The sequence below is a fragment of the Chenopodium quinoa genome, unplaced genomic scaffold (genome assembly GCF_001683475.1).
Source record: "Chenopodium quinoa cultivar QQ74 unplaced genomic scaffold, ASM168347v1, whole genome shotgun sequence".
In the NCBI taxonomy this organism is placed as follows: domain Eukaryota; kingdom Viridiplantae; phylum Streptophyta; class Magnoliopsida; order Caryophyllales; family Amaranthaceae; genus Chenopodium; species Chenopodium quinoa.
In genome coordinates, this window is record NW_018744167.1 from 1,528,553 (window position 1) to 1,597,497 (window position 68,945).

General features: G+C 41.8%; 1 protein-coding gene and 1 long non-coding RNA gene across 2 annotated transcripts; one reads left to right on the forward strand and one right to left on the reverse strand.

Moving 5' to 3' along the window:
- Nucleotides 1-7,464: 7,464 nt before the first annotated feature.
- On the reverse strand, nucleotides 7,465-10,180 carry LOC110693829. Its single transcript, XR_002505693.1, has 2 exons — nucleotides 8,800-10,180; nucleotides 7,465-8,272 (listed from the first exon to the last, which is right to left on the reverse strand). It is a non-coding gene; the product is annotated as an uncharacterized LOC110693829 (long non-coding RNA).
- Nucleotides 10,181-15,532: 5,352 nt separating this feature from the next.
- On the forward strand, nucleotides 15,533-39,774 carry LOC110693830 (CST complex subunit CTC1). The gene is made up of 17 exons (XM_021870981.1): nucleotides 15,533-16,607; nucleotides 16,703-16,821; nucleotides 16,906-16,980; nucleotides 17,076-17,154; nucleotides 17,277-17,339; nucleotides 17,434-17,511; nucleotides 17,674-17,874; nucleotides 18,601-18,705; nucleotides 24,486-24,764; nucleotides 24,943-25,413; nucleotides 25,508-26,149; nucleotides 27,306-27,397; nucleotides 34,652-34,826; nucleotides 34,928-35,042; nucleotides 36,395-36,726; nucleotides 37,155-37,320; nucleotides 38,974-39,774. The coding sequence occupies exons 1-16, from the start codon at nucleotides 15,573-15,575 to the stop codon at nucleotides 37,314-37,316; spliced, it is 4,023 nt and encodes a 1,340-aa protein (XP_021726673.1). The 5' UTR covers nucleotides 15,533-15,572; the 3' UTR covers nucleotides 37,317-37,320; nucleotides 38,974-39,774.
- The last annotated feature ends 29,171 nt before the right edge of the window (nucleotides 39,775-68,945 follow it).

Here is a 68,945-nt window from a genome sequence, read left to right on the forward strand (position 1 = left end):
TGTGACTTGTGAATGTTGTGATGTTGAGTTGTTGACAACTTGACATGCATCGCTAATGGGCCTACTGCCTGTCTGCCTTGCTTTATTTACATGTTCAGGTTGTTATTAATCTATTATGCTGTTTAAGCCCTTGCTATTAATGTATTACATGCTCTATTTACATGCTCCTTGCTGTTTAAGGCTTTAAGATATCAAAAATAGCAGAATAAATCCCAAAAAAAACAAGGCCCAAAAACAATTCGGTGTGGTTCAGTTTTTTGTTTTGAAACCGAAATTTATTCGGTTTGGTTTGGTTCGGTTTCTAAAGTAAAGTGGTGTGGTTTGGTTTCTAAAATCGCGAAACCGAATTAGAGTGGTTCGGTTTCGGTTTGGGCCATAAACCAAACCGAAAAACCGAACTTTCACCCCTAAACCTACCCCTATCCCAAAGCTTAGAATTACCGACCCAATCCAAAAAGCTAGACTCTCCAAGCTCAAAGCAAACCGTTCCTTCAAGCCTTCCCGTTGTAAGGAGGGTGATCCCATCGTAAGGGGTACTCTCCTTAAATGCCCTTGGCCACCTAAAAGCCTAGGACTTTACATTTGTTAAGGTGTTTGGAGGACCTTGAATTAGAATTGATTCCATCATCATGCTTTTTTATAAGAAACAAATAGGAGTCGCCAATGAGTTTTAGGAAAAACTCATAAACCTTGTTCATGCCTTTCTTCCATGTGGAATTCATGGAATAATTAGCACAAATCATAAGTTTACCCATGCCCAAATTGGTCTATAAACCAGAAATGAGTTCGGGAGCGAGGGTACTAAGATAACGTTCTTTTTAGAGGGGAATTGTCATCTTAGCCCTAATACGGCCTCTACTAGCTCTTCCTTTTTCACAATTTCATCACCAAGCAATATATGCAATGCGATACCTAAAACTATGTTAGTTGACTTTATTTACAAGCATTAATTCACGTAGGAATTCCATTGCAAAGTCGTTATTCTTATTTAATAGGCAAAATTGGCCTCAACACTCTGAACTTTGGCTTGAGTGCACTCAGCACCCTGAACTAAGAAAAATAGCCAAAACACCCTGAAGTATTAGCATGGGTGCACTTAGCACCATACATGAAATTTTCCGGCCAAAAGTGGCCGGATTCCGGCGACTTTTTTTTTAATAAAAAAATGTTTTTTTTATAAAAAATGTTTTTTTTTATAAAAAATGTTTTTTTTTATAAAAAATGTTTTTTTTTTTTATTATTATTATTATTATTATTATTATTATTATTATTATTATTATTATTACGATTATTATTATTATTATTATTACGAAAATACCTCGATTTGCGTGTTGTTATTTTTTTTGACAAATTTAGCTCGGATTAAAAAAAACGAAATACCTCATTTTGCGTGTCGAGAAATATCTAAGTAGCTAAGACACGCAAATCGAGATATTTCTTGACATGTAAAACGGGGTATTTTCTTTGCAAATCCCGAGCTGAATTCGGACCCAATAAGAGTAAAAATGACCCCGAAACCAATACGCAAATCGAGATATTCCTCGCCACGCAAAATGAGGTGTTTCCATTACTTTTTTGCGAATTCCGAGCTTAATTTGGATCCATTAAGGATAAAAACGACACTAAAACCTAACCAAAACAATTTCCATCACAAGAAATAACAATACGCAAATCGAGATATTCCTCAACACGCAAAACGAGGTATTTCCATTACTTTTTTGCGAATTCCGAGCTTAATTTGGATCTATTACGGATAAAAATGAACCCCGAAACCTTACCCGAACAATTTCCTTCACAAAAAATAACAATACGCAAATCGAGATATTCCTCGACACGCTAAACGAGGTATTTTCATTATTTTTTTGCGAATTTCGAGCTTAATTTGGACTCATTAAGGGTAAAAATGACCCTCGAAACCTTACCCGAATAATTTTCATTAAAAAAATAACAACACGCAAATCGAGGTATTTTTGTAATAATAACAATAATAATATTAAATAATAATAATAATAATAATAATAATAATAATAAGAAAATAAAAAAAAACATTTTTTTATTAAAAAAAAAAGTCGTCGAAATTCGGCCACTTTTGGCCAGAAATTTTCTTGTATGGTGCTAAGTGCACCCATGCTAATACTTCAGGGTGTTTTGGCTATTTTTCTTAGTTCAGGGTGCTGAGTGCACCCAAGCCAAAGTTCAGAGTGTTGAGGCCAATTTTGCCTATTTAATAATATTCGTGAAAGAACAATAAATAAACAAGATTCGCCTTGGCTTAGGTGATCAACCAACAATTATTTAATTTAATTCTAGTCTTTATTTAACGTACGATACTATGTGGAATTGATTAATTAATTATTTTAAAAGTGATCAAACAACACTAATTAATTAATTAAAGTCCTTTTAAACAAGAAAAATAAAGGTGATTTAACTAAGTGCTCGAGAATTTACCACTTCTCTTTGCTAGATCTCCGTGTAGAAAACTTATGGACACCTTCTTGTTGGGGAACCTCCACCATAGTAACAAAGTATCGAAAGGGTGATTGTTTAGGACAAGAGGGCTAGGTTGCACAAGTTCACAAGTTATTTCGCCAGAGTTTTAGGTTAACTTATGTCTGTTGAAGCCTCGGTTTAAGCTCGTACTTATAGAGAAGGAATAGGTTTAGGGTTTCGAGCAATCTGCCGCAGCAGGTGTCGCGCGCAACTTAGCGCAAGTTATAGAGTTGCGCTGCTACGTGCAGCGCAACTATTGGTCTTGCGCGCGGCTTTATGGTAAGATTCGATTTTCCGAATAATTACAAATCTTCCACAACGCAACTCTGGAAGTTGCGCGCGGCAGCCCAACACGACTTTGTGAGTTGCGCGCGGCTTTTTCTGCGGAAGCACTAAGTTTTAACCTAGGCGCTCCTAAATCCGTCATTATTAGGGTTTAAGCACGGGCTTAAGCCTTATTATGATCGGGTTTAGCTTATTGGACCTTTGTTTTGGCTTTTTTCTTTAATTTGGGCTAGTCTTTTGTGTTTTGTGGCTTAACCAGTTATTTATAAGTATTCTTCACTTTGATCCAACACAAAGATGGCTTTATTTATCGTCATTGCACTTCCTATCGAGACAGGAGGCCAAAAGTAGATGCCTACACCAGTCACTATTTTAAACCGGATATGATTAAATTGGGGATTGATGAAGACTTGAGGGACTTGCTCAACAACCTTCGCATGGAGTATTTTGTGAGCCGGAGCTTCCGTACATATGTTCAACCAACTTTGGAGTTCTTGGCCACGTTTGATCTTGTGGTGATTGAGGGTGATATCTACCGTGTCCAATTTCAACTCTTCAACATTCAATTTGATCAATCTTTGGAAGAGTTTAATGCGGCTCTTGACTTTGATCCAAATTCTGATATTTTGGATCCCGAGCACTTCTTCAACGATGAGTGTGATCAGAATTCGTGGTGGGACGATATTTCTGATAGCAGTGACTTTGTGACCCGGTATGCCAAGATTAGTAAGGTATACCAACCATGTCTCTAGGTTCTCCTTAGGCTATTGGGATATTCGGTGTTCCCGAAGCAAGAATTGGGAAAGATGAGCCAATTGGAACTTCGGATTTTGTGGGTGGCTACTCATGCGGAGCACCGGGGTCGCCTAAACTTGGGGTACAGTTTTGCAAGATATTGCCAAGGGTTGCAAGGTAGGGAATCCGTCGAGATCCCTTGTGGGAGCATGGTCACTAGGCTAGTGACCAACTTTGAGCTACGACATTAATTGCCATCTTGCACTCCGGTGGAGGATGATGATTCTCTTCACCTTGACGTCAAGCAATTTTAGCAAATCTATTTCTTGGCAAAGAATGATGACGACGAGGTATTTGAGCGGCTAAGGGACAAGAGCATTGGTGTTATCTCCCTAACCCTTCCTTGACCTGTCTCCACCGAGAGAATGTTGCAAACATTTGGCATGTCCCCATTAGTCACCGCCCGCCCTACTACAATGATGATGAAGAAATGGGTGAATAAAAAGAAGAAGAAGAGCCGCAACAACAACAACAACAACAACAACAACAACAACAACAACAACAACAACAACAACAACAAGAGCAACATCATCAATATGCTAGCTCCGACTTGGATGCCCTTAGTGATCAAATGAAGGGAATGCAAATCCGGTTGGAGGGCATGTATGATCAAGATTTTGAGGCCCTCGATACCCATATGAGAGGGGTTTCGGAGATGCAACAAGGTTTGTTTCTCCAACAACAACACTTATATGATGCGGGTGTTAACAGGGGAGAAATCACTCCCCCGGTTAACTACCCTTACTTTCCACCCCAATATGGTCCTCTACCATCTTTTGGGGGTGATGGGGTACCTACGTACCCATATTGGCAAGGACCCCCGGGGTCCAACACCGAGACTCGCTCATTCCCTGATGAGCACGGCAACTATGATTACCGTATTCCCGGTGGGAGCGATTATAGGGGTGATCCTAACTACCCTTATGTACACCCCGATCATCCACTACCGCTCGCCTTGCCCGAGAAATTCACTCCCCTTGCCCCTTGGTAACAAGATAACTTTCGGGGGCATTATGGTTGGCCACCCGGTTACACCGGGGGATGGGTTCCTCATGGTCCCCCATCCGGGTTTTCCTATGATGGGGATAACAATGATGGCTCCGGGCCGAGTGGTAGTGGTTGCTAGTTCCTTCATTTTTGTGCTATGTGCCTCCATCCCTTGTCTTATGTGTGCTTGCTTTGTATTATTGGGATGTTGAGATGTATTTTTGTTTAGCTTGGGGGAACTTTTCCTTTTCTTAGGGGTTTTGTCTCGGTGGCCAATTTGTTGTTGAAACTTGCCTTGTTTCTCTTGATAATTTGCATGATTATCTCATTCTTGATCCTACTTTGATGATGTTTGCTCATTTTTGATCTTGTTGTTGTTGTGATGATGATGTGTGTTTGCTCCCTTGTATTCAAACCCCCAAAATCCAAATCCCATGAATCCGAACCCCTTGAATCCAAATTTTATAGTTTAGTATTTTGTTGTTTAGTTAGATGTTTAGTTAGTTCTTATTTTCTTATTTTTGTTTTCTTGATAGTTTAGTTTTGCTTATTTTTGCTTTTTATTTTCTTTCCTCTTCGTTTTCTTTTCTTTTCTTTTGTTTTGAAGTTACTAACCATTTTCTTTGTCTATAGTTTTCTTTTCCATTTTTGTTCTCACATGGTTTTGATGATGATGCTTTGATTTTTGGAGCTTCACGAGGTGGTTGATTCTCCACCTTACCTTTTTTTAGCATTGCTTGGAAGCCGGTGAGATCTTTCTTATTTCTCTTTATTCTCTTTTATTTTCTTGGATGCATAGTTTAGGATTTGTTTTAGGAAGAGTTGAATGGTTCGAGGATGGATGCTTTTAACACCTAGAATGTTTGGGATCATTGGCGATGTTGTCATTTGATCACTTGTTTGTCGATTGGGAATTACATGTTCTACTTGCATATTCGTTCCATTCTTCATTTTCCTTCTTTTCCTTTATCTATGTTTTTCTTTTCTTTTCTTTTCTTTTCTTTTATTTTTCTTCTATTTGTTTTTGGATTTTGGAATGTTTTTTAGGCTTTATTTGTCACCTTTTTGTTTTTCTTTTTGAATTGGACTATAAATAACCGATTTTTGCTTTTGAATGAATATCTTCCTAAATGGTATGGGTATGCACGGTTTGAGAATATGCTTGGTTGACTCTAGGATAGGTGTATGCTAAGGTAGCATGTTCTAGAACTAGGAGGATCATGAAACCGGATTCTACTTGTTTGTGGCATGTTGGTAGTTGCTTCCTATGGTCGATTTGACACCTATAATGAGTTTTTGCTACATCCATGTGAGGTTCTTCATTTTTCAAGCCTTCTACATATCTTGCATGAGTGGCATGGATCCTTGACTATTGCGGACCTAATTTCTAATCTTGACTCATAATTCTCAAACACGAGACCAAACCATCTAGGGAAGACTTAGGCATCTTTTCGGGGTGGTAATTTTTCTTTTTCTAGGTTTACTCTTCTTTATTTTAGTTCTTTGGGTTTACATTTGCCCTCTTGCTAACCATTTGAGTCTTTTCCCTTATTTTCAAGCCACATCTTTAGAATTTTGAGCCTTTTGTTTTTTTTGTTCCATTTTTGGTTTTTGGTGAAGCAAATGGTCATTTTTGTGGAGTTTGTGGTTTATAAGTATGGACATTGGTTCCTTTTGTAAGCAAGCTTGTGTTTTGTAAATATTTTGTGAATAATGGCAAATGTATGATATAAAAAGCCGTCCAAAGTTAAAAATGGCATGGACATAATAAATGCAAAGTTGTAAAAGCCGTCCAAAGATAAAGAGGCGAGGACAATTGCTTTGATTTTATGCATAAAAAAAATAGTTGAAAATGTCAAAAATCAAAAATATTTTGATGTAATTCTTTTACCCTTGTCAAGCATTGAGGACAATGCTTCCTTTAAGCTTGGGGGAGAAGCGTTTACGCTTTTTGTAAATATGATTGTGATTATGGCTTTGAATAAGCTTAGGGGAGTTAGTTTGTTTTTGTTTGGTGACTACTTGATTGTGATTCTAAGAAAGGGCCCGTTCTTTGCTTCACTATTAGGGATACCACCAAATTTTAAAATTTTAGCCTACCCCTAACCCTTTTTGCCCTTACGTTACAACCATGGGAAAGACCTTTCGACCTAGAGGTTGAGTCAAATTTCGAGGGAGGGAATTATGAGTTAAAGCCTAAAGAGAGGGGATGCATAGTCAAGACGTCGTGTAGCCCAAAAGTGTTTCTTTTCCGGCTCCTTCGAGGAGTTATTGAGATGCTCATTAGAGGGAGATTTGTGACTATAGGGAGAACGCGGTAAGATTGAACGGGATGAAGGTGAATTGTGATAATTAGTTCTCTATGCTTAACATACTCTATGTTTCAATCAACCTCGAATATCATGAAACGTGCATACCTCTATTGCTTAAGAAAGATGTTTATTCATTTGAAATGTGGTCATTTTTTAAAGTCCAATTCGTAAAGGTTTCAATTTTGTTTTTCTTTCTTTTACTTTCCTTTTTGTGGTTTGCCTCATGTATGTTGGTGGAGAGCTATAGGTTAAGCTCTTAGGAAACCTTTACGAGACCTCACTCGTCCTCGTAGGCGATTTTGGGGTTTAAAGGGCTTGTTGTAGCTAAAAACAACCGTGATTCCTACAAAAGTGAGTCTTAGTGTATATTCCCGTCTTATGTCTTTCTTTTTATTTTTGAATAAGTCTTTCATCCTGTAACGACCCGACCTCTAATTCAGTTATTAAGAGAATCTTAGCAGCGGAATTAACCTAACACGGTCGGGACGTCACTGCCGTAAATCCCTCACGAGATTTACAAGGCAACAATCATACTTAATTAACAAAGTTGATTTATAAAACATAGTAATCTATTTATTAAAAACATTATTCTTAATTTTTATAATAGCAAATCCTATCTTATCTCAAACTTTACTGAGTAGCTTAGTCTTACTATTCAAATTAAACAACTCAAAACTATAACTACTATCAAGTGATAACTGAAAGTAAAATCCTCGCTACTACTCGTCTCCATCATCCCCAACATTACCTAAAACATAAAAACGGGTGAGCCGAAGACTCAGTAACGAACTACTCTAGTAGTGTAACATCATTTCAATTCATTTTAGTTAACAAAACAGAGAAATGGAATATCTTAAAACATTTAATAAAATTCATATAATGATACATATAACGTTCATATTAACATGCTAGTCGCTGGCAAGTATGATATGGCGGAACGTCTACCGCGATGGGTCGGTGCCCATAACATAGAGCAGATGCTCGACATAGTTGGGCTAATGCCCTATGGATACATGCATGACCGAGAAGTAACCTGTAAACATATACTGCCAGATGGACTAGGTTTTTCACTGTTATTTATCATGTTGTGTACCTTTTACATAGGTCATTCATAAACTCATAACATACTTTCGTGAGATCCAAAGATCAATAAAACAACGTATATTAATAAAATTATTCACATAAATCATTAGACTGAAATACATTAATAAACACGTTCATCATCCCGCAAGTCATTAATCCAGAGATGTAAATAACTTTCAAAAGTGACATCATGCTTTTATAAACACATTTCGAAGGGAATTGCGGGTACTAGCAATAGTCGTTACCTCGATTTACAGCCTAATAACCTTCCTATTAGCCTTTATTCTATCGTTCTCACTGAGCTCCGAGGTTCGATTCCTCTTAAAAATATACATTATTGCATTAGTAGGGAAAATGATTTAAAACTATAAACTCTTTAATTAATTTAGTATGAAAACAACATGAAACTCATCTTTAGAAATAGGTGTTACGTAACTTCTTTTTTTTTTATAGAGAACAAAACAAGTATTACCTCATTTTGAGTAAAATGAACATTACTTTAAAAATAGATACTACCACTATTCATATTAGTGGAAAATATTACTATAAAAACTTTAATTAAGAGAACTCTCAAATTTCCTTAGTATCAAAGCTCATTTTTAGGAAGTTGAATGTACGAAGTACATAATCATCAATTCCTTGTGCAAAATAATATTAGAACATAAACAATTTTAAGAGTAAAATAAGAACAAACATAGAACTTAGATAGCAAGCTACTACTATATTTTAACATCATTTTCTTATCACCAAAATATCTACATAATCGTTTTCAAAGAAAGTAGAGAGTTTGTATCTCAAATAAAGGATAAACTTATAATCAAAATAAGAGCAAACAAAATAAGCTCACTTTGGTTTCATGTGTACAGAGTAGTCTCAATGACTATTCTCGGTTTCACCAAATATGACACGAATGGAGGAAGAAGAAGAGTGCGTGGCTGCGGTGCATGAGCTTGGTCGAAGGTAAGAAGAAGGATGGCAACAACGGCCTGGAGCAAGGAAAAGATACAGTGATTGCGGCAATAGTGGTATCTCTTTAGCAGTCAAACTTATGGGTGCTAATAACTTGGTAGAAGAAACTTATAAGAGAAGGAAGAGTAAAGATCAAGATTACTATATTAATTTGATAAGTATCAAAATTAAGCTGATCACCTGACTTTTGTTGTGATGATAAGTGAAACAATTGAACATCCAATGGGAAAGAAGCAAATTTTGACTTCCAATGCTTAACCGTGAAGAAAGAACAAGGAAGAGGTGGATTTTTTCCTTTTGTATGAATAAGGGTATTTTGGTCATTTTATTCCCTCGGGTAAAAATACAAAATTTGATGCAAATCTTTAAACATTTTACATATCAGAAATAAACTTTAAATAATAAATTGCTGATCTTCGTAAAATTAGCTTATGAAATAATATAATATTAAAAAGAAAAATAAAATTCAAGACTAAAACATTCGTTCTTATTAAAAAAGAGACAAAACCTTAATTAAGCTAATAAAATAAATATGGAAAAATTGAAACGAATAATCCCACCTTTTCCATTTCTGCTCAAAACAATCCCACCTTTGCGTATTCTGGAAATAATCCCACCTTTTACCCCCATTTTCTCAAAACAGTCCTTTGATCGGTTTGTAAAATTGGTAACTGGTTTTAGAAGGTGGCTTTCCACGTGTCACTTTCTAATTGGATTTTTTAAAAATAATTTTAAAATAAAAGAAAATTAATAATAAATTTTTTTATAAAAATAAAATAAAATAAAAAATAAAACAGCCTCCTTCTTCCCCGATTCCCCGTCCTCCTTCCCGAACACCCACCTGAAACAGCCCCCTACCCCTATGCCTACTCCTTCCCTAACCGGAGTAGCCACTCCGTAACCCCCCATGCCAACTCCCCTCTTCTTCCTCTTACAGTCTTACCACCCTTCTTCCCCAAAATTCTCAAACCTCCAGCGATTATAACCCCCACCTGAAATTTGTTTTGTCATTTTTAACCCAATTTTCATTTTAGGAACATGGATTAAACCCAAAATACGAAGCAAAATCTTAGGAAAATCGTTAAATTAATCAAAATCAACAAAACCAGGAAGATACACACAGGAGTTTAATTTTGGGGTGATTTTATGGAGCCAAAAACGCAGCACTATAAAACCCATTTTAATCCAATTTTCCGGTGCCACGAACATCACGAACTCACGAAGGTTGCAGCTGAGTTTAATTTAAGGGGGTTTTGGAGTAGCGGTGGTTGGGTTTAGTGGGGTTTGGGTGGTCGGTTTCAAGGTGTTTCGGGGTGGCTGCCAAGGCTGGTAGTTTGGGTTTAGGAGGTTTTGTGGGGGTCAGGTGAGAGGGTAGGGTTGGGATTTCGGGTGAGGTCTAGTGGGGGTGGTTATGGAGGTCTGGTGGTGGTGGTGGTGGGTCTCCATTGAATGGGTTGGGAGGTAGAAGGTGAAATTTAAGAAATAAAAACAAAAAATAAAAAAGAAACAAAATAACTTGTTAAATAGGTTATAAGTAAAAAGGATCATTTTGAGCAAATAAGAGGCAAAGGTGGGATTATTTCTAGATAATTAAAAAGGTGGGATTGTTTTGAGCAGACAAAGGTGGGATTATTAGTTTCAATTTTTCCAATAAATATTAGAGTATGATAAATCGGGTTTTAAAATATCGGGTATTACACATCCTTATTCTTTCTTGCTTTGTTTTGCTCGAGGACGAGCAAAAGTTTAGCTTGGGGGAATTTGATGAGTTGTCATTTATGGCACTCATTTGGTTCTTTTTAGGATGAATTTTATGCTATTCTTTAGCTCTTTTACTTAGCTTTACTCTTTATTTCTTTTAGTTTGCATTTTCTTAGTTTGATTTCTTTCTTTATGCATTTCTTGGTTTATTTTGTTATTTTCTCTTTTATTTGCTTGTTTTCCTTTATTTTTCAGTTTAAGGCCGTTATCCAAGTTTCCCGAGGCCTCTTCCCAAGTTTGGCATTGATTAGGATGCCTAGTGGTCTCCATTTGAAGCTCAAGCATGGAGAAGTGCAAGTTCCTAAAGACCTTGAGCTGTGCATTCAAGCCGTGGGGGCATGATTTCTAGTCTTGGACCCGCAAACATGGAGTTTAGAAACAACAAGGTTTCGTGTTTATCAAGAGCATTAAGTGGAATGCACGAGGAGCATCGGAATGATAGGGAAGATGGTTGCCCTGTTCCCAAGCGCGGGCGCGCGCAGCTATGGCGCGGTCGCGCGGCTTGGTGGTGCGGGCGCGCTTCTCTCGGGCGCGGGCGCACCTGTTCAGGTCCCTGTTCCGTACCTAATTTTGCGCGGCCGCTCTCTCTCTTGTAGTTGGCCGCACCTGTTCGAGTTTATTTGGGGACAATCTAACTAATTTCTCTTAGTTAGTTTTACTATATATAGATTTTCTTTCTATTTTTAGGGAGAGTTGAATTTTTCAGAAATTTAGAATAGAATTAGGTTAGATTTTTAGAGAGAAAATTTCTTGATTGACAATTGAAGATTGATGAATCTAAGTGTTTTTCTCCATTGAATTGAAGCAAGTATGTAAGGATTTCTTTCTTTAATGCAATCTTTGTTTTGATCTCAATTTCTTTGTTAATTGTTCAAGATTGATTGATTTTTGAATTGGTATATTTTTTATTAATATGATGATGATGAATTTGTTGCTTAGTTTAGTTTTGATAATGATTTCCATGATTAGTGAGTAGTTTTCTTGCTAGGGAAATGGTGAAATATGAGTAATTGATGTATGCTAATTGGGGGAAATTGATGGAGTTGATGTTGTGATTAAATTGGTTGATTGATTAAGTGCATGTGTGTGTTCAATTTAGGAGTGATCATCCTAAGTTTCTCATACTAGATTGCACTGTAGGTTCACATTGATACGGAAAATTGATTTGTGACTTACATTTGTCGATTGAGTAGGTTTGCAAGTTTCCTAGCTAGAGTCTCTCGTAGTTGGCGCTAGTTTGACCTCTAGGAGATTAGCCTACCATATTCTCTTGATTGCTTAATCGATTTTCCTTCTCAACGCTTGACTTAGTCATCTCCAATCCCAATTAGTTGAGTTAATTACGAGTATATGTGGATCCATACCCTAGTGCTTGTTAAGTTTGATTTTCATTTCGATTGCTTGATTGGTAGAATAGACACACCTCATTTCATTGCTTTGAAATAGCTTAGCTTTGACTTTAGCATTCATTTCCCATTCCTAGTGGTTCAACCCTTGACTTACTCTATGCTTTGTGTAGGGCTGTGTTGAGAGATTATAAATTGTGTTTTGACCAAGGGTAGATTAGTTTTCAACGACCTAGTCTCGCCCTAGATCAGAGTGAAAGAAGTCACGGCTGGCTGGTGGAGGAGTGAGGGAAGTGCGGCTGGCTGGTGCAGGAGTGAGGGAAGTCGCGGCTGGTTGGTGGAGGAGTGAGGCTGTGAGTTACAAGGAGAAAAGAGAGGCGGGTCTGAGAACTTGAGAAGAGAGTTACAGGTTGATCTGAGAAGTGAGAAGGAAGGAGGGAGAAAAGAGAGAAGAGAGAGGCGGATCTAAGAAAGTGAGAAAAGAGATGAAAATTAGGGTTTTTATCTTTAGGGTATTTAAATGTATGTATAATATAATATGAATTATTTTGAAATGGTAAAAAAAAAAGTGTTCTTTTTCAGATTTTGGATTGGATATCCGATCCGATATCCGACTTTTTTTGGATATCCGAAATCCGAAATTTCGATATCCGATATCCAAAATTTTCGGATCGGGTGCGGATTGGATTTTCGGATTTTCGGATTATCAGATACTTTTGTTTAGCCTTACTTATATATGTTTAGTCATATGAAAAATCTTTTATGTCAAATATTCTTATCTATAACAAAATCTTACTTTATCTACCAAAAATCTAATCCTACGTTAAAACTATTATCCTTTGTTAAAAAATCTCATCTTATTTGCCAAAAAATCTTATCTAAGCTGCCAAAAATCTTACCTTATCTAATATTATTCTTTTCTTATCCAACAAATCTTATCTCGTGTTAAAAAAATCTTATTATCCTTTGTTAAAAACGTCTTATTTGACCATATTGCAAATCAATTTTACTTACTATTATTTCGATTGTCTGTAAATTGACCTATTCTACTTAAAACACTATCACTGTTAGAACTACAACTACATATTTACTATAGTAGTTTTAAAATGGGTAGAAATTCATTTTTTTTTAACTTCTAGTGATGAAATTTATGACTACATGTTGCCTGATTTTATTAAGGGAAATCGACAACAACAAATCATTAAAGATGCATTAATATATGTGGTTAACAATCTTAATACCACTGTGCAACAACAACAAGAAGATGTTCAACGTCAGAGAAAACAAAGGGAATTTATACCACGTATAATCGTGAAGCAACACATGATCAGTTGGTTACTGACTATTTCAACGACCAACCATAGTATGGTGAGGATAAGTTTCGATGTAGGTTTCGCATGCAAAAACCTCTATTTATTAAGATGTGAATCAACTAAGTGAAACTGGCCGATTTTCCAACAACATGCAAATGCTAGTATGCGTTTGGGTGCTTCAACAATACAAAAGTGCACAACGGCTATAAGGATATTAGCCTATGGCTGCACAACTGATCTTCAAGCTTGGGGCAACTACGACTAAACATTGTATCACACACTTCATTAACGGAGTGATTTGTGAATTCTCAACAGAGTACTTGAAGAAACCATCCCTTGAAGATATCAATCGCATTCTAAGAGAAAGAGAAGAAAGAGATTTTTTTGGTATATTGGGAAGTATCGACTGCATGTATTGGGAGTGAAAAATTGTCCGGCGGGGTGGAAAGGGATGTTTAAACCAATAAAATTACTGAATTGCTATTTGACGAATTAAAAATACTCAAGCTGACATTATTAATTACCATGTTACCCTTACTTTCAAATGTTATTACATCCTCACCTATACTTACCTACAAACCACAAATTTAGACCGCCACACCACAACACCTACACTGCCACCACCACTAATACCCGACCATCTTCACCACCACAACCACCACCACATTTTTTGACTAATCACGGTAAGGACGTCTCATACAAATGTCTTATCCGTGGAAGGGACATCTTCGAGAGTTTTCCCTTAGTGGTAGGGGCATCTCCCATAGATGTCACTTACGTGGTAGGGACATCTCCCACAGATGCCCTTACGTGATTGGGACATCTCCAACAGATGTCTCTTTTGTGGTTGGGACATCTCCCGCATATGTCTAATTAATTTTGACTAATTACGATAAATCAAATTAGATGCAAAACATTAATTTTGACTAATTAATTTTGAAATATTTTTAAAAAAAAATTGAAAAAAATTTACAGAAAAATATCAGTTGACATCTGAAGGAGATGTCTATACCGTGGTAGGGACATCTCCGACAGATGTCTTATCAATGGAAGAACATCTACAACAGATTCCCCCCACGTTGTGGAGACATCTGAAGGAGATGTCTCTGTTGTGGTAGGGACACCTCCGACTGATGTCTCCACCATGGAGGGAACATCTCCGACAGATGTCTCCATCACGTTGAGGACATCTCCGACAAACGTTCATAACCAACAAAAAAAGAAGAAAAGACTCACCTCACGGTGGCCGACTTTTCCCCCGTAGTTGCTTCCCTTAACAAGGCATGACGATGGTGGCGTCTATTTCGCGTGCGCTCGTCCTGGTCGATGGAGCTCGATCGGTGTTGCGTAGTAGGCTGCTACCTCCATGAAGAGGTTGTTTTCGTTTAGGTAGTGAATATGTTGTGGGTGATGGCGGCTTGGTGAACAGTGTGAAGGAGATGGAGATGTATGAGGTAGATTGAATTAGGGGGAAGAGATTATTTTCAAGGGTATGTAGGTCATTTATAATATCACCCTAAGTACTTTAATTTTATCAAATAATAATTTTCTAGAGGGCGTTTGGTTCATGTAGTGGTATTGGTTAAGGTGGTATCAAGTTGGAACTTGACACTTAATACCATGTGTTTGGTTCAATTATGGAATGGAGTTTCATCCCCTTAATACCATATATTTGATATCCAAGGGAATGAAATGAGCCAAATCCACCTCCCCTAAAGGTTTCTGAATTTCATATCTTATGGGTTTGAGGTATGTATTTAAAATTCATACTTTTAACAAACAAACATATAATATGAATTTTAGTCATTTTAAACTCATATCTCATACCTATATTCCGTAAACCAAACACCCCCTTAAGAGGAATTCTAAGACTCTAACTATTAAAGTCATTTATGATTCTAACAAGAGTATAATCGTTCATTCACTTTTATCACACTTGAAAATAATAATGTCATAACACATGTTGATATTTCATTATACTTTAAATAGTATCACCATGATACCAATCACCTTATTCATTGATACCAACGAACATAAAATTATTTTGTTGGTATCGATATAATTTGTTGTTACTATCATCTTAAATACCAACGTGTGCTGTTAGAGTCATAAAACAAAAAACCTTGTTTTACTTTCCCGCCTTTCTGCTGACACAAGTGATTTAGCGGATTTAGCAGGAAGAATAAAAGGAATGTCAGCAGCACTTTGAACATTCGATTAGTACCTTCAAAATGGAAGGCGTTAAACTAATTCCAATTTCCGACCTTCTCCGTCGCCGCCGCCCAATCTCCGGCGCCGTCTCTCTCCTCTACTCCCCTCCTCCGCCCACTCCTCCACCTTCCATCAACTCCTCCAAAACCCTAAACCCTAGCACTACTTCTCGCGCCAAAATCCTCAAATCTCTCTCTCAACCTTCAATCATAATCGGAATTCTCCGTCTCCCACTCTTTAGTCATTCTCCTCACCATTGTTTCTCCTTCTCGGACGATTCCGGTTCGCTTTGCTGCGACGTTCTGGAGTTCGATTTGAATATGATTAAGAGGGAAATTCGTGTTATCGCTTGGAATTTCATCCCTTTGAAGCAATGTGGTGGATTTTTGGAGATTATTAGATGGGAATTTGTGGGATGTTGTGTTTCTGGTAATGTTGAATTTTTTCCTTTGGTTTTTGATGATAATGATGTTGTTGGGAATGATTGTGATCCTAAGGGTAAGTATAGTGTTTATGGTGTATTGGGTTCTGTTAGTCCTGTTTCGTTGATTCCTTGTGTTTCGGAGAATCGCCGTGGTTTTATTTTAGAGGTTTTGTGCTGTGATTGTAGGTTATGCAAATTTAAAGACTGTGTAAAGATTTCTGATGATTTAGGTTTAAGAAGGGATTCACATTGTTTTAGTAGAATTGAATATGTGTACTTTTGTGGGGTTGGCTCGTCTCCGTACTTTGTGTTTTTGAAGCTTGTAGGAAGTGTACTTCTATTGTCGGGATTGCGAAAGAAGTTGGTGTACATAGAGAATGAAGAGACTAGATTAATGTTTGTGTCAACTGAAATGACTTGTTTGAGTGTTCCCAAGTTACAACAAAATGAAGGATATTCGTTTCAAAATGATAAAGCTCGAATCAATGGAAATTGGGAATTAGGTATGTATATTGGTGTAGTCAGAAGCACTTATATGCAGGGCATGGTTGTTGAGTTGGATGAAGATGTTTGGCTCTTACTTACAGACGAATCATTGCTTTTGCCTCATAGTGTCAGGGTTGGCTCAATTGTGAGTTCTCTTTTCGAGCCCAGAATTGGATTTTGATTGATTTATGCTGTGATATGCTGAACTGAGGTTATTTGTCCATTTTTTCTTTGCTGTAGCTATCTGTGAGGAATGTTCATATTGTGAACCCGAAGTTTACCTGGGGGAAAATGCTTATACTTGGGGCTTGCTGCAAGACCAACATAAGGACGATATCTTTCTCTCCATTGGAAATTGGGTATAAGTCTAATGCACATTGCTTTTAGATTTTAGGCTATAGTTGAGTTTTTGATGTGTCACACAAGACACTTTGATGGTGCAGGTGTCAGCCAGTGTACCGGTCTCAGAGTCTTCTGGGAAAATTTATGGAGACATTGGTCTTTCCAGCTCGATTATGGTAGGATAAAATATTTGTGGAGCAATGTTTTATTTTTATTTATTTTTAGCGCTGGCAACTCATAGCTGACTTGCAATCCTATTTTGTGGTTTCAGGACATTACTCTTGGTCCAATGTCTAAGAAAAAAGTTTTCTGGAGCTTTTTCAGAAAAGGAGATTCTAGGAACAAAGCATGTAATTTATTCCTCCTTTATCTCCTTCGTATGAATCTTGTGATTTTGCTGAAATTTGTTATCAATTGATGTCTATTACAGCTTAATTAATTCTTATTTGGAAATATTATGTGGTGTCATCAGAAGGAAGGTTTGGTGCAAACTTATGCCAGGTCCACGCTGCCATCATCCGTTTTTCAGTCACGGGTAAATTTGGTAGCTTTATTTCGAACATGAAGAGGGATTCTGGCGATTATTTTTTCGACCTTGTCATCTTATTAAGTGATTTATGTTTTGACAGCATGGTTCTTTCACGGAGTTCTGCAAGCATGATTCATGTGGCTCTGGTAGCAACATCAACTACAGCAGCTTAAGTTTGGTTAGCTCTCTGAATTTTTTGAACACTGGGTAAAATATGATCTTTTAGGTTATTCAATTATGAGGTGGACTATATAATCATGCGAGTGTATTTCATTGATACTTCTTTGATAACCCTTGTTTCCATAAATAATGATAGGAGATGTGCTTACTTCTTTTGCAGGCCATGCCATTCTCCTATTTAGTCAATAACTGTGAGAGGATGTTTATAATATCACTTCTGCAAATGAATAATGGTATCAAAATCTTAGAAGAATGCAGCCAAGTAGGTCATCCTTTCAGGGAAAAAAGACTTTCTGATCAACTAATCAGGAGGATCTTACCTAGTAAAGACATTGGAGTTTCTTTACTAGGGAACTTGAAGGTTAGTACTATGATCCATCTATTTTCTAGCAAATTTTTTTGTTGTACAAAAATAAGTTGTTTATATACACTTATTCTGTAGAATAGATAGGTTTTACTGGTTAATGCTAAAGTCTAGTGACTACAAAAACTATGCAGAAGCTTATGAGTAGTTCTTATTCAGTTGCATCTATTTGGGGTTCAATAAGCCCCACTTAAGACTGCTGGTAGGGGTGTTCCTACTGCATACAGTGCTGCATGAAGGTGATAAACTTGCTTTTAGGTAGGGGTTGTGCCAAGTCGACCTGAGTATTAACTTGCTCATGTTTAACAGAGCAAGCTCAGTTATCTTGACAAGATTAAGCTTTTGATAAAGCTCATAAATATGTTTGAGCTTGCATTATTTATAACAAGCCGAGTTATTAAACACCTTATGTTTTTCGGATAAAAAAATGTAATCTTGTGTTCATGTTCAAGCTTGTTTATTAACGATTTCTATAAATATATATATATATATATATATATATATATATATATATTTTTTTTATTATTTTTTTATATATATTTTTTTTTATTATTTTTTTTTTCAATTTGGACAATTTTTGATGATTACATTGTTGTCTTCTATTTTTTTTTATTTATTTTTTATGTCACCTAAAAAAGTGATATTTGTTATTATATACTATAACTCAGTTCACATTGGTTTAATATCCATTGCCCTTCTAATGGCTGGCTGTGCTATATTTAGATTTGTCCAGCTACTGGAAGATTGCAATATATTGATGGCACAGCTAGTGTTGATGCTGTTATACCAGACATTCCATCAGCCTGGGACATTAATGCTATCTATGAGGTGATAGTTTATAATCTCGTGAATTTTTTTTTCATAATGTTTCATTTCTTTTACAAAAGCTTGTCTTAGAGAGAATAAGTTGAGGTGGGACCTTTTGTTGATCCTTTGCAGAGTTTGTGTAACACACTACCTTACTGTGATTGTAAAACGGCAATAAGAAAGCAATAAAGATGCCATTTTTAGGGAAGAAGGCTGTTGATTAATTGATTCAAAAATGGAAGCTTGGACAAAAGGGTGGCTTGAGGCCACTACTCTCTATTGAGTACCTTTAGGGTACAACTCTACTAACTCTAGGGATTACAAAATGACTGCCTACCCAACACACTCCCTCTCCCTCTTTCTTATATTTACAGAACAAGTCAAGAATAAAAGAGTTAAAATAAGATTGCAGCTGTCACACCCACAGGGGATGCTGCTACTAATCATGAGCTGCTCATTGATTGGTGCACTGATTGGGTGGCCTTCCCTGCTGCGCTTTTGGCTGCCGTTTCTTTCCTCTGCGCTCATAGGTGATCCAATCTTTATACTTGCTCTTCCCAGCAGTAGCAGTCGTTACATCTCCCCCCTGACCCCCTCTTCAAGAGTCACCTTGTTCTCAAGGTGAAATGATGGGAACCTCTCTTGAATTGTTGTTGCTTCCTCCCAAGTGGCTTTAATTAAGGACAGCCCTTGCCACTTAATTAACACCTCTCGAATCCTGGGGTTACTCTTGCAGTCCTGATGTCCAGCAAGCTCTCTGGCCCAGCTTTAAGTTCCAGCTCCTCAGTCAGCTGCTGAGGTCATGGTAGGGCTTGCCAAGTGATCACCTAGTGCGCATTTGAGCTGAGAGACATGGAACACGGGGTGAACTCTGCACGTGTCAGGTAGCTCTAACTTGTATGCTACTTTTCCAATACGTTGAACCACCTTGAAGGGACCATAGAAGCGAGGTGCTAGCTTCTCATTTGGCCACTTTGCAAGGGATTTTTGCCGATATGGTTGCAATTTCAAATAGACCAAGTCTCCAACCTGAAATTCCTCTTCCCTCCTTCGCCTATCCGTGTGAAATTTCATTCTTTGTTGAGCCCGAATCAGATTTATGTGTAAGTCCTCTAACACCCAATCTCTCTCTTGAAGCCATTCCTCTAACCTATCAACTAGAGTCTGCCCACTACCCACCTTAATCTTATACAACTTGGAAAGGTGTGAACCCAGTAGATGCATGATAGGAGGTATTATATGCATACTCTGCCCAATGCAGCCACTTTCCCTACGATTTGGGCTTACCATTCACAAAACAACACAAGTATGTTTCCAAAGTTTTGTTGACGATCTCTGTTTGGCCGTTGGTTTGAGGGTGATATGAGTTGCTTCTCTTGAGGTCTATCCCTTGTAGCCTAAATAATTCCTTCCAAAATACACTCATGAAAATACGATCTCTATCCGACACAATCGAAGCCGGCATCCCATGAAGCCTTACGACCTCCTTAGAGAACACCTCGGCCACTATTAAGGCACCATATGGGTGCTTCAACCCAATAAAATGCACGTACTTAGTTAATCTGTCCACTACCACCAACACCGAGTCTATCCCCTTTGAGAGTGGAAGTCCCTCCACAAAATCCATCGAAATGTCTTCCCAAATGGCTTCGGGAATGGGCAAGGGGTGTAGCAACCCCGATGGATGTAATTGCGAGTGTTTAGCTTGCTGGCATACCGCGCATTGCCTCACATACACCCCTATTTCCTTCCACATTCCCGACCAATACCACTCCGCGGCAATCCTCAAGTATGTCTTGGTTTCTCCTTGGTGTCCTCCAACCGGACTATCATGATACTCGGTCAAGAGTTTGGGAATTAAGGTTGACCCTTTAGGAACTACTACCCTCCCCTTGAATAATAATATCTCCCCTTCGAGTGTGAAGCCCACATGAGTCCCTGATCCCGCTGGAGGTCTGCTGCTATTCGGCTAAGGTCCTTGTCGGCCTTCACTTCCTTCCCCAATTCATCCTAATTAATTCCTGATTTTGAAACCATTATTGCCAACTCTCCAACTACCTCACCCCTCCTAGACAAGGCATCCGCGACTCGGTTGCTAGCCTCGGGTTTAAATTGGATCTCAAAGTCAAATCCCAATAGCTTCCGAACCCACTTTTGATACTCCCCACTCACTTCCCTTTGCTCCATAATATATTTCAGACTTTGTTGATCGGTTCTCACCACAAAATGACGCCCAAGCAAGTAATGCCGCCACTTGACCATGGCCAAACAAATTGCCATTAGTTCCTTCTCGTAAATGGCCTTAGCTTGGGATCTTGGGCCTAATAATATGCTGTAGAAAGCCTTGCATTAGGACAACTCCTAGCCCGAAGCTTGAAGCGTCTGCTTCAATCACAAATTGCTTGCTGAAGTCCGGCATGGTCAGAACAGGGGCCGAATTCATGGCTGATTTCAGCCACTCAAATGCTGTCGTGGCCTCTATCGACCACCTAAAATTGTCTTTTCGTAGCTGCTCTGTCAAGGGCCTAGCTATCTGTGCGTATCCTCTTATGAATTTCCGGTAATTACCGGTTAATTCTAGGAACCCGCGCAACTCCTTGTGGAATTGGCCACTCTACCATAGCCCTCACCTTCTCTAAGTCGACAGCCACCCCATCCTTAGACTTATGTCCCAAATAGGCGACCTTGGCTTGACCGAACTCGCACTTCTTGAAGTTGGCTACCAAACTATGCTCCTCTAATTTGGACAGCACCACTTTCATATGCTCCAAGTGAATCTCCTTATTCGAGCTATAGATTAGGATGTCATCAAAAAACACAAGCACAAATTTTCGCAAGTACGGCCTAAACACCTCGTTCATGAGTGCTTGGAAGGTGGCCGGCGCATTTGTTGGTTCGAAAGGCATTACTAAGAACTCGTAATGCCCCTCGTAATGACCCGATTTAAGGTCAAGTCTCGAGAACATCGCCGCCCCATGGAGCTCATCAAGTAGCTCATCTATTATGGAAATGGGGTATTTGTCGGGAATTGTTTCTCGGTTCAAGGCACGGTAATCCACACAAAACCGCCATGAACCGTCCTTTTTAACCAACGAAACCGGGCTCGAAAATAGGCTGAAAGTTTGATTTTCCCTGCCTCTAGCATCTCGTTTAATTAACTGTTCATCTTTCTGAAATTGTGGGTACCGGTACGGCCTTACGCTCACCGGGTTGCTGCCCTCCTTCAACACGATAGCATGCTCGTGCCCCCGTTTGGGTGGTAGCCCTTTGGGAGATGCGAAAACCCCTTGAAACTGTTCTAAGGTCCCTGCCAACCACCCAGGCACCCTGTGCTGTCTCTTGTTCTGCCGCCTCAGCGCGGTTAACTTCCACCCATAAGTTTCCCCGTTCATGGCGCAAGGTCCTGAGCATAGCCTTGAATGTGACTCGGGTCCGAGTCAAGGTTGGGTTTCCCTTTAAAGTCACCTTCTCATCTCCCACCATGAAACTCATGAGGTGGGTCTTCTAATTGTGGACCATCGGCCCAAGCTTCTCCAACCTTTCAATTCCCAGAATCAGGTCCGCATTACCCAATTGCAACGGCAAAAAGTTTTCGACCACCACGAAGCCGCCATTTATCACGACCCTCACTCCCCGACACCTTCCTTTTCCCTAAATAATATCGCCATTTCCAAGCGAAACCCCAAATTCACGCGTCCCCGCCACCGGTATTCCCACCTCCGCCACCAGACAATCGGAAATGAAGTTGTGGGTGGCCCCCGGATTTACGAGAATCACCACCGGCTTCGGTCCCACCTTTCCTTCGAGTTTCATTGTTCTATGGTTAGAGATACCTACCACTTGGCGTGAGTTCGTCGTCGGTGGTGTCACCGTCGGTTGGTTTTGACGGCCTGGCCTCGTCGTCCTCTGCTCCGCCAAGAAGCAGAACACTCATCTCGCGATTTTTACACCGGTGGCCGACGCTTCAGCGCTCATCGCAACGAAAGCAAAGGCCCTTTGCCTTCCGCTCTTGATGTTCGGCATCGGTCAAACCGCCGTGGTTCACCGGATTTGGCAGAAGACGAGCTGGTCGTTCTTGGAAAGTTGACTGACTCTGATGGAGCCTTAGGCCAGCCCTTGAAAGTGGTGGCTTGTTGGCGGAGTCCCATAGGAGCTTATGAGGCCTGGCCCACTCGAAGCCTTCGACCCACTATTGCTGGCCACGGGTCTACTCGACCCAAAATATCCGGGTCCCTTCTTGAGCCCGCCTACTCGATTCCTTTCTTCGACCCGTCCCGCTATTTCCATAGCTTGCTCCAGATTAAAGGGGTTCATTAAACAATTCAATGAATTTCTTTCAGTACTCCATGACAGTGGTCTCCTGACTCGCCGCCAACCACTGTTCGTGGAGACTACCCACGTGAGTTTCCGGAACCGGTGTAAAACACGGCTCTTCAGGCTCTCCTAATTTGGTATGGGTCTCCTCCGATTCTCCCATTGAAACCATCGTAAAGCATCTCCTTCCAAGGTGGAAACGACGGTCTGTAATCTTTGTTCCTCCGTGAGCCGGTAATGGTGGAAATACTTTTCCCCTTTTAGTATCCACCCATCTGGGTCTATCCCTTCAAAAACGGGCATATCCAACTTCCTCGGCTTCCAGCATTGCTCTCCTCCTTTCCAGTTGCGCATCCCTTAGTTGAAGGGTTGAGCGTTCTCTTGGTTTCTCTGGTTCACCAAAGTTCGCAGCTCCTCAAAACACTGGGTTTGAGTGGTGGTATTGACCATCATCTGAGCTTCCTGTTGTTGCCTGAACAACTCAAAGCGGCCATCGAGCCGTTGATTGGCCTCTTCCACGGTCTTCTTAATGGACTCCTCCTGAGTTCTCATTGCAGCCTCCAACGTCTCCAACCGAGTTTGCACTCCGGCCATCTGTTCTTCCAAGGTATCACATCTCTGAGTTGCAGAAATAACCAATTTTTATTTTTTTTTATTTTTTAATTAAATAAAACTGATGGAGCGTGGTGGTTTCCGGCTCCGGTGGTCGCAGAACCGCCACTCTAATACCAATTGTAACACACTACCTTACTGTGATTGTAAAACGACAATAAGAAAGCAATAAAGATGCCATTTTTACGGAAGAAGGCTGTTGATTAAATGATTCAAAAATGGAAGCTTGGACAAAAGGGTGGCTTGAGGCCACTACTCTCTATTGAGTACCTTTAGGGTACAACTCTCCTAACTCTAGGGATTACAAAACGACTGACTACCCAACACACTCCCTCTCCCCCTTTCTTATATTTACAGAACAAGCCAAGAATAAAAGAGACAAAATAAGATTGCAGCTGTCACACCCACAGAGGATGCTGCTACTAATCATGAGCTGCTCATTGATTGGTGCACTGATTGGGTGGCCTTCCCTGCTGCGCTTTTGGCTGCCCTTTCTTTCCTCTGCGCTCATAGGTGATCCAATCTTTATACTTGCTCTTCCCAGCAGTAGCAGTCGTTACAGTTTGTGACTGAGCACATGAACCTTACAACTTTGTTTATGCTTTTGTTTTCACTCCCTCTGTTTCTGAATAAATGCATCACTTCTATATGTGTGACCCTAACTCATACAATATAATACTACTTTGCATACCCAACTTACCCCACTTTTACATTAATGCTACTTTTCAAATCCTGCACGTCAGCTGTCCTAAAACTTTGTGTAAAAACAAGTAATGCATTTATTCAGAAATTAAGGGGTTAGACAGTCATAAAATCTGCACCTTTTGTAATATTGCATGAAATACCATATTGTGTCTTGCATTTTTTTCTTTCAGGTTTTTGACTATAATCTTGTGTTAGAAGGCAAGCCCGGAATGTGGGCTCAATTTTGGATGCTTCTTAGCAACTTTTTTTCATGCGGAAGTTTGTTTGAGACCATCCCAGTAGAAAGACGAATGCAGTTGACAGTATATTTGCACTTTTCTTGGAGCAATGTAAGCTACAGGCATTTCACCGTTCATCCATGCTTGAGTGCAATCAATAGCACTGCAAAACTTGATCCTGGAGCATTTCACTTGCTCTATTTAACCCACAAATTCCCGTTGCAATCACGGGTATGTCATGGTATCATCACTATGATCTCCTCAAACAAGTTTAATCAGTTCAACTTTTGTTTAGATTTTTTTCTGTGAAGACAGCTTCATGGCTGCCTTCGATGTAACCTTTGTGATTATTATATTAGCATTTGAATTCTTGGCAATATAGTACTATGAATTTGTTACTGGATTGCAGTTTCACGGTGACGTATCTGGCAAAAGCCGTTTATTTGCTGAGGTCATGGTCTTGCCATGGGATCTGAGTATTGGTGTGAGTAATGGTGCAGTTTTTCAGACAAAAATGCCACAAGATGATCTTGTAATTGGCTGCCACGATGCGTTTTCTTTTAAGAGATGTAAAACTCATCTAACATCAAGTTGCATTGACAAAGTTGGATTATGCAACAATTTTGAAGAATTTGAAAACAGATCATGTGACCAACCAAACAATCTGCTTTCCTTGCCACACAAGACAAGGATTACCAACAGATTTAGAGGTGCATCTTCCATTCAATTTCCTTGTAAGGTAACTGGTAGAGAAATACATGGTCAAGTCATGGATGTACCTGCAGCTCTGTGTTTTGTTGATGGTAACTGTGACATCACTGACATGCTTTGTTCAAGAAAAGTTCTAGAGTTCAATTCTGAAAACTTCTCCAAGTATAAGGTCAATCCTCATTTCTTTTGAAATGTGTTCCAATTTCTAATCTATTTTTAAAATGAGAAATTATTTCTGATACTTAACTTTGCAATGATTTTAGTTCATGCAAATTGGTGGTATTTACATCATGAAGCATTGTGCTGAGAAGTGCTTGTGTGATTCTCACCACATGGGAAGTAGCATGTTCATCACCTCAGATACAAAATTCTGGAGCCTTTCATTTCAATTTGGTGAAGCCATGGACTGTTCCTCTGTCTCATGCAACGATCTCTCATATGCTTCTCATTCTACTAGGAAGAACTTAAACAGGTTCTGCCATCAAAATGAGCTTGTGCTCAACCCTTGTAGCATTGCTGATCATGGATCTTTCACTGATGTTGATCTACATGTGGCAGTAGATGCAACTGATCTCTCAGATGTGGATATTGGGTTTCAGAGCTTGAAGAAGCTTGTCTTAAACTTGTCACTGAAACCAACAAATATCTTTAATATTCAACAAGAAGTTGGCTGCGGGAACATTATGACAGGCCTTTTTGAGAACCAAGGAATTTATTCTGGCATTGGTCTTCCCGAAGGAAAATTAATCTCTCTGCAAGGAATTGTAGCCAGACTTTACAATTCTGATGGCTATTCTATTGATAGAATCCCGTGCAATAGAGCTGCTCATAACATTCATCTGCCGAAATCCAGCATAGGAAAGGAATGCTCAATCAACCTGCTTGTCTTGACGGATTGTCACATGGTAATTATTATTATGTCTTGATCCTTAACCAGCTTTGATCTGATTGAAAGCTGACTGCTCTGTGCCTTCTGTACCCAAGAATACTGCTCTATTACCAAGTGATAACAAAAGAGTTATTTTAATATGCTGACAGGAAAAGGAAATGAACTTGAAACTATATTTGACACATTAGAACTTAGCCTTTAAATAATAAGTTACTAGCCTGATTTTTCAGACCCTAAGGCCACTTAATCTTGAAGAATCAACAGGATTCAAACCTCAAAGTGCAACTAGTATAATACACCTATTCTTTTTTTGTGAAACTTCCCCTTCATTGTTGTGAGGATACTAAAAAATCTTAAGTATTTTAAAACTCATGTACCAGCTTAACTAGGATGTATCTAAGCCGAAAGAAAAAAAACTTCATTCTTGTTTCAATACAAATTCATGCATAGCAAACGCATAGGATATTTTTATTTTGAACCATTTACTTAGCATAAGCATTAAGTAATAACCACTCATATTACTTTCCTCAACCCTAAAATCTTAAGCCACTATTGCTTCATCTCTACATTTGATCAAAATTGGAATGGCTTGGTGGTGATCTAAGATCCATTATGTCATTTTGCTGCAGCACTAAGTTTTGTATTGTAGTTGAGCTGAAGTTGTCATACTACAATTTGAAAGCAAACTAGAACTTGAGTTGTTTCATTGCAGCAGTAAGCTTGTTTACATGATTGGATCAAATACTTGTTCAGCTGACAATAATTCGGTAATCTCATTTTAATCTTTTATTTATTTCATGTTTTAAAACGCACAGTTCTCCTCCCTTTTATTGAAATGATTTCACATTATACCAAGCATTCATTTTTCTAGTTACAATATAGCTGGTAACTATAAAATTTTGGGCTGCACATGCATATGCAAGAGTTAGATGATTTTATTTTGGCTGTAATTTATTTATGAACAATCATAGTTTAATAAGCTTATGCTTTCTTCATAGGCAAGGAATCTGTCAATCTTGTGAAACTCACACTTATCTTATTTTTGTCCTAACACCCAAGCTTTTAAGAAAGTTTTATAACTCTACAAAATGTTGTTGATTTATGATGGCTGCTATGTTTATCACCTTGCTTTAATAATGCAGTTAGCTAATTACAGTTTATGCTAATACCAGCTGCAGATTTGTGGTTGCCTTAGTAAGCTTGACTATCCTGTTGGATTGGGGCCAGGTGCAGCTGTTACATTTCACAGGATACTTGCACTTAGGTATAAAGTTTTTAGCAGACAAGATTCCTATATTGTACTTCCTGTGTGTTTTTATTTATTAATTTGATAAATCTTGAAGGGAAGTAATAAGAATTCATTTTATTATAAAGAATGTTATTACAAGATAGGGCTAACTCATTCTCCCCTCTTTCAAGAAATATAAATATTAAATTTTGCAAAAATGCTCTATACATCCTTTTTACAACCTTAAGCTATATTTATGATATATTAAATGGTTTTCTTGACAAAGGTGACTCTTTTGTGTAGCAGGAAAAACTTACTATAAGATCAAGTTCAATGTATTGATTTTATGGAAACTTCTTTCGGTTGACTAATTTATAATACTGGTATTATATATTGAGTGAGCCTAGCCCACCCATTGTTGGTTATTTATTGTTCACTTACTTTAGCATTCTACATACTTCGTATTTGATTTTGTTTTTTCTTACTTTTTGCTTCTAGGATAAAGTTCCAAGTTTATTTTGAATGCTTTAAAAGGGATTTATTGCCAATTGTTCCTCTCAAAAGTTCAAAGTATAAATGCCTCATGTTATTTAACTCTATTAAAGATTTTGTATTTTGTTGTAGTTCAGTTCTGGTATTGATCTCATTTTCTTTGATTCTTGTTTATGCTATGAATTTATGCTAGACGAAGAGGTAGTTGTATTATGATTACATGTCTTGGATAATAAGCTAGTCAGTTAGAGGAAGAGCTCTATATATATAGAGCTAATTGGAGAAAGAGGGGAGTGCTAGGAACCAGCCCGAGCCCAATTTCCGTTTTACATACTCTAGAAGACCCAAGAAGAATCTTTTATAGGCTTGCTGAGCTGGATGTTTGTTATAACCAATTTTGGGGTAGAAGGGTATAATAATAATTTGCTGTAACAGTTTGTTATCAGTTTGTTATTAGTTTGTTATGGTGCTGGCATGCCTTAGCTTGGGATAGGCTGTTAATTGGGGGTATTAATAGGAGGTTTGTTTTTGTAATGAGATATTAGAAAATAATTAATTACAGAAGTCTGTAGTTGTGAGAGCTCCTTCCTCTCGAAAGAAGGTGTATTACTGTTTTTCCTTGTTGAGTAATACAACGTGCTAAGGCTGCCATTGTTAGCTTAGTCTCCAGCCTACATTGTTACACTGATTCCCAGCAAATTTGGTATCAGAGCCGTAACGATCTAGGCAGGGACAGTGATGGCTCGCTTGAACCACGGTCAACGCTTGGATCTCCTGGAACAAGAAATTGCTGGGTTACCTGCGCGCGTGGCCCGAGAGATCTCCACCGCGATGGACACTCTCAAAGCTGAAATCGCGAACCAAATTACAGCAGGACAGGAGAGACTCCGATCGGAGCTCCGATCTTCTCAAGAAAACGGAACCCCCGATAATTGGGACAACCCGTTTTCTTCGCATCCACAACCGCAACCGGAGGAAGGATTTCACGGGGGTCATGTGAACTGGAAATTGAGGAAACTGGACTTACCGGTTTTTGATGGAACGAATCCAGATGGTTGGATCCTTCGTGCTGAGCGATTCTTCCACTTCTACCGCCTCTCTGAAGAAGACAAGCTAGAGGCGGCCGTGGTGGCGTTGGACGGCGACGCACTCCTCTGGTATCAATGGGAGAATCGGCGGCAACCCTTGCGGTCGTGGGATGCGCTGAAAAGAATAATCCTACGCCGTTTCAGAACCACCGCAACGGGCTCGTTGCACGAGCAGTGGCTGGCCCACTACCAGTCCGGCACCGTGGTCGACTACCGGAGGCGGTTTATTGAGCTCCTAACCCCCATTGATGATGTTCCTGAAGAAATAGCTAAGAGCCAGTATTTGAATGGTCTCAAGGATGAAATAAGGGTGGAGGTCCGTTTATTAGATCCGGTTTCGTTGGACCATGCTATGGAGTTATCTATGAGGGTTGAGGAGAAGTTGAAAATCAGCCCAAAGCCCAAGTCCTTTGGCAGCCTACCTTCCTGGAGAACCCCAAGCCCATCTGTTAAAAATAACCCAAACCTAAACACCAACTTTCTGTCCAGCCACTCAAATATCCAGAACCCTAACCAAAACTCCACAAACACAAACACTACCCATAAATATCTTCCCCCAGCTCGACCATTCCCTAACAATACCAAACCCACCGGCGAAATAAGGCGGTTGACGGAGAAGGAGCTGCAACAAAAACGGGAACAAGGCCTATGTTTCCGTTGTGACGAGAAATGGAACCTAAACCACCGTTGTAGCCGAAGGGGGTTGAGTGTGATGCTCATGGAAGAAGAGCTGGATGAAGATGACAACGTGAGCTATCTATGGTTGAGGCGAAAACCGATGTACTCGAGCCACTTTCTCCAGGTCCAGTTATCTCACCTGAGGTATCTTTAAGTTCTGTTATGGGTTTAACTAATCCTAAAACAATGCGTATGGTAGGAGTAGTAAATGAGAACCCCGTGGTTGTGATGATTGACCCCGGGGCTACTCATAATTTTGTGTCTAGTGAAGCAGCTCAAAAATTAGGTCTAAACCCCATAGAAACCAGAAGTTTTGGAGTAACTCTCGGTAATGGAGAAGCGGTGCAGGGAGAAGGGATTTGTAAGGGGGTTTTGCTCGACATTCAGGGAATCTCAATCATTGAAGATTTCCTCATACTCCCTCTGGGTAACTCAGACATGATTTTGGGAATTCAATGGTTAGAGAAGTTAGGCACAATTGCCACGAACTGGAAAAATCAGACACTGAAATTTCAGTGGGAGGGAAGCACCATCACTTTGAAGGGTGATCCACATTTGGGGCGGACTGGCATTTCTTTGAAGGCCATGTTCAAAAATTTACAGAAGGAAGGGTTTGGTTACTTGTTGGAATTGAACCACTCAGAAAAATCAGAGGAGAAGGAGCCGAACATTCCGGAGGTTTTTAGACCTCTAATCCAGGAGTTTCAGCAGGTTTTTCATATGCCTGCTGGTTTACCACCTCAGAGACATATTGAGCATGCCATTGTGTTACGGAGTGGGGCCAATCCGGTTAGTGTCAGGCCATACCGGTATCCTCAAACCCAGAAAGATGAAATTGAGAGGTTGGTGTCGGACATGCTCAGCGCAGGGATAATTCAGACCTCAACAAGCCCGTATTCCAGCCCGGTTCTCTTGGTTAAAAAGAAGGATGGATCCTGGCGTTTTTGTGTTGATTACAGGGCCCTTAACAAAGAAACGGTCCCCGACAAATTTCCGATACAACGTCATTGATGAACTGTTGGATGAACTGGGAGGAGCAGCAGTCTTTTCAAAACTAGACCTCAAATCGGGGTACCATCAGATTCGGGTGAAGCCTGAGGATGTGCATAAAACAGCTTTCCGAACCCACGAAGGACATTAGGAATTTCTGGTAATGCCGTTCGGGCTGACCAACGCCCCTGCTACTTTTCAGTCTCTCATGAATGAAGTGTTCCGACCTTTTTTAAGGAAGTTTGTTCTGGTATTCTTCGATGACATTTTGGTTTACAGCCCCTGTGTGGATTCACATAAAAATCATTTACAGCAAGTACTGCAAACTTTGGCTGACCATAGCCTGTACGCCAATTTCAAGAAATGTGAATTTGGCAGAGAAAGAGTAGCGTACTTGGGGCATGTGATCTCGGCTGCAGGAGTGGAAGTTGATTCTTCCAAGATACAGGCTATGCTAGATTGGCCACCGCCCATGAACCTAAAACAACTCAGGGGGTTCTTAGGCCTCACAGGGTACTACCGCAAATTCATCAAAGGGTATGCTAACATTGCCCTTCCCTTGACTGAGCAGCTGCGAAAGGACAACTTTGGGTGGACCGAGGAAGCCACTTTAGCTTTCAATACTTTAAAAGCTGCCATGGTGAATGCTCCAATCTTAGCTGCACCTAATTTTTCTATGGCCTTTGTGATTGAAACAGATGCTTTGGGGCATGGCTTAGGGGCTGTCCTGCTACAAGCAGAGCACCCTATTGCTTATTACAGCAAGGTTTTGGGGAGCAGAAATAGAGAAAAGCCCATATATGAGAAAGAGCTGATGGCAATTGTGTTTGCTGTTGAGAAATGGAGGCATTATTTGTTGGGCCGACATTTCAGCGTACAGACCAGCGAAGCCTGAAGTACTTGTTGGAGCAAAGGGAGGTGGGTCAGGCATATCAGAAATGGATAAGAAAATTACTGGGATATACTTTCGATATTCACTATAAACCAGGAGTTACTAACAAAGTAGCAGATGCTCTTTCCCGCCAACACAATCCCGAATTTGAGTGTGGAACCATGGTCTCTTCATGTGGGCTGAGATGGGATTATGTACGGGCTTTCATTGACAAGGATGAAGCTCTACAACGCATAATTTCTCAGATTAAGAATGGGGAGGCAGCCCCCAAGTGGTTTTCTCTGGAAAACGAGATCTTAAAGTACAAAGGCAGGATAGTGATCCCGAAGCGATGTGAGCTCACGTCCAAGCTGCTGAGGGAGTACCATGACTCCGCAGTAGGTGGGCACGCTGGTGATCTAAAAACTTATCAACGTCTAGCAGGAGAATGGTTCTGGTTTGGGATGCGCAAAGACGTGACACAGTACGTTCAACACTGCCATATTTGCCAACAGAACAAGCACTCGACATTATCTCCCTTGGGTCTTCTCCAACCTTTGCCAATCCCGGAAAGAGTTTGGGAGGATATATCCATGGATTTTGTAGAAGGGTTACCGAAATCTTCGGGTTGGGACACCATACTTGTGGTAGTAGATCGATTATCCAAGTACGGCCACTTTATTCCTCTCAAGCACCCTTTTACTGCTCAAAGTGTGGCATATATCTTCATGGCAGAAATTGTTAAGCTACATGGGTTTCCCAGTTCAATTGTTTCGGACCGAGATAAGGTGTTCCTTAGCGTTTTCTGGAAGGAGTTGTTCAGGTTACAGGGCACTCAACTCATGCGCAGTACAGCTTATCACCCTCAGACAGACGGTCAAACTGAGGTTGTGAACAAAGGAGTGGAATCTTATTTGAGGTGTTTTGTGAATGGAAAACCCCATACATGGGCACGATGGTTACCTTGGGCTGAATATTGGTATAATACATCATTCCACACGGCCACTAATTACACCCCTTTCAAGGCTCTCTATGGACGGGACCCCCCTCAATTGGTGAGATTTGCTTCTGGCAGTACCTCTGTGGCTTCAGTAGAGGCACAGTTACTAGAGCGTGATGCTATACTCGATGATCTGAAATTTCACCTAACTCAAGCTCAAGTTTATATGCAAGCTTATGAGAACAAGGGAAGGCGTGATGGGGAATTTCAGGAGGGTGACCTGGTATATCTGAAATTACAGCCTTACCGGCAAAGATCCCTGGTACGAAGATCAAATGATAAGCTCTCTCCTCGTTTCTATGGCCCTTACCAAGTGCTCCAGAAGATTGGTAAGGTGGCCTATAAGCTGCAGCTTCCCCTGGTACGAAGATCCACCCTGTTTTTCATATTTCACAGCTTAAAAAAGCCTTAGGTACTGGTCACCGTCCCACTACCCTTCCTGCACAGCTGACTGCGGACTTAATTTTGGAGGTTGAACCATGGGAAGTGTTGGGTGTGAGGAATTCTCAAGCCTCTATGGAAGTTTTGATTCACTGGACGGGTTTGCAAGCCTTTGAAGCAACTTGGGAATTTTTTGATGAAGTTAATCTCAGGTTTCCTGATTTCCACCTCGAGGACAAGGTGCAAGCTTGGGTGGGAGGTATTGCTAGGAACCAGCCCGAGCCCAATTTCCGTTTTACATACTCTAGAAGACCCAAGAAGAATCTGTTATAGGCTTGCTGAGCTGGATTTTTGTTATAACCAATTTTGGGGTAGAAGGGTATAATAATAATTTGCTGTAACAGTTTGTTATCAGTTTGTTATTTGTTTGTTATGGTGCTGGCATGCCTTAGCTTGGGATAGGCTGTTAATTGGGGGTATTAATAGGAGGTTTGTTTTTGTAATGAGATATCAGAAAATAATTAATTACAGAAGTCTGTAGTTGGGAGAGCTCCTTCCTCTCGAAAGAAGGTGTATTACTGTTTTTCCTTGTTGAGTAATACAACGTGCTAAGGCTGCCATTGTTAGCTTAGTCTCCAGCCTACATTGTTAAACTGATTCCCAGCAGGGAGTTACATTGGAATATTGATAAGAATCTTGTTTAATATATTAGGTTGGTAATTAGGACAGAATCAACAATCAAGCATCTCAAAAGCTTGAATATCCTTTATCATTGTTATAATTCCAGCTTATTGATCAAATCATCATATTCTTCTCTTACTTCGTATTTTTGTCATTAATGGTGTCTAAGCTATGTTAATTTAATGGTATCACAGTAAATGTTTTTGGGAAATATAATTGTAGAAATTCTGCTTATAAAATAATAAAAGAGATGAAGTTTGCCAGAGCTTTGTTGGAGGAGAAGATTGAGGAGACAGCCTGAAAAGGTGTTGAGAACCTTCAATAAGACCTAGTATAAAAAAAATTGATGATCTTTCTCTTGATTTAAAATCTGGGCTGACTGGCTGTTCCTTATAGGGTATTGGAGGTTGGAGATAATTTATAATAAAAAGGGATGGTAATTCATTGTTAGATGCCCAACTCAGCTGAGATAAAATTAAGAAATCGAATTAGTCACATTTACTTAACAGTATAGTAGTTATTTTTATCTCTCTGCCCTACATTAATAAGTCACATTTAGTTAATAGGTCATTCAGAAGGAAACAACTCGAAATACTATAATTACCCTCGATAATTTATACAATTGTTTAGAACCAACATTTTGTTGTAATACTATGCAACAAATCCTAAAATTAGTAAGAGTAGTAAGTAAAATTTATAATTTGACTTGGTAGATATAAAAAGTGACCCATCACAAATTAGAAATGTGGCCTAGCAAAGTGAGACGGAGGAAGTTATTACGTATCTTTCCATTTTCTTGATAATTGCTTCAAAAGTAATGATGATTACTGCTAATATTGTCTAGTTCCATTCCTTTCAGTATTTTTTCCAATTCCTTTATTCTGAACTGCAAAAAGATAAATAGTTGATTATATAGCTGAAAATCACATCATTTCTTATTTCAAATTATCCTTTGAAAATTTTCTGTGATGCATTTGGAAGAATACTCTCTAACATCTATTTATTTTGTGACTAATTAGGCTTAACACTGCATACATTTAGGGCTCCCCAAACCCCTGTTGTGAGTTTTATGTGGGGTTCATGTTTTAATGATATGTTCTGTCTTTCAGAGGGCCGAATTGTTTTACGTTGACTCCAGTATCATTCATCACTATCAACTCTGTGAGAGAAACCCCTTCATCTGTGAAATCACTTTTTCCTATTCCTGAGGAAACTATTGCATCTTGTTTAATATCTGACCTGATCCAGTGTGATACGGGCCAGCCAAGAAGGTTCCATTGCAGTGTAAGTTTTGTAGTCTCGGCATTCTGTCACATGGGTGTTTTATTCCAACTGTCTTTATGGTCAACATTTATATATTGTTATTGTTACACATCCTTTTGCAGGTTGTTGCAGTTTACTTTGTGATGCTTGAAAGAAACACGAATATGGATAAGCTGTTGTCTCAAATTCAATTGGGGTCACCGGTGGTAAACATTCCACTCGCTGGCTTTATTATGGGTATGTAATGTATAATATTATTGTATGACAGCTAAATTTTTCTGGGACTGTTAAGTTTCTATCTGGCTAACAAATTAAATTAACTTTCTATTCTTACGGATGTGGCTGTTTGTCATTGTCTTTACTGACAGTGCTGGGATAATTCTCATCATGTGATTAACAAGGAGACTGATCATAAGGATTTAAACAAGTCAGTTAAGGTTGAAGCTGTAGTTGATACTTGATGCTCTTTTATGGACAAAATACATGAGCAATTTCCATCCTTTGGTCACCTGGCTTAGTTCTCACACATGCATGCCTACTCTTACCAATCTTAACTCCAAACACAGTAATTGTTGTAGGGTGGTGGAAGGAGACATCTCATGGGCATTATGTCATGCTTTGTGGCCATCACAACATGAATTCATAAATTGTAAAAATTCCATCTTATCATTGTAATTGAAAGTTTTTTACTCTTGGGTCCTTATTCTGTCATCCTGTTTTCCGGAATGGGAAATGGGATGTCCTTAAACTATCTTCCTATAACCTATTCTAGTATTAAAAATCCCTACCCTGATGTGACTTGGTCTCCCCTTTTCTCTTACTACCATTTTTCTTTCCTTTCAAATCAATCCTTTTCCTCTTACATTTCCGACAATTTCTCATGCTACATTTTTAATCGTTCTATTTACAACTTTGTGTTCATAACTACTTTTTGGCCTACCCCCTGTTAATATTATTAATGTGCATGCCAAAGTCTAAGTGGAAGATTATATTGGGGCAGAGGTTGTAGCGTGTTGTTGAAAATATAGTCATCATATTTAAGAATCTTATTGTATGAAAGTTGTGTGTAAATAAATGGCTGAACATGTATGCTGACTAAAATACGAATGTAAACTTTTCGTTATGGGAATTCTTTAGTATCTCTATGATCAATGGCATTCCATTGATCGAATTATATGATTGAAATTTTCCTGTCACTAATTAAGGAACATGAATGTTTTATCTGTTTGTGAATGTTCTGTTAACTGTTTTGATTATCTATGCTTTACATTTTACTGAAATTCTGTAGGCTTTCAGACAGAAATTTTGCTAGATTTCTTGTGCTGATATATTGGATGTTAAAATTCTCCGTAGTCAAAGTACTACTCAATGATAAATTAAATTCGGATCAGTTTTATTTATGTCTCACACCATTTTTCATTAATGCTCTGACTGGTTAGGATAGAAGTCAAAAGGTTTATCCTCATTATTTGGCTAGGGTATGACTTTCCCAAAATATATACTATCAGTGAAAAGCTTTTCCCAAATTTGTGGATTGAATTGATTTTACTTAATTTTATCATCCTTATTAACTATTCAAATCTAAACAGATGATGGGTCATCACAATGTTGTTGTTGGACTCATGGTGAAAGAGCAGCAACATTTTTGAGGCTATATGAAGAGATTCCTCAGGCAAAATCTGGAAGTTGTTGGTGGAGATCAAAGGCTGCAAGTAGAAGCAGGGTCTTCAGTACACCCAGTTACCATATTGACAGAATTTTGAAGAAACATGGACGACTACGAGTGAAAAATTATGGATCCATACATGACGCTTCATGCCAAGATATTCAGCTTTCTGATGGTTCAGATTGCACTTTTGGCGGTCAAGATGAGAATCTGCTTAAGTTTATAATGTTAAATGCTTGTTCTAGCACATTATGGGTTAGTACCTTCTATTTCAGAACAGAAATTGAGATATATTAGGTCAAATCCAAAGCTAGATATGATAGTGGATGTTTCAGAAAAATCATGAGTGTGAAACTTTTGGACTAGAGGTTTACCTTAGCTGATGAAACATAATGACTACTTGTTCAGATTATATGTTCTCTTGCTTAAGTTGTTTTGCCTATTTTGTAGCATTTCCTTGGTATTGTATTTCTTATCTTATTCTACCTATAGGTTGGCTACATTTTTTTTTGTCTTGTTTCTGCAATCATATATTTAAAAAAGGATGAGAAATACCTTCTAAAACTGATTATGATAGGCAACCAAGTGAATAGGACTTTGTGGCACATAACTATTGTTTTTAGTCTGCTTTTTATCTACTTTGTATATATTTTTTTCTGATAAACCAATGACCAATGTTACAGAATATAACTGGTCACGCGATGGATTTTGATGCTGTCAGCATGTTGGAGAAGAATCTTTTGGAGGAGCATATGACTCTGCATGCTTTACAAAATGTGTGGGCAAGAGAAGTTTGTCAAGTGAACCCTCTTGCTCAAGCCAAGGAATTATTTCAGGACCTCTAATCAGGTAAATTATCAAAAGTTCTGATGCATTCATTGATTATTTAGATTTGTATCATATTGTATGCTAGCACAGCTGCTTTAACTTCGACAAGGCTTGTTTGGGATCATTTTTTTGTTTTCTGTTTATTTTAAAACAAAAACCCAAGAACGGGAAACTAGAAAGAGTTTATTCCACTTTTCTGCAGTCAGTTTTCAATATTATCATGATTTTTGTTCAAAAAAAAAATATATCACATGATTTTAAAAAACAAAAAACAGAAAACTGCAATGATACCAAATGAACCCGTAAGGCCTTAACTATAAGATTCATATAATGTTATGAGGCTGTGAACTAGTAATGATAGAGATGCTTATACAGTTGGGACAACAGTGGGTCTTCTATAAGATTGACTAACAGGGGCATCTCACGTACAACCACCCGCACACTGCACTTAAAGCCTCCTCCAATTCATTTAACGATTAATCTTTTGTAAAAAATTTGTTCTCAACTTTTATTTACTTCAACATTTATACATTGAATAATTCAAGCAATAAGTGAAATATTTGTTCAATTTTAGGATTGTGAAGTCGAAAAAGGATTGGGAAGGAAATTTAGTAGTGGGTGTAGATTTGAGTGGTGGTAAAGGAGAGAGTAGGCGAATTTGGGTGTTATGCGGCATAGGTGGTGGACTGGTGGTTGACTGGTTGTAGCGATTGTGGAAGTGGGTAGGTGAGACTTGAGAGATGGGTTTTACAAATAGTAGTCCAAATATCCGTCCAAATAAATCCCCTCCCAAGCCCACTTATAAGGAAGTTTGCTTCTTCTAAGGTGGTCTTATAACATAAAACACCATATTCAAGAATTGTGGCTGGGACAATTGGACAAATAGCAAAAACTTGGATCTGTGATTTGGAGGTAATGCAGGCCTTGTCTTCATTATGTAAGTTGCATGAAATTTGTTATTGCTTAGTGGTGAGAATTGAACAGAGATATGGGAAAAGGGTTTAAACACAAGATTTACTTGAAAACTTCATTTTAAATAGTGATATGGTTCCATGTGGCACCCTATCTTCACCACCAATTCCTCGCTTCTGATTATTGCCTGGTAGCTGTAGGCATTCTGATTGTGCGCTTTAGTCCCTTCTCTCTGTCTGTCCAGTTCCCCTCACTTCTCCCTTTTGTTTACTTTTCTGTCACTTGTCCTTCCTGTAACTCTGTGAGATGCAAGGATTACTTGGCCTTTACTGGCATTAGTTAACGGACACGGGGTCCTTTATAGATCCATTGGGTAAGGCATTCCCACTAAAAATCATGTCTGCTCTACTGGAGTAGCAGCCTGTCAGCCACTGGTGGGACTCTCGTTTTCTTTGGAATCATCCTGATCTGGCTCAGGTTTTCTCTCCTTAATACCAATACAACCACCATTGCAGTGATGAGCTGATTAGAAAAGTGAGACTAACGGCAAAAAGGGAGAGAATTTACCAACATAATTGTTTAAAATTATGACAAGTTCATTTATGTGAAGACACAACTGGATCTGTGTTATTATTGATTATGTTGGTGATAATTTCCCCCCATTTACAATGAAGTGTATAGTGCTCGCAGCTTTCTCTTTTGCATATCATTACGGCCTTTAAGCGAGGAAAAGGTTCTGATAATATACATGGCATTTTACAGGTTTCTGCAGCTGGCTTCTGTAGTTTTTCAGCTGAATTCATTAGTTGTGACACTTGCTACATTCAGGTATAAGAGCTTCTGGAATGTGTCTTCCGAGAACACTCAACTGCAATGGGCACTTCTTAGGAGCTGGACTGCTTGGACTTTTTGTGGATAATCTGAGGGATTTTTCTATCAACAAGAGAAGCAATGGGCGTGGAATTATTTATCATTTGCTAAGTCTAAAGCCTCAGGAGTCAGGACAATCCCTTGTTATTGCTGTTGCTATGGAATTAGTGAATTCTCATGCAGTCTTATATTGGAATTTCTGATGAGGATGGCGTGGTCAGCCAGTTTTTACTTGGGACTTTAAATTCCGTATCAAAGTACCTGTGTTCAAGTGTAAGGATATATGCAGTGCTTGAACACACAATTAAGACTAGAAAAGCATCAAGAGTCCTAGGTAACAGAAAGTTCCGAAAGTTCACATAGCTTGACATGCATTACGGAGGAGTCTTGACACTAGGTAACCGTGTACAAGTTGAAGTAAAGCCATTTGGCTGTATTTATATTGATGTGTAATGTTCATTTGTGGCTGTGAACTTAGGTACTGTAAGTAGGTTTCCGGCTACGATCTGAAGTTGTATATATCCATTTTAAATTTTTTACTGAAATTCATAGCTGTATAGGTATAGATAATATCTTAGGCATTAGGTAACCTTGATCCTTTCAAAAAATATTAAGGGCACTCATGCGGCCATGCCCAACAGTTTTGTTCTTTTATTTTATTTTATAATAATTGTACAAATCATTTTCAAATTACAAGTTGATAATAGTTGAGTTGTTCCACATAGCAAACTTTCTCAAATAAATGAATACCTATATGGCTATAATCATTGACCAAATATTCAAATCGTTCAAAAGAAAAATTGCTTTGTTAAATGTTGAATGCATGGTGGAACAGTTGTCATGATGTCCAAAACTCTTTGTTTTGCTCCTTTTTCTTGTTAGCTCTAGTTTTCTTCTTCAAGTCTTTGGCACCATTATTATAGAAAAAAAAAATCAAAATGTAAATTATAGTGACCTTTTTGAAACAATAGTAACCAGAAAATTTAAAACCAGAGAATCATAGGAATCAAAACTCAAATACAAAAACCATTACATATTACATAATACAGGGTAGTAACCAAAGTATCCAAGACATCATAAACTAGACATCATAGCCTAAACATAAAGGCATGCAAAAGTCGGAAAATTTTGTGTGGATCTGGTCCACAAAGTCCACAATAATATTATTGTGGACATAAGTTTTATACACACGTAACTGACATTATATTCAATATAGTGACCCCTAATTATATTATAATAACCTTATTTTTAACACAGTAACCTTTTTTAAAATTTGTATGATCTTTTTATGTTATTGTTAACTTAAAGTACGACATTATGTTGAATAGTGACCTGATTTTAACATAGTGATCTTTATTGTTCATATTGACCATTATATTAAAAAATTCATTAAAAAAATTAATCTCTTATAACTTTATAATGTCATACTAACTTTTATTTCAACTTAATAACCTTTATTTTAATATAGTGACTTTTTTTTATTAATAAAACAATCATATTGTTTATAATATTAGTGGTCCACAATAAATTAGTGTGAACCAGATCCATTTAAGAATTTGTATGCAGGAGTAGATGGCTGCTGCACTAGTCTTGCTCTAACTTATCCAAGGTTTGTAGTACAAATTACCCCATGTTTTGAATGTGGAGTGATTTTGCTTGTTTTAGATAAAGTATGGAAGTTTTTAAACAACTAAGAACAGATGCAAAGAAGTTCTTTTTCAAACACATAATGATGATTCAGCTAAGCATCTCAATCATCTCAGAATGTAACTTTTCGCTCATCACAAGTATAATCCAATCACCAACATTAGTTCACTGTTTCAGGACTTATCAAACCAATCTCAGATTCCTAAAAACCCAAAAAATATAGATGAACTTCCCTACAAAAATAGACATAAATACCTCCAAAAATTATCCCAACAATTACAAAATCAACAAGTATATTCACAATTACCTCGAGAGACTAGCATTAACTTGACCTTATATACACTTCCAATTATTTCCAAACCAACAATGAACAATCGATATCTCAGGCTTTATCTCAATTCAAATTCCTCCACCCCACTGAGAGAATATAAACTGAAAATATACCCAAATACTCCAAAGCCCTCTCTCAAAACCTAGAGGACACAAATAAATAAAATTGAGAAACTCAAGACCTCTGCTTAACCTACTACCTCCATTACATATTATTTGCAACGATTTGACATAAAGTAGAGAGAAAAAATGTCTAATCGTTGTACATAATGTGTAACGGAGGTAGTATATAAAGATTCTGCTGGCACAATACATTTTCCCCATACTACTTGATCACACTTGCATTCTACGCAAAATATTTCATCCGGAACTCAGCACTGCATATCAATCTAGCCCAATTTAATATTTCAACACAACTAACTAATAAAAACTTCAAAATCATTAAGAAATGAACTATAATCATCCAATCAATTCATAATCCTATTAAAGTCCTGCATACCAAAACATAATCCAAGAGAGAGGGATAAAACCTACAGCCATATATAGTTATCCGTGGATTACATATTAATTTAAACAAGATAAATTTACCACAGAAGGTTACAAAAATAAAATAAAATTGGATCAGGAGAAAGTTTCAAATATTCTTATTTCATTATTTAGTATACACAATCAGATACTTCCCCCTAACCCATATCTAGCATGATACGCTAAAATAAGACACCAAATAATGTTATGCCATATCACACTACGAGTATTAGTTTGAAAGTGTATTCCTTCTTCAAAATCAACAACCCTTATCAATCACACCATATAGATACACTTCGTGTAAATCAGGAAGTAGCTCACGTCCCTCTTACCATCGATTAGAACAAACCTAACCTTGACACAAGCATTTTGCAATACATATATTAATACTAAGCTTCAAATCTTACTAAAATGACTTTTGACACTAACATCAAAAAATAAAAATCCTCTCCAAAGTCCGAAACAAGTGAATTGTGATCCAACCAATACATATATCTTTTTCTATTGCTAATGCTTAAACACCATTAGACGGTTTAAGCCTTAAACCATAATGATATTGATGTTAAACTTCAGAGCATGAAAGCTACAAGACATTGTGATTTATACTCAAAATATGGGGCAAAGATCATTGATAAATCACATTCTATTTCAATAGAAGATGATGATGTATCTACAACTATAACAACTCTAAAAACAATAAATCAACCCTAAAAAACACAACAAAATTATCAAGAAACAAAAATCAATCCAGAAAATTAAACTCAAAAACAATAAATCAACGAAATTAAACAACAACGAAGAACAAAAATTAAACAACAACGAAGAACGAAGAAATCGCTCAAAAACAATAACAATGAATCGCTAAAAAAACAACAATAAATCGCTCAATTGACATTATAAAATGAGAGAATTAGAAATTCATGGGAATTGATAAAATGGGTAGTTGTTTGGTTGACATAAAAAAACAAATATAGCAGAAGTGGGAATTCATGGAAATTTCTATTTCCCACAAAAGATGGAAAGTAAATTCCTAAGCCCTCCTAGGTAAACAAAAATTCATGGGAATTTCAATTTCCCTTATTCCCAACCAAATACATTTAAGAAATTCCTAGGAATTTCTTTTCCCATGATCGAAGTACAAATTCCTATTGGAATTAAATTCCCAAATCAACCAAACAAAGCCTAAATTTTCATCCGTTTTGCAATGGGTAGGTGCGAATGCTCGAAATTGTCAGCAATTTGTAAAGATATTGAACATTTGCGGAGATCAAGAACTCGATATTTATACTAATATATTAAAAGAAGTTTATAAGAATGTCCGCGTGTCACGTAGACTAAAAAAATGCTTTCCACAAGATTTGAACACGCAACCTCTAAATTTAAAACTACCAAGCTAAGTTATTTTTTATGTATTTTTTTTAATACAAAATATTAATATGTAACAAATGACAAATCAATATGAACAATAAATTAAATTACAAAAAAATTGAATTATAAACTACAATATATATTAATAATCAACCCTATGTAATAACCCGGGACATCGCCCGGCTCAAAAACTAGTTTGATTATTAAAATGTAGGTTGTATTTTAGGGCTTATGGTCAATATTGAAAATTGATCTCTAGATTAGAATAATAAATGACTTTTTTAGGGAAACTAATAAATGACATTTGTTTTACTTTCAACAAAACTTTGTTTTAAAATACAAGTGACTTTTATTGAACTTCTCTACGAAAAAAATCTAATTTAGAATGACACGATTACTATCTGTTTCGGTTGAAAACAATGGGACCTTGCCGAAGGTCCGTTGAAATGGAGAAGACTGGATTCGATCCAAGTTGTGTTGGGCCGAAGGTTTCCTGCACAGTGAACACACGTAAACTAGCCTCGGGGGTGTTTCCGAGGAAGGCCCCTCCGATGCTAAAGTCAGTATAATGTGTAAAAGGAAGACACTATGCAAGAGAGTTTGTAGCTTGAGGCTTTTGTGGAATATTTCTGAATGCAAGAATGAGCATATGAATTGGAATAATCTGTGTATGAGATAATGTATGTGATCTCCCCTTGAATGTGTTAATATGAGGGCTTTTATACCTCATCATACTTGGAGAGGTTGGGCTTTAGCCCAATTGGCTTACTTTGTGGGCTGACTTTTGACTTTTGAGCAATTGGAGAGTTGAACCTTGACCTTGGGCTTTTAATTGGATCATTTAGTGCTCAGGCCCAATTTTGACTAAATTGGACCCAAACAACTTGCCCCCCAGACCCGATTTGGAAGAATGACGGGTCGGGTTTGATTTAACTCAGAAAAGGAGGGAAGTAAATGATTTAATTGATCCAAAAATTTGAATTTAAACCGTAATTAATGAGATAACAACGGTTAATGATTTGCGGAAGTTGGACGGATAATGGGCGGTTTAATCACAAGACATGTGTTTAATGGTTACTTAGTGGGTACTTAAGAGAAATTAAAGCACAGACTCTTCGTATCCCGTACCTGGAGATATAAACAGAGGCGCGTCATTCTCCTCACTTATTCACCAACACAAACCCAGAATTCTTCGAGAGAGAAACCAAGAACCCGCATCAAAACTTCGCAAATTCCCCCGAGCATTGAGCTTAGAAACTGAGACTTGCCACTACGAACTCGTAAATCGGCAACTTTCGCTTCAGATTAAGGTAAATTCCTTTGATTTCAGTTTATTTTTCTTCGAATTCGAACTCCTTCCCCTTTTCTTTCGACTTTTCTCTTCGAAATAATCCATGGCAAGAGGAGTTAGAGGTAGAGCCCGTGCTCCAAGAAGAGCAAGGCCGATTCCCGATCCTAGGAATAGGATTGGGACCTGGAATGGTCAAAGGCCGGAGTCTGACCCTGCTGAAGGGATTAGGGCGACTCCCCTTTCCTCGGCTCCTCCTCAAAGAACGGATGAGCCGAGTGCTTCTGGACGGGACGATGAAATTCCCGCTGTCCTTTGGGATATCCTCCCTGGGTTTTCAGAGTGGGAGAATGCCGAAGTCGCTTCGGCCATGATAAAGAACCGCCCCTACTCATGGTGGGTAGAGAACGCCGATCAATATCGATTTGCTGAGCAAATTGAGTTGCACTACGGCATTTTTGAAGCTGATGGATATTGGTGCCGAATGCCCTCAGCATCCGATAGAATCCATCGCCCACCCCCGGGGTATGTGGGGGTGTACACGAGACAGCTTCAGTATGGGCTGAGGTTCCCTTTGGACGTTTTCGTCCGAGACTTGCTGATCCATTACAACATTTCCCTATGTCAGCTAACCCCCACCAGCATCCGAAGGGTGATGACATACTTATGGGTCTGCAAGTTCTTCAAATACGTGCCGAACCTGCACTGCTTCAGAAAGCTCCATCGGCTAGTGCCAAATATTCAGAGTGGGCACGGAAGCCATGGTTCTGGGTGGTATCGGATTGAGTCCCGGCCCCAATACTTGACCATGTGGCCAAATGACTCTTCAGACAAGGACTGGAGAGGTCAATGGATTTGGGTTAGGGCACCCATAGATCCGGGCCACCCTTGCGTCTTCAGCGCTCCCCGGTACTTAGCTGAGCCTGATCCCGAAATGGGAAGTCTAGGTCCCCCCGCAGATAACGGGGCGGATCCGAACCTGGATCAGCAACATATCTTCGGCAAGCTGCCGAACCCGGGGGGGAGTGGTCGAATGCAGCATATCCCGGAGACTTGGCTCCCCGATACGCATTACGTTTTCCAAGAGAATATGCTAGCAGCTGTTGGCCTCAGCCGAAAGTTTAAGGATGGTAAGCTTCTTCGGCTGGGGCCGAGGCTTTTAACTACCTCTTTTTCTTCTCTCGCTTTGCTTTTTTATGCTGTGCCAACATATCTGAGCTAAACTTTTTCCCTTTCCTTTTTTCAGAGCGGGACGAGACCAACGTTGGTATTAACTACACTCGTCTTGGTGTTAACCGAGAGCGAGTTGTAACTGAACGGGCCCCGTCTATCACTGAGCCGAGGCATAGGGAAGTTCATCTGGACTCTTCCCACTTCCAAATTGAGGCTGTTGCTCTGTATCAGAGGCAGAAGCCTTGGTGGAAGAAGAGAGACCCTTGGTTTCAGCTGCTGAACGAAGAAGCTGAAGCTGCCCGCACAGCCGAAGAGGTTGCACGGGTACTTGAGGCTTGCGAAGGAGGAGAAGGGTCCTCCAGAGCTGCTGAAGCCGAAGCTGCAGCTAGAGCAGCTGAAGAAGACGAGGCTTTGCTGAAAACCTCGGTGAGCTTTCAGACAACTTTTTTCTTTTCTTCTTTTTTCTTTTTTTTTTTTTTTTTTTTTTTTTTTTTTACTCACATTCTTCTTCCCCCCTGTCTGTTACAGTCTGAAGAGAGTAACAGACACAGAGAAGGCAAAGCTCCTGTTCGTCCCGAAGACCAAATACAAGAGTCTTCAGACTCAGATATGGACGAGCAGCCCCTTCTGAAAAGGCGCCGAAGGATGGCCATCATCGGCCCTCATGATTTTCAGCAGAGGCCGATGACCATCGGCGTCGCAATAAGGGAACCTGAGGAAGGCAATGGATCGCCGAGGGTTCCCCAGCCAACACCCCAATCTCCTCAAAAGACCCCTCCGCCACCTCCTGAGATGGAGGTGGATCAGAGAACTCCCGAACCTAAGGGAGGGGTCCAAGAAGAAATCAAGAAGAGTGCTGCTGAGCACGAAAATAAAGATGCCGTGATGTCCAGTGCTGAGGGCTTCGCGGCAGATATCGCCAGAGAGGTTGAGGCTTTCGTCCTCACCCCTGAAGAAGAGGAGGTCATAGTACTTGACTCCTCTGAGAAGGATGATGCTGAGACAACCAAAGCTAATCAAGCTCCATCGTCGTCCTTCCCTTCTTTCCAGACTCTGCATTCTGGAGAAATGGGTTTCTCGGCCCCCCGAATTCCAATCCCAGATCACATCTGGGACCTCATATGGGGTCAAAACCGAGAAGGAGCTGAAGCCTACTTCGGCAGTTTTGCTGGCATGTCCGAAGTAGACAGGGCAAGGATCTGGTCGCTGAAGGCCACTGCTGGGATGGGCGAATCCAGTAGATCAGTTCCTGACCCAGCCAGGTCTAACCAACTGCTGATGATGCAGGTAATTTTCCTTCATTTCCTCCGAAATTCAGCTCTATTTTTTTCTTATTACTTATTTTTTTTTTTGTCTTCCTGTTTTCAGTTCGTGCACAATCAGACTCTCACTGTAGAGCTGATTGATACCCTACAAGATAGGGTAGACGCTGCTGTGCACGAAAGGAAGGTGGCTGAAGAGGAAGTTAAGCTTGCTAAGCTGAAGCAAGCAGCAGCTGAAGAGAAGCAGCAGGAGGTTGAGGAGTACGGTAAAAAAGCTGCCGAAGCTCTGAAAACCTTCTGCGATGCTATGGAGATGGAGGTTTTTCCCCCACTGATGGAAGGGGAAAAATTCCTCCAGGAGCATATGGGAGTGGACGTCTCCAAATTCAAGGCTGCCGTTGAGAGCCGAATTCAAGAAGGAACTGCTGCACAAGCTGAAGTGCAGCAGCGTCTAGAGGCTCTTGAAGCCAGCCGAATGGCTGCTGAAGAGTTGCTCCTGGCCAAAGACGTCCAACTCTCAGAGGCTGCTGCTGCTGCTGAAGCTCAAAGAGCTAAGTTCCAAAAGGCTGAGGATCAACTGCTGATCCAGAAAGTTGAAGTGGCCCAGGCTCAGACAAAGGCTTCCCAAATTCAGCAAGAGCTGAATGAGCTGAAAGGCTCCTCCTCCCAAGTCGCTGATGAGCTGAAGAAATCCAAGGAAGACTTGGAGGAGACCCAGAAGAAGCTGGCTGATGCTGAGGCTTTACTCAAGGTCCGTGTTTATACCCAAGAGGAATATGAGATGGGTTTCAGAAACGGATTCCGAGTATGCCGAAGAGTCTGCCTTCATGCTGAGCCGAAGCTGGACTGGTCTAAATGTGCTGAGTGGGTCCAGAATCCCGAAGACCCTCACATGAAGTTTGCAACTCCAGCTGAAGCTGAAATTCTTAAGGCTGAGGAAGCCGAAGAGGAAGCTGAAAGACTGGAGTTGGAAGCTGAGCAGAGGGAAAGGGAGGCTCGGCAAAGTGCAAAGCCCGCCTCTTCTGCTGCTGGGGCTGAGGCCACCATGGGACTCAACGCTGATCAGTCTGATCCCCCGGCTGAAGCATAGGAACTCGGGCAGTCGTCTTCAGAATCTTGCGGTTCATCATGTGCTTAACTTTAGACTTGCCGCTTTCTGAGTTTTTTGCCTTGTTTTTTGCTTCAGCTTGCCTTGTCGTACAACAGTTTTATTTTTTTGCTTATGTACGTATTTCGGCAGCTGTTATTTTCCGCTTGTGGGCGGCTGCCGATACTGAATTATTGAACTTGTAGCTCAATTTTTTTTCTTCAGTTGCTTTATTTTTGAATGCTTTACTGTTTCTTTTCTTCAACTCTGCCGAACATAGCTGCACTGCGTGCTTCTTGCCCCCACAGAAATTGAAGTATGACTTTAGTTGAATAAGCAATTTCTGAACTTCTTCAAAATGGATATCCGAAACACAGGGCCAACTGAAGGCAATGCTTCTGGGATACAAGTCTTACTGAAGATTGACTGTCTGAAAGTTGGATATCCGAAACACACGGCCAACTGAAGGCAATGCTTGGGATATTAGCTTTTTGGGACTAACCTCTTTAGAACAAGTCTTACTGAAATTTGACTTCAGCTGAAAGACCAGCGTTCTTAAAGAAGACGCATATCCGAAACACAGGGCCAACTTAAGGCAATGTTTCGGATAATGGCTCTCTGGGATACAAGGCTCAGTTAAGGCAATATCCCAGGATTGTCCATGGACTCATGTCTTTGGAGAACAGGTCTTACTGATGTTTGATTTCAGCTGAAAGACCAGTGTTCTTTAAAAAGACTGAGTTTTGTAAGCCATCTGAAACCCAGTTACCCGAAGGCGAAGGTTTCAGACGAGGCTGATTTAAAAAGGCTGTTATCCTTGATTTTCTGTCTATCTTTGAAAAATGGATACCCGAAACACAGGGCCAACTTAAGGCAATGTTTCGGATAATGGCTCTCTGGGATACAAGGCTCAGTTAAGGCAATATCCCAGAATTGTCCATGGACTCATGTCTTTGGAGAACAAGTCTTACTGAAGTTTGACTTCAGCTGAAAGACCAGTGTTCTTTAAAAAGACTGAGTTTTGTAAGCCATCTGAAACCCAGTTACCCGAAGGCGAAGGTTTCAGACGAGGCTGATTTAAAAATTTTCAACTGTTGCTGTTATCCTTGATTTTCTGTCTATCTTTGAAAAATGGATACCCGAAACACAGGGCCAACTTAAGGCAATGTTTCGGATAATGGCTCTCTGGGATACAAGGCTCAGTTAAGGCAATATCCCAGAATTGTCCATGGACTCATGTCTTTGGAGAACAAGTCTTACTGAAGTTTGACTTCAGCTGAAAGACCGGTGTTCTTTAAAAAGACAGGTTTTGTCAGCAATCTGAAACCCAGTTACCCGAAGGCGAAGGCTTCAGACGAGGCTGAATAAAAAACCCTCAAAGAGTAGATAGAACAAAGAAAATTTTGAAAGGATAAAAAGTTGTAAATTTTATATAAATGGCGGCTCCAAGGCCTGTCATTAGTTCAAAATGTACTTACAAAGATTGTTCTGCCCCGAAGGGTTTACACATGGTATTTTTTCAGTACATCAGCATTCCAGTGATTCTTCAACTCAGTTCCATCCAACTGCCGAAGTCGGTATGTCCCTGGCTGAAGCTCATCATAAATTTCATAAGGTCCCTCCCATGTAGCTGAGAGCTTCCCATGGATTCGGCCTTTCTGAACTGCAGCAGCATTCCGAAGGACAAGATCTCCAATTTTGAGAGGCCTTGCATGGACCCTTCGGTTATAAAATTTGCTGACTCTCTGCTTATAGGCCGCCATTTTATCTCGAGCTGAGTCTCTTACTTCGTCGAGGAAGTCGAGAGATTCCCTCATCAGTCGCTCATTCTCAGCCGAGAAATGGTGCACTCGAAGGCTCTCAGAGCCAATTTCCACTGGAAGGACGGCTTCGGCACCATACACCAGTTCAAAAGGTGAGTGGCCCGTTGCCTCTTTTTCAGTTGTCCGAAGGGACCAAAGGGTTCCAGGGAGCTCCTCTAGCCATTTGGACTTTTGATCTTCCACCCTCTTCTTGAGGGCACTTAAGATCTGTTTATTTGCTGCTTCGGCTTGTCCGTTACTCTGCGGGTGGCATACCGCTGAAAATGCCAGTTTTATGCCGAACTGATCTGTATATCGCTTCAGCGGTAAGTTGTCAAATTGCCTCCCATGATCGAAAACAAATACTCTCGGGATGCCAAAGCGAGTGATGATATTCTGCCAGATAAATTTTCTGACAGTTTGCTCTGTAATGTTCGAGGCTGCTTCGGCCTCGATCCATTTACTGAAGTAGTCGACACCAACTATCAGCCATTTTTTCTGGTACACAGCCTCTGGAAATGGTCCCAGTATATCCAGTCCCCATTGGGCAAACGGGAGTGGATTAAGGATCGGCTGAAGATCCCTTGCTGGCTGATGGATAACTGGAGCATATTTTTGACATTTTTCGCATTTCCGAACCAGCTCCTTAGCATCTGCGATCATGGTGGGCCAGTAATATCCAGCCCTCAATGCCTTGTGGGCTAAGGTTCTTCCCCCAATGTGGTTCCCACAGATGCCGAGGTGAATCTCCCGCAGGATATAATCTGCATCTGTTGGTCCCACGCATTTCAGCAATGGGGCTGAGAAGGACTTTTTCAGAAGTTCCCCCCTGAAGACAATGAACCTAGAGCTGGTTCTCTTCATTTTGGAGGCCAAAGCTTTGTCCTCAGGAGTTTCTCCCCGAAGCTTAAAAGCTAAAATGGGTTCCATCCAACTAGGCTCTGGGTCGGCGCAACACACTTCAGGTGCTTCGTCGACACTTCTTACTCGACGCACTTCTACATATACAGACCTGTTCAGCTCGGTAAAAGATGAACTAGCAAGTTTGGAGAGTGCATCGGCCTGAGTATTCTGACCCCTTGGGATCAGCTGAACCTCAAAAGTTTTCAGCTCTGCAATGACTGATTTGATCTTGGCAAGATAAGCTATCATGGAGGGCTCTTTGGCCTCATAGCTGCCACTGATCTGATATGCAACTAGCTGAGAGTCTGTTTTTAAGCAGACATGATCGGCTTCCAAGGAGATGCATAATTGTAGGCCGGCGATTGCTGCCTCATATTCGGCTTCATTGTTCGAGGCCTTAAAAGAAAATTTTAGTGCATACTCAAAGGATTTGCCTTCGGGAGAAGTTATCACTACTCCTGCCCCCGAACCGTTTTCGGTGGAAGACCCATCCGTAAACACGGTCCAGACTTTCTTTTCACTGTCCAGCACTTCTTGGTATGAGCATTCGGCCAAGAAATCCGCCAGGGCTTGAGCCTTAATGGCAGCCCTCGGACGGTAGCTGATGCTGAATTCGGTGAGCTCAAAAGCCCACTTGGCTAGCCTACCGGATTTTTCAACCTTGCCAAGAACTTTTTCCAATGGCTGATCAGTTAAGACCACTATCTGATGGCAATCAAAATAGGGCCTCAGCTTCCGAGCAGCTACTACTACCGCGAAAGCAACTTTCTCGAGTAGAGGATAGCGGGTCTCGGCATCCGTCAGTGTATGACTGACGAAATAAATCGGTTGCTGACTCTTACTCTCTTCCCTCAGCAATACTGCGCTGATGGTGGCCGGGCTAACGGCCACATATAGGTATAGAGTTTCTCCTTCAATTGGGCTAGCCAGCGTTGGGAGTTGAGCCAGATGCTCCCGAAGCTGTTGAAAGGCGTCTTTTTGCTCTTCCTCCCAAACAAGCTCTTTTGTTTTCGGGAGTTTCAGGGCTTTGAAGAAGGGTAACCCCTTATCCGAAGCTCTGGAAATGAACCTCGAGAGGGCTGCCATTCTTCCGGTGAGCCGCTGAACATCCCGCTTCGTTTTCGGCTCAGGAAGGTCGAGCGCCGCTTTGACTTTAGAGGGATTGGCATCAATCCCCCTTTTGCTGACCATGAAACCCAGGAATTTCCCTGACTTCACGCCGAAGACACACTTCTTCGGATTCAGCTTCATTTGATGCTTTCTCAAGGTGGCGAAAGTTTCAGCCAGGTCCTTTACATGGTCCTCTAGTTTTCTGCTTTTGACGATCGAATCGTCAACATAGACTTCCATGTTTCGGCCCTTTTGATCGGCGAAAACTTGATCCACCAGCCTTTGATAGGTTGCCCCCGCATTTTTCAATCCGAAGGGCATCATTTTGTAATTATACACCCCAGCGTTTGTGACGAATGCTGTCTTGGCCCGATCGTCGGGGTGCATAAAGATCTGATGATACCCCGAGAATGCGTCCATGAAACTAAGCAAGGCATGGCCACTTGTCGAATCGACTAGCTGATCGATTCTTGGCAAGGGATAGAAATCCTTTGGACAAGCCTTATTTAGGTCCGTGAAGTCAACGCACATCCTCCAGGTACCATTGGGCTTCTGAACCATCACCACATTTGCCAGCCATTCCGGATATTGGCAAGGTTCAATGAATCCTGCCTCCAATAATTTTTTGACTTCGGCTGCGATGTCTCGGTTCTTATTGGCGGAGTAATTCCGCTTCTTTTGCTTAACTGGTCGACACGCTGGGTCAACATTAAGCTTATGGGAGATGAGGTCTGAACTTATCCCGGGCATATCAGCTGCCGAGAAAGCAAACACATCTCTGTTATCCCGAAGGAGCTGAATAAGTTCACAACGGGTGTCAGGATCAAGGTCCATCCCGATTGTTACACATTTCTCAGCATCTCCTTCGGCCAACTCAACTGTTTCAGTCTGTTGGTCCATGTCCATTGCCGATGGACTGGACTCTTCAGAATCTGGTCTGCTGCCAATGTCAGCAGGTGTCCCAGTCTTTGTGTTCTTCGGCTGGCTCTCTGAGTCTTTCGGCTCAGATGAAGAGTCAACCTTTTCCCTTTCGGGACCTTTTTCTCTGGGCACTGATCCTTGGGCCGAAGCACTTAGGCCTTTCGGCTTTTTTGTGCTTGGCTCTCTTTCTTTTTCTTTCTCCTCCTCATCCTTGTCGTTATCTGGGCGACTACTGGATGGCTTGAGGTAGTTGCACCTTCGGGCGTCCTTCTGGTTGCCCTGTATCCTTTCGGGGAAGCCGGCGTCTGAGACATAAATCATCAGCTGATGATAAGTTGAGACGACCCCTTGGATCTCGTGAATTATGGGTCTCCCCAAAATCACGTTGTACACTGAAGGAGCGTCGATGACCAAAAACTCAATCATGACGTTCCGGGCTGCCTCATCGCAACCGATGGTGACAGGAAGTGTCACCTTCCCATCTGGATAAGTTGAAGCCCCATTGAACCCGGATACCGGATAGGGTACCGGCGTAAGGTGCTTGGGCTTCAGCTTAATTTGGTTGTAGGCCTTTCGGAACAGAATGTTTGCTCCGCTGCCACCGTCAACAAGGACCTTACTGACGTCGTGGTTGGCCACCGTGGCGATGATCACCAACGGATCCTCGTGAGGAAACGTAATCCCCCGGCAGTCGGCGGCTGTGAACGTCATGTTCGGCACCGGCGACTGGGGAGATTGAATGTCAGCGTTGTTCACCTGGTGAGTCAAAGCTCTAAGGTGACGCTTGTGCTCCCTCCGAGAGTATATTCCTCCCGAGATAACATTGATCGGAGGGAATTTCCCCTCCGGTTTTTTACTGTTTTTCCGAGGGAAATCAAGGTCCTGCCGAGGGTCCTTTGCTAACCTTTCGGATTCTTTTTTCTCGCGGTGATCCGCGATGTATTTTTTCAAGTATCCCTTCCGGACCATGTCTTCTATCTGGTCCTTCAGCTGGATACACTCCTCAGTGTTGTGGCCATAAGAATCGTGGAACTCACACCACTGATTTTTATTTTTTCGCTGATACCACTCTGGGAGTGGTCTCGGCTTTCGGTAACTCTGCTCCTCCTTCGTCACACTGTAAATTTTGGCGCGTGGAAGAGAGAGCGGAGTGTAGGACTCGTATCTGCCTGTGTATGAGGCAAACCTGTCCTTCTTTAGGTCGCTGGCCGAAGATGGCTCCGAGGCCTTTGATTTTCCCTTTGCCTTATGGCCTTGGCCTTCAGACAAGGGTATTTGCCTCTGTTTCCCTCCCCCGGATTGAGGTTGGGTTTTTGCTTTATTCCATTCTTCGGCTCGGATGAACTTATCCGAAGCACTAAGAGCTTCCTCCAAGGTCTGCGGGGTATGCATGACCATGAAGTCTAGGAATTTTCCTGGCTGAAGGCCATTCTGCATTGCAAAAACAGCTAGCCCCTGGTCCAGCTGAGAGACGCTTGATGACTCGTTACTGAAACGGGTCAGGTAGTCTCTGAGGCTTTCGGTTTCCCCCTGTTGCAGACCCATGAGCTCTGCGGTAGTCTTTTCTCGGCGGTTTGCCGTGGAAAACTTGCTCCTGAACTTGGAGGACAGATCATCCCAACCTGTTATGGAGCCTTGCCTTACTCCCTTGGAGATCCACGCTTGCGCGACCCCCTTGAGAGTGGTTGGGAAATATTTGCACCAAGTCGCCTCGGATCTGGGGCAAAGATGCATATGAGTCTCATACGAGGCCACGTGGTCCTTCGGATCCGTGGTCCCGTCATATGTGATATGCGACGGTATTTTAACCGTGGGTACGCGCTCTTCCAGTATCCATTGCTCGAATGGTGAACTAGCGGGAAGCATAATGGCCTTGCCCTTGTTCCTGGCCGAAGGGACCGCGCTCCGCCCTCTTAGAGAGGTAGGAGTGGTTTTCGTCCCTGGCTGGGAAGTCTGGGCCTCGGCTGCAGGGAACGTGAGGCGACTACGCACGCTCGGTTCCTGGCCGCCGAGTCGGTCAAGGACGCTTCTGCGAGCAGTCTCGGGTTCCCGGCGAGTAGATTCTGGCCGAGAAGCTGAGCTGCTGCTCTTATGCGCTGCTGGTCTTGAGGATGAGGATCCTTTAAATAATTGAGAGTTCTTCTTCCTCTGTTTTTCATTTTTCCAAGAATCCTCCTCCCACTCTTCCAGTTCTCGGAAGGAAGGAAGCTTCCCACCGTCATGGTCTAACTTCCTCCGCTGATGCCGGGTATGCGGAGGAGTTCGATCACGAGGCGGTGGCATATTCTGTGCCCTCATTGCCTCCATGAGTACTGCCAGCGCTCTTGCCACCTCTTCCGAACTGGGCCCCGTCAAAGGGGTCCCCAGCCGAGTGTGGGCATGAGGCCGTGCAGCCGATGGTTGGCTTCGGGACACTGAATATGTCCTATGATCAGATTGACCCCTGCTAGACCGAGAGTGGTCCGGCCTATATTGAGAGTCATGCATTATAGGAGATAGGGAATCCTCCTTGTGTGATCCTCCCCCCGAGCCGGCACCCTTGGGAGAGTTCCGGTCCGGCGTGGGCGATGGTGTAGGGGTTTTAGGCTTTTCGCCCGCTCCTTGACGGAGGCTTTTGCTCTTGCGGTTCTTAGCCATGGCTGCTAAGATAATTGCAAGATGATCTTGGTTAGGAATTTGGCTTAAAGATTTTTGAAAGTCTTCCCCACAGACGGCGCCAAATTGTTTCGGTTGAAAACAATGGGACCTTGCCGAAGGTCCACTGAAATGGAGAAGACTGGATTCGATCCAAGCTGTGTTGGGCCGAAGGTTTCCTGCACAGTGAACACACGTAAACTAGCCTCGGGGGTGTTTCCGAGGAAGGCCCCTCCGATGCTAAAGTCAGTACAATGTGTAAAAGGAAGACACTATGCAAGAGAGTTTGTAGCTTGAGGCTTTTGTGGAATATTTCTGAATGCAAGAATGAGCATATGAATTGGAATAATCTGTGTATGAGATAATGTATGTGATCTCCCCTTGAATGTGTTAATATGAGGGCTTTTATACCTCATCATACTTGGAGAGGTTGGGCTTTAGCCCAATTGGCTTACTTTGTGGGCTGACTTTTGACTTTTGAGCAATTGGAGGAGTTGAACCTTGACCTTGGGCTTTTAATTGGATCATTTAGTGCTCAGGCCCAATTTTGACTAAATTGGACCCAAACACATCGATACGAAAATACTTTACTAGAAAAGGATACAAATGTTAATATTTTAATCGATAGGCATGATCAAATATCTGAAGAACTATTTTGATATGATTCAATCCATCTACGCCTAACTAATCATGATTTCAATTGTTACGTACTTAAACTTGTATCTTTAATTTATCATTACTAATTGTATATGATTTGATTTTGTATATGCAATACAAAAACTATCTATAAATTGTATGTTAAAGTTAACTAAAAAATTTAATAACTCATTCGATATGTTAGTTGATTAATTGTATTTCAGTAACATATCGATTCAAAACAATAATTATAACGTGTATCATTTATCATTTATATATGTAAATGATTATTCTGATAGATATTGTTTTGTTTCAGTGATTTGATATAATTACTGTTTGGGTCCAATTTAGTCAAAATTGGGCCTGAGCACTAAATGATCCAATTAAAAGCCCAAGGTCAAGGTTCAACTCTCCAATTGCTCAAAAGTCAAAAGTCAGCCCACAAAGTAAGCCAATTGGGCTAAAGCCCAACCTCTCCAAGTATGATGAGGTATAAAAGCCCTCATATTAACACATTCAAGGGAGAGATCACATCACATCTATACATACATATCTCATACAACAGATTATTCCAATTCATATGCTCATTCTTGCATTCAGAAATATTCCACAAAAGCCTCAAGCTACAAACTCTCTTGCATAGTGTCTTCCTTTTACACATTGTACTGACTTTAGCATCGGAGGGGCCTTCCTCGGAAACACCCCCGAGGCTAGTTTACGTGTGTTCACTGTGCAGGAAACCTTCGGCCCAACACAGCTTGGATCGAATCCAGTCTTCTCCATTTCAGTGGACCTTCGGCAAGGTCCCATTGTTTTCAACCGAAACAATTTGGCGCCGTCTGTGGGGAAGACTTTCAAAAATCTTTAAGCCAAATTCCTAACCAAGATCATCTTGCAATTATCTTAGCAGCCATGGCTAAGAACCGCAAGAGCAAAAGCCTCCGTCAAGGAGCGGGCGAAAAGCCTAAAACCCCTACACCATCGCCCACGCCGGACCGGAACTCTCCCAAGGGTGCCGGCTCGGGGGGAGGATCACACAAGGAGGATTCCCTATCTCCTATAATGCATGACTCTCAATATAGGCCGGACCACTCTCGGTCTAGCAGGGGTCAATCTGATCATAGGACATATTCAGTGTCCCGAAGCCAACCATCGGCTGCACGGCCTCATGCCCACACTCGGCTGGGGACCCCTTTGACGGGGCCCAGTTCGGAAGAGGTGGCAAGAGCGCTGGCAGTACTCATGGAGGCAATGAGGGCACAGAATATGCCACCGCCTCGTGATCGAACTCCTCCGCATACCCGGCATCAGCGGAGGAAGTTAGACCATGACGGTGGGAAGCTTCCTTCCTTCCGAGAACTGGAAGAGTGGGAGGAGGATTCTTGGAAAAATGAAAAACAGAGGAAGAAGAACTCTCAATTATTTAAAGGATCCTCATCCTCAAGACCAGCAGCGCATAAGAGCAGCAGCTCAGCTTCTCGGCCAGAATCTACTCGCCGGGAACCCGAGACTGCTCGCAGAAGCGTCCTTGACCGACTCGGCGGCCAGGAACCGAGCGTGCGTAGTCGCCTCACGTTCCCTGCAGCCGAGGCCCAGACTTCCCAGCCAGGGACGAAAACCACTCCTACCTCTCTAAGAGGGCGGAGCGCGGTCCCTTCGGCCAGGAACAAGGGCAAGGCCATTATGCTTCCCGCTAGTTCACCATTCGAGCAATGGATACTGGAAGAGCGCGTACCCACGGTTAAAATACCGTCGCATATCACATATGACGGGACCACGGATCCGAAGGACCACGTGGCCTCGTATGAGACTCATATGCATCTTTGCCCCAGATCCGAGGCGACTTGGTGCAAATATTTCCCAACCACTCTCAAGGGGGTCGCACAAGCGTGGATCTCCAAGGGAGTAAGGCAAGGCTCCATAACAGGTTGGGATGATCTGTCCTCCAAGTTCAGGAGCAAGTTTTCCACGGCAAACCGCCGAGAGAAGACTACTGCAGAGCTCATGGGTCTGCAACAGGGGGAAACGAAAGCCTCAGAGACTACCTGACCCGTTTCAGTAACGAGTCATCAAGCGTCTCTCAGCTGGACCAGGGCTAGCTGTTTTTGCAATGCAGAATGGCCTTCAGCCAGGAAAATTCCTAGACTTCATGGTCATGCATACCCCGCAGACCTTGGAGGAAGCTCTTAGTGCTTCGGATAAGTTCATCCGAGCCGAAGAATGGAATAAAGCAAAAACCCAACCTCAATCCGGGGGAGGGAAACAGAGGCAAATACCCTTGTCTGAAGGCCAAGGCCATAAGGCAAAGGGAAAATCAAAGGCTCGGAGCCATCTTCGGCCAGCGACCTAAAGAAGGACAGGTTTGCCTCATACACAGGCAGATACGAGTCCTACACTCCGCTCTCTCTTCCACGCGCCAAAATTTACAGTGTGACGAAGGAGGAGCAGAGTTACCGAAAGCCGAGACCACTCCCAGAGTGGTATCAGCGAAAAAATAAAAATCAGTGGTGTGAGTTCCACGATTCTTCGGGCCACAACACTGAGGAGTGTATCCAGCTGAAGGACCAGATAGAAGACATGGTCCGGAAGGGATACTTGAAAAAATACATCGCGGATCACCGCGAGAAAAAAGAATCCGAAAGGTTAGCAAGGGACCCTCGGCAGGACCTTGATTTCCCTCGGAAAAACAGTAAAAAACCGGAGGGGAAATTCCCTCCGATCAATGTTATCTCGGGAGGAATATACTCTCGGAGGGAGCACAAGCGTCACCTTAGAGCTTTGACTCACCAGGTGAACAACGCTGACATTCAATCTCCCCAGTCGCCGGTGCCGAACATGACGTTCACAGCCGCCGACTGCCGGGGGATTACGTTCCCTCACGAGGATCCGTTGGTGATCATCGCCACGGTGGCCAACCACGACGTCAGTAAGGTCCTTGTTGACGGTGGCAGCGGAGCAAACATTCTGTTCCGAAAGGCCTACAACCAAATTAAGCTGAAGCCCAAGCACCTTACGCCGGTACCCTATCCGGTATCCGGGTTCAATGGGGCTTCAACTTATCCAGATGGGAAGGTGACACTCCCTGTCACCATCGGTTGCGATGAGGCAGCCCGGAACGTCATGATTGAGTTTTTGGTCATCGACGCTCCTTCAGTGTACAACGTGATTTTGGGGAGACCCATAATTCACGAGATCCAAGGGGTCGTCTCAACTTATCATCAGCTGATGATTTATGTCTCAGACGCCGGCTTCCCCGAAAGGATACAGGGCAACCAGAAGGACGCCCGAAGGTGCAACTACCTCAAGCCATCCAGTAGTCGCCCAGATAACGACAAGGATGAGGAGGAGAAAGAAAAAGAAAGAGAGCCAAGCGCAAAAAAGTCGAAAGGCCTAAGTGCTTCGGCCCAAGGATCAGTGCCCAGAGAAAAAGGTCCCGAAAGGGAAAAGGTTGACTCTTCATCTGAGCCGAAAGACTCAGAGAGCCAGCCGAAGAACACAAAGACTGGGACACCTGCTGACATTGGCAGCAGACCAGATTCTGAAGAGTCCAGTCCATCGGCAATGGACATGGACCAACAGACTGAAACAGTTGAGTTGGCCGAAGGAGATGCTGAGAAATGTGTAACAATCGGGATGGACCTTGATCCTGACACCCGTTGTGAACTTATTCAGCTCCTTCGGGATAACAGAGATGTGTTTGCTTTCTCGGCAGCTGATATGCCCGGGATAAGTTCAGACCTCATCTCCCATAAGCTTAATGTTGACCCAGCGTGTCGACCAGTTAAGCAAAAGAAGCGGAATTACTCCGCCAATAAGAACCGAGACATCGCAGCCGAAGTCAAAAAATTATTGGAGGCAGGATTCATTGAACCTTGCCAATATCCGGAATGGCTGGCAAATGTGGTGATGGTTCAGAAGCCCAATGGTACCTGGAGGATGTGCGTTGACTTCACGGACCTAAATAAGGCTTGTCCGAAGGATTTCTATCCCTTGCCGAGGATCGATCAGCTAGTCGACTCGACAAGTGGCCATGCCTTGCTTAGTTTCATGGACGCATTCTCAGGGTATCATCAGATCTTCATGCACCCCGACGATCGAGCAAAGACAGCATTCGTCACGAACGCTGGGGTGTATAATTACAAAATGATGCCCTTCGGATTGAAAAATGCGGGGGCAACCTATCAAAGACTGGTGGATCAAGTTTTCGCCGATCAAAAGGGCCGAAACATGGAAGTCTATGTTGACGATTCAATCGTCAAAAGCAAAAAACTAGAGGACCATGTAAAGGACCTGGCTGAAACTTTCGCCACCTTGAGAAAGCATCAAATGAAGCTGAATCCGAAGAAGTGTGTCTTCGGCGTGAAGTCAGGGAAATTCCTGGGTTTCATGGTCAGCAAAAGGGGGATTGATGCCAATCCCTCTAAAGTCAAAGCGGCGCTCGACCTTCCTGAGCCAAAAACAAAGAGGGATGTTCAGCGGCTCACCGGAAGAATGGCAGCCCTTTCGAGGTTCATTTCTAGAGCTTCGGATAAGGGGTTACCCTTCTTCAAAGCCCTGAAACTCCCGAAAACAAAAGAGCTTGTTTGGGAGGAAGAGCAAAAAGACGCCTTTCAACAGCTTCGGGAGCATCTGGCTCAACTCCCAACACTGGCTAGCCCAGTTGAAGGAGAAACTCTATACCTATATGTGGCCGTTAGCCCAGCCACCATCAGCGCAGTATTGCTGAGGGAAGAGAGTAAGAGTCAGCAACCGATTTATTTCGTCAGTCATACACTGACGGATGCCGAGACCCGCTATCCTCTACTCGAGAAAGTTGCTTTCGCGGTAGTGGTAGCTGCTCGGAAGCTGAGGCCCTATTTTGATTGCCATCAGATAGTGGTCTTAACTGATCAGCCGTTGGAAAAAGTTCTTGGCAAGGTTGAAAAATCCGGTAGACTAGCCAAGTGGGCTTTTGAGCTCACCGAATTCAGCATCAGCTACCGTCCGAGGGCTGCCATCAAGGCTCAAGCCCTGGCGGATTTCTTGGCCGAATGCTCATACCAAGAAGTGCTGGACAGTGACAAGAAAGTCTGGACCGTGTTTACGGATGGGTCTTCCACCGAAAACGGTTCGGGGGCAGGAGTAGTGATAACTTCTCCCGAAGGCAAATCCTTTGAGTATGCACTAAAATTTTCTTTCAAGGCCTCGAACAATGAAGCCGAATATGAGGCAGCAATCGCCGGCCTACAATTGTGCATCTCCTTGGAAGCCGATCATGTCTGCTTAAAAACAGACTCTCAGCTAGTTGCATATCAGATCAGTGGCAGCTATGAGGCCAAAGAGCCCTCCATGATAGCTTATCTTGCCAAGATCAAATCAGTCATTGCAGAGCTGAAAACTTTTGAGGTTCAGCTGATCCCAAGGGGTCAGAATACGCAGGCCGATGCACTCTCCAAACTTGCTAGTTCATCTTTTACCGAGCTGAACAGGTCTGTATATGTAGAAGTGCGTCGAGTAAGAAGTGTCGACGAAGCACCTGAAGTGTGCTGCGCCGACCCAGAGCCTAGTTGGATGGAACCCATTTTAGCTTTTAAGCTTCGGGGAGAAACTCCTGAGGACAAAGCTTTGGCCTCCAAAATGAAGAGAACCAGCTCTAGGTTCATTGTCTTCAGGGGGGAACTTCTGAAAAAGTCCTTCTCAGCCCCATTGCTGAAATGCGTGGGACCAACAGATGCAGATTATATCCTGCGGGAGATTCACCTCGGCATCTGTGGGAACCACATTGGGGGAAGAACCTTAGCCCACAAGGCATTGAGGGCTGGATATTACTGGCCCACCATGATCGCAGATGCTAAGGAGCTGGTTCGGAAATGCGAAAAATGTCAAAAATATGCTCCAGTTATCCATCAGCCAGCAAGGGATCTTCAGCCGATCCTTAATCCACTCCCGTTTGCCCAATGGGGACTGGATATACTGGGACCATTTCCAGAGGCTGTGTACCAGAAAAAATGGCTGATAGTTGGTGTCGACTACTTCAGTAAATGGGTCGAGGCCGAAGCAGCCTCGAACATTACAGAGCAAACTGTCAGAAAATTTATCTGGCAGAACATCATCACTCGCTTTGGCATCCCGAGAGTATTTGTCTTCGATCATGGGAGACAATTTGACAACTTACCGCTGAAGCGATATACAGATCAGTTCGGCATAAAACTGGCATTTTCAGCGGTATGCCACCCGCAGAGTAACGGACAAGCCGAAGCAGCAAATAAACAGATCTTAAGTGCCCTCAAGAAGAGGGTGGAAGATCAAAAGTCCAAATGGCTAGAGGAGCTCCCTGGAACCCTTTGGTCCCTTCGGACAACTGAAAAAGAGGCAACGGGCCACTCACCTTTTGAACTGGTGTATGGTGCCGAAGCCGTCCTTCCAGTGGAAATTGGCTCTGAGAGCCTTCGAGTGCACCATTTCTCGGCTGAGAATGAGCAACTGATGAGGGAATCTCTCGACTTCCTCGACGAAGTAAGAGACTCAGCTCGAGATAAAATGGCGGCCTATAAGCAGAGAGTCAGCAAATTTTATAACCGAAGGGTCCATGCAAGGCCTCTCAAAATTGGAGATCTTGTCCTTCGGAATGCTGCTGCAGTTCAGAAAGGCCGAATCCATGGGAAGCTCTCAGCTACATGGGAGGGACCTTATGAAATTTATGATGAGCTTCAGCCAGGGACATACCGACTTCGGCAGTTGGATGGAACTGAGTTGAAGAATCACTGGAACGCTGATGTACTGAAAAAATACCATGTGTAAACCCTTCGGGGCAGAACAATCTTTGTAAGTACATTTTGAACTAATGACAGGCCTTGGAGCCGCCATTTATATAAAATTTACAACTGTTTATCCTTTCAAAATTTTCTTTGTTCTATCTACTCTTTGAGGGTTTTTTATTCAGCCCCGTCTGAAGCCTTCGCCTTCGGGTAACTGGGTTTCAGATTGCTGACAAAACCTGTCTTTTTAAAGAACACTGGTCTTTCAGCTGAAGTCAAACTTCAGTAAGACTTGTTCTCCAAAGACATGAGTCCATGGACAATTCTGGGATATTGCCTTAACTGAGCCCTGTATCCCAGAGAGCCATTATCCGAAACATTGCCTTAAGTTGGCCCTGTGTTTCGGGTATCCATTTTTCAAAGATAGCCAGAAAATCAAGGATAACAGCAACAGTTGAAAATTTTTAAATCAGCCTCGTCTGAAACCTTCGCCTTCAGGTAACTGGGTTTCAGATGGCTTACAAAACTCAGTCTTTTTAAAGAACACTGGTCTTTCAGCTGAAGTCAAACTTCAGTAAGACTTGTTCTCCAAAGACATGAGTCCATGGACAATTCTGGGATATTGCCTTAACTGAGCCCTGTATCCCAGAGAGCCATTATCCGAAACATTGCCTTAAGTTGGCCCTGTGTTTCGGGTATCCATTTTTCAAAGATAAACAGAAAATCAAGGATAACAGCCTTTTTAAATCAGCCTCGTCTGAAACCTTCGCCTTCGGGTAACTGGGTTTCAGATGGCTTACAAAACTCAGTCTTTTTAAAGAACACTGGTCTTTCAGCTGAAATCAAACATCAGTAAGACCTGTTCTCCAAAGACATGAGTCCATGGACAATCCTGGGATATTGCCTTAACTGAGCCTTGTATCCCAGAGAGCCATTATCCGAAACATTGCCTTAAGTTGGCCCTGTGTTTCGGATATGCGTCTTCTTTAAGAACGCTGGTCTTTCAGCTGAAGTCAAATTTCAGTAAGACTTGTTCTAAGGAGGTTAGTCCCAGAAAGCTAATATCCCAAGCATTGCCTTCAGTTGGCCCTGTGTTTCGGATATCCAACTTTCAGACAGTCAATCTTCAGTAAGACTTGTATCCAAGAAGCATTGCCTTCAGTTGGCCCTGTGTTTCGGATATCCATTTTGAAGAAGTTCAGAAATTGCTTATTCAGCTAAAGTCATACTTCAATTTCTGTGGGGGCAAGAAGCATGCAGTGCAACTATGTTCGGCAGAGTTGAAGAAAAGAAATAGTAAAGCATTCAAAAACAAAGCAACTGAAGAAAAAATTGAAGAAAAAAATTTTTTGAGCTACAAGTTCAATAATTCAGTATCGGCAGCCGCCCACAAGCGGAAAATAACAGCTGCCGAAATACGTACATAAGCAAAAAAATAAAACTGCTGTACGACAAGGCAAGCTGAAGCAAAAAACAAGGCAAAAAACTCAGAAAGCGGCAAGTCTAAAGTTAAGCACATGATGAACCGCAAGATTCTGAAGACGACTGCCCGAGTTCCTATGCTTCAGCCGGAGGATCAGACTGATCAGCGTTGAGTCCCATGGTGGCCTCAGCCCCAGCAGCGGAAGAGGCGGGTTTTGCACTTTGCCGAGCCTCCCTTTCCCTCTGCTCAGCTTCCAACTCCAGTCTTTCAGCTTCCTCTTCGGCTTCCTCAGCCTTAAGAATTTCAGCTTCAGCTGGAGTTGCATACTTCATGTGAGGGTCTTCGGGATTCTGGACCCACTCAGCACATTTAGACCAGTCCAGCTTCGGCTCAGCATGAAGGCAGACTCTTCGGCAGACTCGAAATCCGTTTCTGAAACCCATCTCATATTCCTCTTGGGTATAGACACGGACCTTGAGTGAAGCCTCAGCATCAGCCAGCTTCTTCTGGGTCTCCTCCAAGTCTTCCTTGGATTTCTTCAGCTCATCAGCGACTTTGGAGGAGGAACCCTTCAGCTCATTCAGCTGTTGCTGAATTTGGAAAGCCTTTGTCTGAGCTTGGGCCACTTCAACTTTCTGGATCAGCAGTTGATCCTCAGCCTCTTGGAATTTAGCTCTTTGGGCTTCAGCAGCAGCAGCAGCCTCTGAGAGTTGGACGTCTTTGGCCAGGAGCAACTCTTCAGCAGCCATTCGGCTGGCTTCAAGAGCCTCTAGACGCTGCTGCACTTCAGCTTGTGCAGCAGTTCCTTCTTGAATTCGGCTCTCAATAGCAGCCTTGAATCTGGAGACGTCCACTCCCATATGCTCCTGGAGGAATTTTTCCCCTTCCATCAGTGGGGGAAAAACCTCCATCTCCATAGCATCGCAGAAGGTTTTCAGAGCTTCGGCAGCTTTTTTACCGTACTCCTCAACCTCCTGCTGCTTCTCTTCAGCTGCTGCTTGCTTCAGCTTAGCAAGCTTAACTTCCTCTTCAGCCACCTTCCTTTCGTGCACAGCAGCGTCTACCCTATCTTGTAGGGTATCAATCAGCTCTACAGTGAGAGTCTGATTGTGCACGAACTGAAAACAGGAAGACAAAAAAAAAATAAGTAATAAAAAAAATAGAGCTGAAATTCGGAGGAAATGAAGGAAAATTACCTGCATCATCAGCAGTTGGTTAGACCTGGCTGGGTCAGGAACTGATCTACTGGATTCGCCCATCCCAGCAGTGGCCTTCAGCGACCAGATCCTTGCCCTGTCTACTTCGGACATGCCAGCAAAATTGCCGAAGTAGGCTGCAGCTCCTTCTCGGTTCTGACCCCATATGAGGTCCCAGATGTGATCTGGGATTGGAATTCGGGGGGCCGAGAAACCCATTTCTCCAGAATGCAGAGTCTGGAAAGAAGGGAAGGACGACGATGGAGCTTGATTAGCTTTGGTTGTCTCAGCATCGTCCTTCTCAGAGGAGTCAAGTACTATGACCTCCTCTTCTTCAGGGGTGAGGACGAAAGCCTCAACCTCTCTGGCGATATCTGCCGTGAAGCCTTCAGCACTTGACATCACGGCATTTTTATTTTCGTGCTCAGCAGCACTCTCCTTGATTTCTTCTTGGACCCCTCCCTTAGGTTCGGGAGTTCTCTGATCCACCTCCATCTCAGGAGGTAGCGGAGGGGTCCTTTGAGGAGATTGGGGTGTTGGCTGGGGAACCCTCGGCGATCCATTGCCTTCCTCAGGTTCCCTTATTGCGACGCCGATGGTCATCGGCCTTTGCTGAAAGTCATGAGGGCCGATGATGGCCATCCTTCGGCGCCTTTTCAGAAGGGGCTGCTCGTCCATATCTGAATCTGAAGACTCTTGTATTTGATCTTCGGGACGAACAGGAGCTTTGCCTTCTCTGTGTCTGTTACTCTCTTCAGACTGTAACAGACAGGGGGGAAGAAGAGTGAGTAAAAAAAAAAAAAAAAAAAAAAAAAAAAAAAGAAGAAAAGAAAAAAGTTGTCTGAAAGCTCACCGAGGTCTTCAGCAAAGCCTCGTCTTCTTCAGCTGCTCTAGCTGCAGCTTCGGCTTCAGCAGCTCTGGAGGACCCTTCTCCTCCTTCACAAGCCTCAAGTACCCGTGCAACCTCTTCGGCTGTGCGGGCAGCTTCAGCTTCTTCGTTCAGCAGCTGAAACCAAGGGTCTCTCTTCTTCCACCAAGGCTTCTGCCTCTGATACAGAGCAACAGCCTCAATTTGGAAGTGGGAAGAGTCCAGGTGAACTTCCCTATGCCTCGGCTCAGTGATGGACGGGGCCCGTTCAGTTACAACTCGCTCTCGGTTAACACCAAGACGAGCGTAGTTAATACCAACGTTGGTCTCGTCCCGCTCTGAAAAAAGGAAAGGGAAAAAGTTTAGCTCAGATATGTTGGCACAGCATAAAAAAGCAAAGCGAGAGAAGAAAAAGAGGTAGTTAAAAGCCTCGGCCCCAGCCGAAGAAGCTTACCATCCTTAAACTTTCGGCTGAGGCCAACAGCTGCTAGCATATTCTCTTGGAAAACGTAATGCGTATCGGGGAGCCAAGTCTCCGGGATATGCTGCATTCGACCACTCCCCCCCGGGTTCGGCAGCTTGCCGAAGATATGTTGCTGATCCAGGTTCGGATCCGCCCCGTTATCTGCGGGGGGACCTAGACTTCCCATTTCGGGATCAGGCTCAGCTAAGTACCGGGGAGCGCTGAAGACACAAGGGTGGCCCGGATCTATGGGTGCCCTAACCCAAATCCATTGACCTCTCCAGTCCTTGTCTGAAGAGTCATTTGGCCACATGGTCAAATATTGGGGCCGGGACTCAATCCGATACCACCCAGAACCATGGCTTCCGTGCCCACTCTGAATATTTGGCACTAGCCGATGGAGCTTTCTGAAGCAGTGCAGGTTCGGCACGTATCTGAAGAACTTGCAGACCCATAAGTATGTCATCACCCTTCGGATGCTGGTGGGGGTTAGCTGACATAGGGAAATGTTGTAATGGATCAGCAAGTCTCGGACGAAAACGTCCAAAGGGAACCTCAGCCCATACTGAAGCTGTCTCGTGTACACCCCCACATACCCCGGGGGTGGACGATGGATTCTATCGGATGCTGAGGGCATTCGGCACCAATATCCATCAGCTTCAAAAATGCCGTAGTGCAACTCAATTTGCTCAGCAAATCGATATTGATCGGCGTTCTCTACCCACCATGAGTAGGGGCGGTTCTTTATCATGGCCGAAGCGACTTCGGCATTCTCCCACTCTGAAAACCCAGGGAGGATATCCCAAAGGACAGCGGGAATTTCATCGTCCCGTCCAGAAGCACTCGGCTCATCCGTTCTTTGAGGAGGAGCCGAGGAAAGGGGAGTCGCCCTAATCCCTTCAGCAGGGTCAGACTCCGGCCTTCGACCATTCCAGGTCCCAATCCTATTCCTAGGATCGGGAATCGGCCTTGCTCTTCTTGGAGCACGGGCTCTACCTCTAACTCCTCTTGCCATGGACTATTTCGAAGAGAAAAGTCGAAAGAAAAGGGGAAGGAGTTCAAATTCGAAGAAAAATAAACTGAAATCAAAGGAATTTACCTTAATCTGAAGCGAAAGTTGCCGATTTACGAGTTCGTAGTGGCAAGCCTCAGTTTCTAAGCTCAATGCTCGGGGGAATTTGCGAAGTTTTGATACGGATTCTTGGATTCTCTCTCGAAGAATTCTGGGTTTGTGTTGGTGAATAAGTGAGGAGAATGACGCGCCTCTGTTTATATCTCCAGGTACGGGATACGAAGAGTCTGCTTTAATTTCTCTTAAGTACCCACTAAGTAACCATTAAACACATGTCTTGTGACTAAACCGCCCATTATCCGTCCAACTTCCGCAAATCATTAACCGTTGTTATCTCATTAATTACGGTTTAAATTCAAATTCAAATTTTTGGATCAATTAAATCATTTACTTCCCTCCTTTTCTGAGTTAAATCAAACCCGACCCGTCATTCTTCCGAATCGGGTCTGGGGGGCAAGTTGTTTGGGTCCAATTTAGTCAAAATTGGGCCTGAGCACTAAATGATCCAATTAAAAGCCCAAGGTCAAGGTTCAACCCTCCAATTGCTCAAAAGTCAAAAGTCAGCCCACAAAGTAAGCCAATTGGGCTAAAGCCCAACCTCTCCAAGTATGATGAGGTATAAAAGCCCTCATATTAACACATTCAAGGGGAGAGAGATCAACAAGATGCGAAACAACATCTGATAACAACACATACATCATCACTTGCATTATCTCATACACCGATTATTCCAACTCATATGCTCATTCTTGCATTCAGGAATATTCCACAAAAGCCTCAAGCTACAAACTCTCTTGCATAGTGTCTTCCTTTTACACATTGTACTGACTTTAGCATCGGAGGGGCCTTCCTCGGAAACACCCCCGAGGCTAGTTTACGTGTGTTCACTGTGCAGGAAACCTTCGGCCCAACACAGCTTGGATCGAATCCAGTCTTCTCCATTTTAGTGGACCTTCGGCAAGGTCCCATTGTTTTCAACCGAAACAATTACTAATGTTGTTCATCCTGGAAATATTTCTACAAATATACATCAATTATCTCGCATCTCAATAATTGGTATACTACACTTTTTAGCAAACTGTTGCATACTTCATTCTTATCTAATATATTTCCTTATTAGCTATACTGTTGTACATGCATTTCAAATGAAGCTTATACTATGTATGTTTTGCAAATATTTTTGGATGGAGTACGTTACGGTTTAATTGTGCATTGCTTGGATTCAACAGCTCTTAGTCCTCTCAATATGCTTGCCCGTTTGCTCAAATTCATCAAAGATATTCCACAAGTGTCTTGAAATACACATGATCTAACTTTGCAATGTTTAATCCTTTGTCTCTTCTGATGATAAACTCGTTCGTTGCAGGGAGCAGCGACGACATGTTATGTGGCTTTGCATCCACGAGTAAAAGGCATAAG

Coding starts and splice junctions, on each gene's coding strand:
- LOC110693830 (XM_021870981.1), top strand. CDS start 15,573: ATGGAAGGCGTTAAACTAATTCCAATTTCCGACCTTCTCCGTCGCCGC. Junction 17,340..17,433: donor CATCCGTTTTTCAGTCACGG/GTAAATTTGGTA, acceptor ATGTTTTGACAG/CATGGTTCTTTCACGGAGTT. Junction 25,414..25,507: donor AAAACTTCTCCAAGTATAAG/GTCAATCCTCAT, acceptor CAATGATTTTAG/TTCATGCAAATTGGTGGTAT.